Consider the following 72,089-nt stretch of genomic DNA (forward strand, 5'->3'; position numbering starts at 1 on the left):
GGGGATGACAAAGGATGAGACGGTTGAATGGCATCACTGACTTGGTGGAGATGAGTTTGAGCAAGTTCCAGGAGTTGGTGATGGACAGTGAAGCCTGGTGAGCTGCAGCCCATGGGTTCACAGAGTCGGTCATGAGTTAGCAACTGAACTGAACTTGTTACATTGCTTGTGTTTCTGTTGCTTCTGAACATTTTAAGAACATTTTTATTTTACCTTCTATTATCATGCTATTCAGAGTTCAGAGATTGTTAATAATTTTATCTCTATTGGGAGGTTCTTTGTTTTGTTCTGCACTTTTAACCATAATATGTTTCTCTGATGTATATAAGTTGGCCTCTAATTTCTTGCTTATTTCCATTTGTTTGATATATTGTCCTTAGCCAGATAGGTTCGGTTAAGTTGTATAAAAAAATGACACCCCGCCCCCACCAGATCTCAAAGGCTCACCACCCCTCCGTAGGTCTCAAAGGCTTAGAACAAAAGCTCATTTCTACCACCTATGACCTGTTTATCATTTTAAGCTTTGAATTATCTCATCTCCATTTATGCCCTAGAATGAGGAACAGTCTCTTTTTGAAGCACCAGAGGTTGCCATGACAAAGTTTCAGGTTTAATTATATGCTTAGAAATGACAACCATCATTTCATCTCACATGGCATTTCATCATCAAAACAGAACATGTAACTGTTCCTGAACAGCAGGATGAGGAAGCCTAATCTTCCTACAGGGAGAGGCATGCAACTCAATGAAACAAAACATGTGAAAGCAATTAAGACAGTGTGCCTTGAATATTTTTACACATAACTTTACTATCAACCCCTGCTAATAATGTTTCTAGTGTCTCTCTTCAAAGTTTTGGATGGCTAAAATCACTGATAACATCTGAGAAATAATGTTTTTTAACAAGAAAGTTTTAATCTATTTACACTTCTGGGTAGAAATAATGTTGTAGCTCTTTTCACTTTCTAATATATATTTTTATTTCTAAAAAAGAGTGTCTTTGCTTTGTGTCTTTATAGATGTCAAAGTGCATGAATGATATCTCTTTACAAATGCATCTTAATTTCTTTCTATGTATGTAATAGTATTATCTTAATTCCTTTTTTTTTCTAATTTTATTTTATTTTTAAACTTTACATAATTGTATTAGTTTTGCCAAATATCAAAATGAATCCGCCACAGGTATACATGTGTTCCCCATCCAGAACCCTCCTCCCTCCTCCCTCCCCGTACCATCCCTCTGGGCCGTCCCAGTGCACCAGCCCCAAGCATCCAGCATTGTGCATCGAACCTGGACTGGCAACTCGTTTCCTACATGATATTTTACATGTTTCATTGCCATTCTCCCAAATCTTCCCACCCTCTCCCTCTCCCACAGAGTCCATAAGACTGTTCTATACATCAGTGTCTCTTTTGCTGTCTCGTACACCGGGTTATCTTAATTCCTTAAAGGAAAACAATGTAATTGGGTTTTGCTTTTCTGTTTTATATTTTTGTATTTCAGGTTATTTTCATTCCCTTATGAATTAATTTAATATTCATTTGAATATCACTATAAAATCCATTTAATATCTTACCATTCTAATTTCTTTGATTTTATTTTTATTGTGGCTTTCTAGTTATTGACTTCTTATCTGCATCTTATCATAGTCTGTCAAATACACTATTTATCTTGATCCTTAAATATTGTTTATTTGTATTCATTTAAAATGTTATTTTTATTTATGTATTACACTTTAAAACCTAAACAGGAATAAACAACATTTCTAATTTTGTGGGCTTTTTAAAATAATGTAGAAAATGTTTAAAATCATTCTTAACATTTTTTTAATAGTCTTGTTTTTAATGGGTTTGAACTTTCTCAGCTCTTTCTATAATACTGTGTGTGACCTGAATCTGGTGATTTTAAAAATATCTATTTTCCTTTCTAGATCAACCTTTCTATTATTTTGATTTTTAAATCATATTTGTATATCTTTTAGTACTTTCATCAGTTACTTTTGAGAAAATCTTTTCTATAAAATACAACACACAAATTTATTGAAAATATATTGGATTCCATTCTCTGACTAAGCCTTTGGAGTAATTAAGTAGGCTCAGTGTTATAATACTGGATATCCTTATCAATTTAGTAGCACTTCAATCTCTAAAAGATAGTCATAACATCAATTCTGCTATTTGAAATTAATCACAGAAGTGGTCTACAAGACTGTAATGTTTGACTTGAAATGTTTGACGCTGTTCAGAAATCAAAATATTTTTCCAGTTTGTAATAGTTTGTGAGAGTTTGAGGACACAAGCTATAGCATATTAATTCTACTATACATAGGGAATGAAAGAACTGAAAGACACTTTTCCTCCTTATTGTTTTGCAGAAAAAAAAAATAGAAATATAGGCTTAAATAGAAAAACAAATTAAAAACCTGTATCACCTGTTTTCTCCTTGATGTTTCAGAGATAACATATTTCTTTGATTGTTGCCTTAACATGATTATAGAAAAAACATTTTTACCCTGGATTTTCAAAATGGATCTTACCTGCCACACTAAAAGATAAAATCATTCTATTTTATCCCCTTTCAAAAGGGCAAAAGTTGTTAAATATTTATTAATTCCCAGTATATCGAGTTTAACATTTATATTTTGGTAAATGTCTATATGGGCTTCCCTGGTTGTTCAGTGGTAAAGAATTCACCTGCCAATGCAGGAGACATGCATTTGATCCCTGGTTGGGAAGGTCCCAGGGAGAAGGGAATGGCAACCCACTACAGTATTCTTGCCTGGGAAATCCATAGACAGGGGAGCCTGGTGGTCTATAGTCCATGGAGTGGCAAAAGAGTCAGACATGACTTACCAACTGAAAAACAGCAACAAAATGTCTATATGTTCATTATGATATAATGTGGAAATTAATATATAAAAATATCAATTCCCTAAAAAATACATTTTCAGCCTCATTAGCTCAAGTTGAAATGTATGAGATGAGACTGGTGCTGGAATTCACTATTCCTTAACAAAACAAAGCAGTACACAAATATGTCCTGATCCAGGATGAATATGCTTTAAAGATATTAAAAGGTATAGGTCAATAGAAGAGGATAGAAAACCCAGAGATAAGCCCACCTACATATGGTCACCTAATCTAAGACAAAAGAGGCAAGAATATACAATGGAGAAAAGACAATCTCTTCAGTAAGTCATGCTGGGAAAGCTGGACAGTTACATGTAAAAGAATAAAATCAGAACACTCCCTATGGGCAAACAAGATGGTGGAGCAGAAGAACATGCACTCATCTTCTCCTTGAGAACACCAAAAATGCAACTAGCTGACAAAAATCATAGAAAGGAGGATGCTGTAACCCACCAAAAAGAAACCCCACATCAAAGGACAAAGGAGAATCTGGAATGAGATGGTAGGAGGGCACAATCACACTAAAATAAAATCCTATACCTGCCAGCTGGGTGACCCACTAACTGGAGAATGATAATACCAAAGAAGTTCTCACACAGTTGCAAAGGTTCTAGGCCCCACATCAGACTACCCAGCCTGGAGATCTGGCAAAGGGACTGGGAATCCCCAGGGAAGCTGACTTTGAAGCATAGCAGGATTCAAAGTCAGAACTTCCACAGGACTAGGAGAAACACTTTAAAAAGGCACAAACAAAACGTTGTATACACCTGGACTCAGGGGAAAGGATCAGTGACCCCACAAGAGACTGAAGCAGTTCTGCCTGTGAGTGTGTCTGAGGGTCCCCCGTGGAAGTGTGTGTCAGCAGTGGCCTGCCAGCAGCGGTCCTGAGAGGTGCCTGTTGGCATAAGTCCTTTCAGAAGTCAGCTGTAGCCCTATCATAGAGCCTGCAGACTCCAGGACTGGGTCACTTCAGGTCAAACAACTAACAGGGAGAAAGCACAGCTCCACCCATCAGCAGACAATTGGATTAAAGATTTACTTGCTCTCACCAGAGCAAGACCCAGTTTTCCCCACAGCCTTCCCATTAGGAAGCTAAGATAAGCCTCTTAATTGCATCCATTAGAGGGCAGACAGGATGAAAACCACAAATACAGAAAGCTAACCAAAATGACCATGAGTCCTAGACTTGTGTAACTCAACGAAGCTCTGAGCCAGGGTCACGGTGGCTCAGGGCCACCCAAGTGGAGGGGTCATGGTGGAGAGTTCTGACAAAGTACGGCCCACTGGAGAAGGGAATGGCAAACCACTTCAGTATTCTTGCTCTGAGAACCCTATGAACAGTATGAAAAGCAAAAACATATGAGATCAGAAGATGAGCCCTCTATGTGGGTAGGTGTCTAATATACTCCTGGTGAAAAGCAGAGAAATAACTCAGAAATAATGAAGAAGCTGGACCAAAGGGGAAACAATACTCAGCTGTGGACGTGTCTGGTGGTGAAAGTAAAGTCTGATGCTATAAAGAACAATACTGAATAAGAATGTGTAATATTAGGTCCATGAATCAAGGTTAATTGGACATGGTCAAGCAGGAGACAGCAAAAGTGAACATCAACATCTTAGGAGTCAGTGAACTAAAATGAGTGGGAATGGGCAAATTTAATTCAAATGATCATTATATCTACTACTGTGGGCAGGAATCCCTTGGGAGAAATGGAGTGGCCCTCCTAGCCGACAAAAGAGTCTGAAATACAGTACTTGGGTGCAATTTCAGAAATGAAAGAATGGTCTCGGTTCATTTCCAAGGCAAACCATTCAACATCACAGTAATCCAAGTATATGCACAACCACTGACGCTGAAGAAAGTGAAGTTGTCTAGTTCTATGAAGACCTACAAGGCCTTCTAGAGCTAACAACAACAACAACAACAACAAAGACAGAAAAAAGATGTCTTTTCCATTATACGGGATTGGAATGCAAGAGATACCTGGAATAAGAGGCAAGTTTGGCCTTGGAGTACTAAATGAAGCAAGGTAAATGCTAACAGAATTATGCCAAGAGAACACATTGGTCATAGCAAACACCCACTTCCAACAACACAAAAGACAACTCTACACAAGGATATCACCAACTGGTCAATACTGAAATCAGACTGATTATGTTCTTTGCCATTGAAGATGGAGAAACTCTATAGAATCAGTAAAAACAAGACCTGTAGCTGACTGTGGCTCAGATCATGAGTTCCTTATTGTAAAATGCAGGCTTAAATTGAAGAAAGTAGGGAAAACTAATAGACCATTCAGGTTTGACTTAAATAAAATCCTTTATGATTATACAGAGGAAGTGACAAATAAATTCAAGGTATTGGATCTTATAGAGTACCCAAAGAACTATGGATGGAGGTTTGCACACTGTACAAGATACGGTGACCAAAACCATCCCAAAGAAAAATAAATGGAAGAAGGCAAAATGGTTGTCTGAGGAGGCCTTACAAATGGGCTGAGAGGAGAAGAGAAGCAGAAGGCAAAGAAGAAAGGGAAAGATATACCCATTTGAGTGCAGAGTTTTGAAGAATAGCAAGGAGAGATAAGAACCTTAAGTGCAAAGAAAGAGAGGAAAACAATAGAATGGGAAAGAGTAGAGATCTCTTCAAGAAAATTGGAGATATCAAAGGAACATTTCATACAAAGATGGGCACAATAAAGGACAAAAATAGCAAGGATCTAATGGAAGTAGAAAAGATTAAAAAGAGGTGGCAAGGATAAACAGAAGAATTACACAAAACAAAGGCCTTAATGACCCAGATAACCACAATGGTGTGGTTGCTGCCTAAAGCCAGACGTCCTGGAGTGTGAAGTCAAGTGATCCTCTGGAAGTATTATGATGAACAAAGATAGTGGTGGTGTTTGAATTCCAGCTGAACTATTTAAAATCCTAAGAAATAATGCTGTTAAAGTGTTCCACTCATTATGCCAGCAAATTTGGAAAATTCAGCAGAGGCCACAGATTGAAAAAGGTCAGTTTTCATTTCAATCTAAAAGAAACGGCAATGCCAAAGAATGTCCAAACTACCATACAATTGCACTCATTTCACATGCTAGCAAGGTAATGCTCAAAATCCTTTAAGCTAGGCTTCAGCAATACTTGAACCATTAACTTCCAGATGTACAACCTGGACTTGAAAAAGGCAGAGGAATCAGAGATCAAATTGCCAACATCTGATCAATCATAGAAAAGGCAAGGAAATTCCAGAAAAACATCTATTTCTGCTTCATTGACTTTGTGAAAGCCTTTGACTGTGTATGGCCCACTGGAGAAGGGAATGGCAAACCACTTCAAGAAAACTGTGGAAAAATTCTTCAAGAGATGGGAGTACCAGACCATCTGACCTGCCTCTTGAGAAACCTGTATTCAGGTCAGGAAGCAACAGTTAGAAATGGTCATGGAACAACAGACAGGTTAAAATTGGGAAAGGAGTACACAAGCCTGTATACTGTCACCTTGCTTATTTAACTTATATGCAGCGTATATCATGAGAAATACCAGACAAGATGAATCACACACTAGAATCAAAATTGCCAGAAGAAATATCAACAACCTCAGATTTGCAGCTAATACCACTCTAATGACAGAAATCAAAGAGGAACAAAAAAGTCTCTTTATGAGAGTGAAAGAGGAGAGTGAAAAAGGTGGCTTAAAACTCTAAATATAAAAAACTAAGATCATGGCATCCAGTTGCATCACTTTAAGGCAAAGAGATGGAAAAAAGTGGAAATGGGGAGAGATTTTATTTTCTTGAGCTCCAAAATCACTGTGGATGATGACTGCTGCCACGAAATTAAAAGACACTTATTCCTTGAAAGAAAAACTATGATAAAACTAGACAGCATATCAAAAAGCAGAGACATCAATTTGCCAACCATGATCTGTATGATTTTTATGGAAAAAGCTATGATTTTTTTCAGTAGTTATGTACAAATGTGAGAGTTGGGCCTTAAAGAAGGCTGAGTGGGAAAAAAAATTTGATGCTTTTGAATTGTGGGGCTGGAGAAGACTCTTGAGAGTCCCTTGGACTGTAAGGATATCCAACCAGTCCATGCTAAAGGAAATCAGTCCTGAATATTCATTTGAAGGACTGATGCTGAAGCTGAAACTCCAATACTTCAGCCACCTGATGGGAAGAACTGGCTCATTAGAAAAGACCCTGATGCTGGGAAAGATTGAAGGTGGAAGAAGAAGGGGATGACAGAGGATGAGATGGTTGGATGGCATCACCAACTCAATGGACATGAGTTTGAGCAAGCTCCAGGAGTTGGTGACAGACAGGGAGACCTAGTGTGCTCTAGTCCATGGGGCTGCAAGGAGTCAGATACGACTGAGTGGCTGAACTGAGCTGAAAAGGAAATTGACCCTGAGTATTCATTGCACGGACTGATGCTGAAGCTGAAGCTCCAATACACTGGCCAGCTAAAGCGAAGAGAGAGCTGAGTTATTGGAAAAGATCCTGATTCTGGCAAAAAGTGAGGGCAGGAGGAGAAGGGGTACAAACAAGGAGATAATTGGACAGCATCACTGTCTCAATGGACATGAGTTTGAGCAAACTTTAGGAGATTGTGAAGGACAGGGAAGCCTTGCTATGTATAAGAGAGAAAACTAATGAGAAGCTACTCTATAGCACTGGGGTGGGGGGAAAGAAAGTAAACTCTATAAGACATATATTATATATATACATATATACATATAGTCGCTCAGTCGTGTCTGACTCTTTGCGACTTCATGGACTGTGGCCCACCAGACTCCTTCATCCATGGGATTCTCCAGGCAAGAATACTGGAGTGGGTTGCCATAAGACATATATTAAGTTAACCTTAAAAGTGTATTTTAATATATGGATACATCCAGTTCAGTTCAGTTCAGTCACTCAGTCGTGTCTGACTGTTTGCGACCCCATGAATCGCAGCACATCAGGCATCCCTGTCCATCACCAACTCCCGGAGTTTGCCCAAACTCATCATCGAGTCGGTGATGCCATCCAGCCATCTCATCCTCTGTTGTCCCCTTCTCCTCCTGCCCCCAATCCCTCCCAGCATCACGGTCTTTTCCAATGAGTCAACACTTTGCATGAAGTGGTCAAAGTATTGGAGTTTCAGCTTTAGCATCAATCCTTCCAATGAACACCCAGGACTGATCTCCTTTAGGATGGACTGGTTGGACCTCCTTGCAGTCCAAGGGACTCTCAAGAGTCTTCTCCAACACCACAATTCAAAAGCATCAATTTTTCAGCTCTCAGCTTTCTTCACAGTCCAACTCTGTCATCCAACTCATACATGACCACTGGAAAAACCATAGCCATACATGACCACTGGAAAAACCATAGCTTTGACTAGAAGGACCTTTGTTGGCAAAGTAATGTCTCTGCTTTTGAACATGCTATCTAGGTTGTTCATAACTTTCCTTCCAGGGAGTAAGTGTCTTTTAATTTCATGGCTGCAATCACCATCTGCAGTGATTTTTGAGCCCCCCCAAAATAAAGTCTGCCACTGTTTCCCCATCTATTTCCCATGAAGTGATGGAACCAGATGCCATGATCTTAGTTTTCTGAATGTTGAGCTTTAAGCCAATTTTTTCACTCTTCTTTTAGGTGTAGACAATAGTGTTTGATTCCACTTACATTAGACAGTAAAATTCATAGAGTCAGAAAGTACTTTGGTAGTTTCCAGGAGCTGGGAATTGGATGAGAGAAGAATGGGGTGCTAGTGTTAAATAGGGACAGAATTTCAGTTTAGGAAGGTGAAAAATTTGAGAAGTGGATACTGGTGAGAGTTGCACACCAATGTGAATTGACTTAGTGCTACTGAACAGTACAGTCAAATATGGTTAACACTGTATGTTTGATAATTATGTGACTTCCACCACAATAAAAATACGAACAAACAGGGTTGCTAAAATGTTCTCACTTAATGTGAATAAGCCATCACATTTGCTTTAAAAATCCGTAACTATTGGATGTATTTTTGACAAAAATGGAGCTTCCCTGGTGGCTCAGATGGTAATGCAGGAGACCCGGCTTCGATCCCTGGGTTAGGAAGATTCCCCAGAGAAGGGAATGGCAACCCACTCCAGTATTCTTTCCTGGAGAATTCCATGGACAGAGAAGCTCGGCAGGCTACAATCCATGGTGTAGCAAAGAGTCGGACATGACTGAGCAAATAACACTTCGCAGAAATGACCAAAAAATTTGTTTTACTGAAAAGTATGTAATACAGTTGAAGAATCATATTTTATTTGTAGACTATGAAGTTGCATTAGACAGAGTGATTGTACTAAATGATAAATAGCAATTTTGAACATTAAATTATTTCATTTAGTTATTTTTCCAAAGTGGAATTTTCAGATATTCTAAAGGTCAGTTTATTTCTTAAGATTACAATGGTGACTTTTTGTTCCAATGTTTAGCATTTTCTAATTATATTTCATAGTGGAAATTTCCTCCACAAACTACTCATTCACTGTTCATGGAAATTTGGGGAAAAAAAATATATCAAATGAACTTAATAATGCAAAATTTAATGCATGACCTCTAAAATGAATTAAGTAATATGCCTTTCTTTGCAAGTTGTTTTGGTTGTGTGTTTGATTCAAATATATTTGATTCATATAAAAATGCCACAAACTCCATAATGAAACATCAGTGATAAAAGTGACTGTCTCAGGCAAAAATGAGGCCACACATTATGGAATCCAGCAATCTAGAAGGGTGGATCATTTGCCATATCACTCAGAAATTTTTATCTTCTAATTTCACAACAAAATGTTTTAGATATTTTGATCATCCCAGAGGAAAATGAAATATGTGAAGCAATATCAAAAAAATAAAATCATCATCAACCTTTTACTGTAGGTTGTTTACACAAAACCACACACATATACACATCCCTTAAAGTCAGGAATTATAGTTTTTAAAATTTATCCCCAATCCTCAAGTATACTATCTAGCATAGATCAGAAACCTCAATATATTGAGCAAATAACTAGATATCAGAAATTAAAAGGCAAAGCCTTTAGAGTTTTACATGGATGAAAGTTTGGTGTTTAATTTCAGTTTTGTTTTGATGTGAAGAGGGTTTAATATCATGCAATAGGATGATATTTAATCTTAAATATTTAATTTAATCCTAAATATTTAATCCTAAATAGGATGATATTTAGTCCTATTTAATCCTAAATAGGACTCATTTTGTGGGTGATGAGTTACATGGAAAGCATTTAAATGGCCAGTAATTCATAGCATTTTGCTTTCAATTAAAATTGCATCTTTTCTTGATTGTAAGAAGTTGTGAGTCCTTGAAATTAGCAGTATCTTCAGGATACTGAATTAAAAGAATGAGACAGTTCCATTGCCACACATAGGTAATTACAAGGTAAATCTGTAGGTCTTTATGACTCCTGTGTACTTTACTACAAAGTCTAGATTTCAATTGTACACTTTGGCGTTAGCTCTACTCCATAATGACTAATATGATTGGCAGAAACAATCCCTATTGACCAGGCCAATCTGTAGAATAGCCACAGATGATCGCCCTGATTAAAAATCCAGTGGAAACGATTCCATACTGGCTTTTCAGCCCATTTGTTCTCAGATCAAGTCTTCGTTCTATCAGCTGTATTTTCTAGCATGCTTTGTCACCTGGTTCCTCGCTGAGTTCAGCCAATAGAAAATACTGCAAGATAGAAGAAAAGGAGAAGGATGGAAGAAAGAGAAGCCTGTTTATTTCTAACAGTAATGATCTCTTGGGAGGAACAGTTGTTACCTAAAATTTGCATGTAACTGGCAGTCTTGTTTTTACTCTACCAACCCTAACTCAGGATTTCACTTGGAAGCCTGCTTTTTCTCTGTGGCTTCAAGTGGTAATACCTCCTCCCTTTGTCTCTTTAGCTTAGTAGTGACAGCAGATTCTAGCATTGCTGTGACTCAGTTGTCTCTCCATCTCCCTTCATACTTCCTGTACTCCTAATATATGGAATTTTATATGGGAAGGAATAATTATACAAAACTCAGGAAAAAAAGCTGCTCCACATAGAACCAGACACCCTAGAGTGTGAAGTCAAGTGGGCCTTAGAAAGCATTACTGCTAAGAAAGCTAGTGGAGGTGATGGAATTCCAGCTGAGCTTTTAAAAATCCTGAAAGACAATGAATGCTCTTAAAGTACTGCCTAAATATGCCAGCAAATCTGGAAAACTCAGCAGTGGCCACAGGACTAGAAAAGGTCAGTTTTCATTTCATCCTAAAGAAAGGCAATGCCAAAGAATGTTCAAATTACCATACCATTGCTCTCATTTCACATGCTAGCAAGATTATGTTCAAATTCCTTCAAGTTAGGCTTCAGAAGTATGTGAACCAAGAAATTCCAGATGTACAAGCTGGGTTTAGAAAAGAAAGAGGAACCAGAGATCAAATTTCCAACATCTGATGGATCATAGAAAAGGCAAGAGAATTAAAAAAAAAAAAAATCTACTTCTGCTTCATTGACTAAAGCCTTTGACCATGTGGAGTGGATCACAACAAACTGTGGAAAATTCTTAGAGAGATGGGAATACCAGAATACATATCCTGTCTGATAAACCTTTATGCAGGTCAAGAAGCAACAGTTAGAACCAAATATGGAACAATGGACTGGTTCTAAATTGGGAAAGAAGTACATCAAGGCTGTGTATTGTCACCCTACTTATTTAACTTCTATGCAGAGGACATCATGAGAAAAGCCAGGCTGGATGACTCACAAGCTAGAATCAAAATTGCCAGGAAAAAAAATTAGCAACCTCAAATATGCAGATGACATAACCCTAATAGCAGAAAGCTAAGAGGAACTAAGGAGTCTCTTGAGAAGAGTGAAAAATTAGAGGGGAAAGCTGGCTTAAAGCTCAGCTTTCAAAAAAATGAAGATCATGGCATCCAGTCTCATCACTTCCCGGCAAATAAAAGGGGAAAAAGTAGAAACAGTGACAGATTTTATTTTCTTGGGCTCCAAAATCACCACACACAGTTACTGCAGCTATGAAATTAAAAGATCCTTGCTCCTTGGAAGGAAAGTTATGACCAACCTAGACAGCATATTGAAAAGCCAAGACATCATTTTGCCAACAAAGTTATGTATAGTCAGTTGAATCTATGATTTTTCCAGTAGTTATGTATGGATGTAAGAGTTGGACCATAAAGAAGACTGAACACTAAAGAATTGATGTTTTCAAACTGTGGTGATAGTGAAGACTCTTGAGAGTCCCTTGGATTGCAAGGAGATCAAATCAGTCAATCATGGACTGATGCTGAAGCTCCAGTACTTTACCACCTGTTGTGAAGAGCTGACTCACTGGAAAAGATCCTGATGCTGGAAAAGATTGAGGTCAGGGGGAGAAGGGGGACTGCAGTGGATGAGATGGTTGGATTGAATCACTGACTCAATGGGTATGAGTCTGAGCAAAGTCAGGAAGATAGTGAAGGACAGGGAAGCCTGCTGTACTGTAGTTCATGAGGTCACAAAGAGTCAGATATGACCTAGTGATTGAACAACAACAGAAATACTGAAGGAGAGCCAAATGACAGTATTTGACTACAACAAAATGATGACTTTCTGATTTGTAAAGGACTCAAATCATGTAATTAAAGAAAGGTTGGCACACTACAAGAATACATCTGTAATATATATAATCTACAATTTTATTGACTTGAATATGAAAAGAATTGTAAAGTGCACAAAAAATCAGAAAATCTAATTATGAAATGGGGAATTAAGTGAATAGGCAATTACAAAAATGAGAAGGTGCATCAAAGAAGAAAATGAATAAATGCTCAGATAAAAATTAAGTCACACAGTAAGATTCTACATTCTAACTATTAAATGCACAAAAAATACAGATGCTCATAATCCTTTCTCTGTATTTCAGAAAATGGCTCATAAAGCATTGTGTACTGGTTCCTGCCACAACCTCAGAAAAATGTCCAATATCTAGAGCCCTTGAAAACCTGTAAGTGAAAAAAAAAAAAGTGAAGTCGCTCAGTTGTGTCCAACTCTTAGCGACCCCATGGACTACAGCCTACCAGGCCCTCCGTCCATGGGATTTTCCAGGCAAGAGTACTGGAGTGGGGTGCTATTGCCTTCTCCGTTAACAGCGGCTAGGCATATTTATCTGGAGCTGGTATACTTGATGACAGCCTAAGTGCCCTTGGACACGGCATGCTTGGCCAGCTCCCCAGGTAGCAGCAAGCGAACAGCGGTCTGGATCTCCCTGGATGTGATAGTTGAGCACTTGTTGTAATGTGCCAGGCACGATGCCTTGCCAGCAATGCGCTCGGAGATGTCATTGACGAAGGAGTTCATGATTCCCATGGCCTTGGACGAGATGCCGGTGTCCGGATGGACTTGCTTCAGCACCTTGTACACGTACAGGGAGTAGCTCTCCTTGTGGCTGCGCTTGCGCTTCTTGCCTCCTTCTTCTGGGCCTTGGTCACATCTTTTTTAAAGCCCTTTTTAGGGGCAGGAGCGGACTTAGCCAGTTCAGGCATGTCTATAATGACAACACCCAACATCACAGAAAGATCTTGAAATGCAGGCATGTCTATAATGACAACACCCAACAACACAGAAAGATAAGGAAAACCTGTAGAAGGGATCAAAGAACCACAAATTCCTATGTGGTGGATGTCACCAAAACTGAACCTCAGAGGAAAGGGTGTACCTTCAGAAAGAAAATCAATGGCGTCTGCAGACACTTCTACTAGAGACTCAAGCCGTTGTGGCCTCTGAAAATTAAGCTTATGACAGAGTCATATCCTCTAGCAGCCCAGCCAGAATGCAGTACTCATGCTGACAGCTGCTTCTTGATCCCCATCTACTGTTTCATGCTTCATCCCCAGAGTCTTTACTAAGCAGATTCAGGCATCTTTCTGGGAGATCTATCATTTGTTGAATACAGATTTCAAGGTTGAGCTCTAATCAAGGCATCTTATTGTAGACTGATCACCATGGGTCTGTTTAACACATTCTCTTCTATATTATATGATCACTGCCATACATATAGCCACAAGGAGACACACTCATTGGGTCTGATGTAGTGGATGCTGGCTCAGAAAATCCTACTTTCTTTGGCAATATTCCTCTCAGATGACTTGGGAAAACATACCTATCCTCTGCTCGTATAGAAAGACTAAAGAAATTAAAGAAAAAAATATGGTGTTGCTGAAAAGCCTGTAGCCAAGGAGAAGTGTCAGGGTGGATGGACTTCCCCAACTTTTGAATTCATTGCTACTCTACCTGAGGTTGCAAGCTGCCTAAAGTCTTGCAGGTGTCCTCTTGATCTAACAGTCAGCACTTCCCTATTAGCGCTCAAAGTTCTCAGCATGGGGATGAAAAGAAGTAGGCAGCAACATATGCTCAGGCTACTGAATATTCTTAATCTCTTCTCACACAGGTTTTTGAGAAAATATGGGCTATGGGTGGAGCCTTGGTGACAGAAAATAAGTATCAGATTCTATTTTTTAAAATCACATGACCTTGAATACAGACAAGAAAGCAAAAATAAATAAATAAATATTTGTCTATTCTTTTGCCAGTACCACATTGTGTTGATTACTGTAGCTTTATAGTAAGTCTGATATAGTAAGCTTTATCAGTGGTTCTGGAATGGAAATGGGCACTTTTTGATAAAAGTAAATTACCCCTTAGCTCTAAGTCTTATACATGTATCAGAGAGTTTTACAAGATGATTTAATGTAGCATTTTTTATGCTAATAAACAGTCAGAGATAGACTTTGCCATGCAATAGTCAAATGAGTAACTATATCTATTAGAGGAGCATTGTTAAATTGGAAAAATATCGTTAAACAACAATAATAAAATAACACTAAGATTTATTATGTATACCATTTGGGTAAATTTTAAACTAAATGAGTGTGATTTTCACTGATGTAAATATTTAAATAAATATACATATGAAAAAAAGTGAAAGTTAGTCACATAGTCGTGTCCTACTCTGTGATTCCATGGACTGTAGGCTGTCACGCTCCTCTGTCCATCGAATTCTCCAGGCAAGAGTACTCGAGTGGGTTGCCATTTCCTTCTCCAGGGGATCTTCCTGACCCTGGAATTGAACCTGAGTCTCCTGATTGCAGGCAGATTCTTTACCAGCTGAGCCACTAGGAAAGTACACATTAAAATAAGAATGTGTACTATTGACATTATTAAGCAGGGAGTTAAGGGAAAAACAAAATATAAAACCCAAAACCTGGCAACAGAGATACTGCTGCTGTTCTTTAGTTGCTAAATCATGTCCAGCTCTTTGAAATCCAATAGACTGTAGCCCACCACGCTCCTGTGTCCATGGGATTTTCTTTTGGAGTAGGTTTCCATTTCCTACTCCCATGAGATCTTGCTGACCCAGGGATCAAACCCGAGTCTCCTGCTTGGTAGGCAGATTCCTTACCACTGAGCCATCTGGGAAGCCAGCAACAGAAATAATATGTCATAAACCTAGAAGAATGAGCAATACAATCTATACTTCTAAGGCTGTGTATCTAAAATAGAACAAAACTAGCAGATTACTTTAATTAACTTAAAAATGCATTCCATCTCCATTTAATTGCATAACAACCTTGGTACCTGCTGATATAAAAATTGGTCTGTATTCATGCAAGCTGCATATGGTAGGCTGAGAATATCTAACTTGTGTATATTTCGATCAAAACACACTTCAAAGTAAAATCAACTTAAAGTTATTTCTGGTAATTTATTTGCTTGTAAGATTTAAATATTTTCAAAATCATTCTGAGATTAACTTGTTACATACAATTGATATTGGGAATGTTTTTAAAATATAGCACAGATGCAAAAGATAAGATGTAGTTAATTCAGCATATTTAAATAAATAAATAATTATAAACTAATCCCATGTTAATATTTAGTGTTAATATTTGACTCAAGAGTTTGAAAGTCATGATGAATCTATCATTTCTAGGGTAAGATTTAGTGCAAAGTTCTTCAGAATGCTTAAGACTCCTGAAAATATCATTGACCTCCTATATACTAGCAATGAACAAGTGGGATTTGAAATTAAAAAACAATACCATTTACATTAGTACAAAAAATGAAATACATAGTTATAAATTTAACAAAATACATCTAAGATGTACATAAGGAAAACTAAAAAACTTTGATGAATAAAATCAAATAACTAAATAGAGAGATTCCATGTTCATGAATAGAAAGATTCAATATTGTCAGTTCTTCCCAATTTTATTCATAGACTCAAGGCAACTCTGACAAAAATCTCAGCAAGTATATATGGAGAGGTAAAAGACTGTGAATAGTCAACATAATTCTGAAGAAGAAGAAGAAGAAAGCTGGAGAACTGATGTTACTGACTTTGGACTTACTATAAAGCTACTCTAATCAACAGAGTATAGTATTGGTAAAGAATAGACAAATCAATGGAACAGAATAGAGGGTACAGAAACATACCCACATAAATATAATCAGCCTATCTTTGACAAAGGAGGGAAGGCAATCTAATGGAACAAAGACAGTCTCTTCAACAAATGGTGCTGGAACAACTAGACATCCACATGCAAAAATGAATCTAGCAGAGAACTTATACCCTTCAAAAAACTAACTCAGGGCTTCCCTGGTGGCTCAGTGGTAAAGCACCCACCTGCCAATGCAGGAGACATGAGTTTTTTCCCTGATCTGAATATCCCAGATCCCACATTCTGCACAGCAGCTAAACCCATGACACAATTATAGACCTTATACTCTAGAGCCTGGAAGCTGCAACTGCTGAACCCTCGTGTCACAGCTACTGAAACCCATGAGCCCTGGGGCCTGTGCTTCACAAGAGAAGCCAACCAGAATGAGAAGCCTGTGCATCACCACTAGGGAATAACCTCCACTCAGCATAACTAGAGAAAAGCCCACACAGCAACAAAGACACAGCACAGCTAATAAATAAATATATAAAATACAAAAAACCCCACTCCAAATGGGTCACAGACCTAAATGTAAAATGTCAGACTATAGAAATACTAGAAGTAACATTAGAAAAAAACTACATATCCTTGTATATGGTGATAACATTTTAGATACAATGCTAAAGGCAAGATCCAGGGGGGAAAGCGTATAATTCTGAACTTCATTAAAATAAAAAAAAATTTTTCTGTAAGAAAAGGGGGTAAGAGAATGTGAATACAAGCCACACTGGGAGAAAATGTTTATAAAAGTCACATCTGATAATTGACTATCATCCAAAATATGCAGAGAACTTTTGATTTAACACTCAACAATGAAAAAATGAAAAACCCGATTAAATAACGGGCCATATACCCTAAGAAACACCTCACCAAAGAAAATCAGATCAGATCAGATCAGTCGCTCAGTCGTGTTCGACTCTTTGTGACCCCATGAATTGCAGCACACCAGGCCTCCCTGTCCATCACCAACTCCATCACCAACTCCCGGAGTTCACTCAGACTCACGTCCATCGAGTCAGTGATGCCATCCAGCCATCTCATCCTCTGTCGTCCCCTTCTCCTCCTGCCCCCAATCCCTCCCAGCATCAGAGTCTTTTCCAATGAGTCAACTCTTCGCATGAAGTGGCCAAAGTACTGGAGTTTCAGCTTTAGCATCATTCCCTCCAAAGAAATCCCAGGGCTGATCTCCTTCAGAATGGACTGGTTGGATCTCCTTGCAGTCTAAGGGACTCTCAAGAGTCTTCTCCAACACCACAGTTCAAAAGCATCAATTCTTTGGTGCTCAGCCTTCTTCACAGTCCAACTCTCACATCCATACATGACCACAGGAAAAACCATAGCCTCGACTAGATGAACCTTTGTTGGCAAAGTAATGTCTGTATTTTTGAATATGCTATCTAGGTTGGTCATAACTTTCCTTCCAAGGAGTAAGCGTCTTTTAATTTCATGGCTGCAGTCACCATCTGCAGTGATTTTGGAGCTCAGAAAAATAAAGTCTGACACTGTTTCCACTGTTTCCCCATCTATTTCCCATGAAGTGGTGGGACCGGATGCCATGATCTTCATTTTCTGAATGTTGAGCTTTAAGCCAACTTTTTCACTTTCCACTTTCACTTTCATCAAGAGGCTTTTGAGTTTCTCTTCACTTTCTGCCATAAGGGTGGTGTCATCTGCATATCTGAGGTTATTGATATTTCTCCCGACAATCTTGATTTCAGCTTGTGTTTCTTCCAGTCCAGTGTTTCTCATGATATACTCTGCATAGAAGTTAAATAAACAGGGTGACAATATACAGCCTTGACATACTCCTTTTCCTGTTTGGAACCAGTCTGTTGTTCCATGTCCAGTTCTAACTGTTGCTTCCTGACCTGCATACAAATTTCTCAAGAGGCAGATCAGGTGGTCTGGTATGCCCATCTCTTTCAGAATTTTCCACAGCTTATTGTGATCCACACAGTCAAAGGCTTTGGCATAGTCAATAAAGCAGAAATATACAGATGCAAAAATCATGTGAATAGAATGTTCACATCATATGTTGTCAGAGAAATGCAAATTAAAACAACAAAAAAATACCACTACAAAACTGTTAAAAGGGACAAAATCCAGAACACTGACAACACCAAATGCTGCAGAGAATGAAAAGCAATGAGAACAACCATTCCTTGCTAATGGGAATGCAAAATGGTACAGCCACTCTGGAAGACAGTTTGGCAGTTTCTTACAAAACTAAACATACTCTCATTGTATGATCCACTAATCACACTCCTTGATATTGACTTAAGGGAGCTGAAAATTTACATTATGCAAAAATATGCACATGGATATTTATAGCAGATTTGTTCATGACTGATGAAACTTGTAAGCAATGAAGATGTCCTTCAGTAGGTAAATGGATAAGCTGCTACGCATTCAGAAAATGAAATATTATTCAACACTAAATAGAAATGAGCTTTCAAGCCATGAAAAGACATAAAGGAACCTTAAATGCATATCAGTAAGTGAGAGTCCCTTTGACTGCAAGGAGATCAAACCAGCCAGTCCTAAAGGAAATCAGTACTGACTATTCATTGGATGGACTGATGCTGAAACCAAAGCCCCAATACTTTGGTCACTTGATGCAAAGAACTGACTAACTAGAAAAGACCCTGATGCTGGGAAAGATTGAAGGCTGGAGGAAAAGGGGATGGCAAAGGACTAGATGGTTGGATGGCATCACCAACTCAATGCACATGAGTTTGAGCAAGCTCCAGGAGAAGGTGAAGAACAGGGAAGCCTGGCTTGCTGCAGTCCATGGGGTCACAAAGAGTGAAACGTGACTGAGTGACTGAACAACGACAAATAAAAGATGCCAATCTGAAAAGGCTACATGCTATGTGATCCCAACTACACATAATATTCTGGAGAAGGCAAAACACAATAAAAAGAGCAGTGTTTTCCAGGGGTTGGAGGGGACTTTTAGGGCAGTGAAAAAGAGAGGCAGTTGTCTTTTGGTATCTATGAGGGATTGATTCCAGAATCTCCTCCTGATACTAAAATTTTCAGATGTATAAGCCCCATAGTTTGCCTTGTCCTCCATGTTGAATTCTGGGGATTCCAATCTCAGGTTATAAACATACACACAATACCTAGCTGGTTGAATCTGTGGATGCTGAAGCCATGGATACAGAAGGCTGACTGTTTGATACCATAATGTATATTAGCAGATAAGTGTCACTGTACATTTGTCTAAATCTATAGAATATACAACACCAAGATTAAACCATAATATCATACTTTAGTGGGGTATGTTGATAACAGACTATGAATATGTGGAGGGAGGAGTTATATAGGAAATTTCTGTGCCTTCCCTTTGATTCTGCTGTGAACTTTAAATGGCTTTTGAGAAACAAGGCCTTAATTAAAACCCAAACATGCACTGGGATGACCCAGAGGGATGGTATGGGGAGGGAGGAGGGAGGAGGGTTCAGAATGGGGAACACGTGTATACCTGTGGTGGATTCATGTTGATATATGGCAAAACCAATACAATACTATAAAGTTAAAAAATAAAATAAAATTAAAAAATAATAAAATAAAAAAATAAAGCTCATGTCTTTATACCCTTATCCAAATAAATTGAAAATTCAATGTTAAATGCCACTGTTATGGGCTGAATTTTGTCTCCTCCTGCCACAACAACAATTTAAAAAACCCCAAACTTTTGTTGAAGCACCTATATTTGGAGATAGAATCATTAATGAGGTAATTAAGTTAAAATGCACTGAATAGGGTGGCCCTTGATCCCATGTGACTGGTATCTTATAGCAAGAGATTAGAACATAGATGTACAGAGAGAAGACCATGTGAAGACAGGGAGAAGATAGCCATCTCAAGCTAAGGAGAGAACCTCAGAAAAATTCTAACCCTGCCAACACTTTGGATTTCTAGGCTCCAGAATTGTGAGAAAATAAATTTCTGATATTTAGGTCACCCAGTCTGTGGTACCTTAGTAACTCAGCTCTAGCAAACTAATATACCCTTGATAATATACATTACTTCTCTCTGAAAGAGATGTTGTTTAGTCACCTAGCTGTGTCTATTTTGCAACCCTACGGACTGTACCCCACCTAGTTCCTCTGTCCATGGGATTTCCAAAGCAAGAATACTGGAGTGAGTTGCTGTTTCCTTCTCCAGGGGATCTTCCCAACCCAGGGATTAAACCTGTATCTCCTGCATTAGCAGGCAGATTTTTTTTACCACTGAACCACCAGGAAAGCCCCATGGAAGAGATGAGAGAGTGGTTAAACTTTGGCATAAAACAGGAAAGAACAATACTCCATATCATTTAGGACATATTTGCTTTGTTTCTGTATACAGTTAAAGGACACTAGGACCTTGATCAAAATTTAACCAAAAAATCTTCATTATTTTAAATGTCTGTGTTCTCTGATAAAATGGAATCACACACACATTGAGGTCATTAGTGATATAGTCAAAGGGCCCCAAGAACTTTATTTTAATCATTTACTCACTTTTGCAATAGAGTGAATGTGTGCATTATGGGAAGGAAATCCTGAAATTTCAGAGTTGCTAAAATATAATTAGTTTCTAGATCAAATCCCAAATGCCTTATACATAAACGTGCAGTGATATCAAAACAAAGCACAAGTGTTCTGTTAAAATCTGAAGAGGATTTGAAGGCAGATCTGTGACAGCCAAGAGATAACTGACAGTGTGATAAATCTTTGCCCAGGGGAATTAAACAGATTTGAAATAAAATCAATTATTAAAACTTTCCCCCTTGTATGAAAGTTACATAAATATTAAACACTAAAAGTATATATTTCCTGAAATGAAGTATCTCCATGCTTAACAAACATATTTTTTGGGTGTGAAACCACAAAACATAAATGGAATAAAGACACATAATATTATAGTGATATCTAACACATTCTCTTTTGTTACCCTCAATTAAATAACAAAGCCTCGCTCTTCTCTCAGTGAGAGGTGGATGCGTGTCAGCAATAAGGAAGCCTCTACTATTCATCCAACCAAATACTGGACATGATATCATAACAGATGTATCCTCATGAAATTCTCAGGTAGAGAATTTGCAGCTTTCTTTGCCAAATATTCACTTTGCCCACTTCCTCTTGTTCTTTCCAAGTATGAAAATGTTTCTTGTGGTTACAACTAAGGGTCAGAGCTCCATTTCGGGCAACTTTGGACAATAGTGAATGCAGCAGGGTATCAGGCAAGCTGCAGAAAGAGAATGAAGGATGTCGATCTATAGTTTGTAACTAGAAGCACAGGGACTGAGGGATGTTGGGCAAATATAGTTCATTTGAATAGCACATTATCGAACTCTTTTTGAATGTCCTGATATCACTTATTAAATGTTATCTGAATGTCAATGTACTTCCCCAGCTGGCCAGAGGCCTCACCTCCTCCATTGTTTCTGGCCTCTGAGGACACCTATGACTGAGTTCAGCAGTAAGAAATGTTTTCCTTCTATAAAATGTGTAATTTAGTACATTTACACAAATGTCAAATAGATAAATTACCAAATGCATTACAAGTATATTAGAAACAGTTAAAATTCTAACTATATAGAAACAGTTTAAATTTATATCAGTCAAGGTTGACCAAGGAACAGAAATAGAGTATAAAAACACACACATGCACACACATATAATTTACTATGAGAAATTTTCTTATACAATTTTGGGAGCTGACTAAACCACTCCAAATCCAGGGAGTAGCTGAGAAGGGATGAGCCATGGAAAAGAGAAGGTGACTGCAGATCAAATTGCTGTTTTAAGTCTTTCAGTTCAGTTCAGTTGTTCATTCCTGTCTGACTTTTTGTGACTCCATGAACCGCAGCATGCCAGGTCTCCCTGTCCATCACCAACTCCCAGAGTTTACCCAAACCCATGTCCATTAAGTCCGTGATGCCATCTAACCACCTCATCCTCTGTCGTCTCCTTCTCCTCCTGCCCCCAATCACTCCCAGCATCAGAGTCTTTTCCAATGAGTCAACACTTCACATGAGGTGGCCATAGTACTGGAGTTTCAGCTTCAACATCAGTCCTTTCTAAGAACACCCAGGATTGATTTCCTTGCAGTCCAAGGGACTGGTTGGATCTCCTTGCAGTCCAAGGGACTCTCAAGAGTCTTCTCCAATACCACAGTTCAAAAACATTAATTCTTCTGCACTCAGCTTTCTTTATAGTCCAACTCTCACAACCATACATGACTACTGGAAAAACCATAGCCTTGACTAGATGGACCTTTGTTGACAAAGTAATGTCTCTGCTTTTTAATATGCTGTCTAGGTTGGTCATAACTTTCCTTCCAAGGAGTAAGTGTCTTTTAATTTCATGGCTGAGATCACCATCTACAGTGATTTTGGAGCCCCCACCTCCCCCAACAATAAAGTCAGCCACTATTTCCACTGTTTCCCCATCTATTTGCCGTGAAGTGATGGAGCTGGTTACCATGATCTTAGTTTTCTGAATGTTGAGCTTTAAGCCAACTTTTTCACTCTCCTCTTTGACTTTCATCAAGAGACTCCTTAGTTCTTCTTCACTTTCTGCCATAAGGGTGGTGTCATCTGCATGTCTGAGGTTAGTGATATTTCGCCCGGCAATCTTGATTCCAGATTGTGCTTCTTCCAGCCCAGCATTTCTCATGATGTACTCTGCATATAAGTTAAAAAGCAGGGTAACAGCCTTGTCGTACTCCTTTTCCTATTTGGAACCAGTCTGTTGTTCCATGTCCAGTTCTAGCTGTTGCTTCCTGACCTGCATACAGGTTTCTCAAGAGGCAGGTAAGGTGATCTGGTATTCCCATCTCTTGAAGAATTTTCCACAGTTTCTTGTGATCCACACAGTCGAAGGCTTTGGCATAGTCAATAAAGCAGAAATAGATGGTTTTCTGGAACTCTCCTGCTTTTCCCTGATCCAGTGGATGTTGGCAATTTGATCTCTGGTTCCTCTGCCTTTTTTAAAACCAGCTTGAACATCTGGAAGTTCATGGTTCATGTATTGCTGATGCCTGACTTGGAGAGTTTTGAGCATTACTTTACTAGCGTGTGTGATGAGTGCAATTGTGTGGTAGTTTGAGCATTCTTTGGCATTGCCTTTCTGTGGAATTGGAATGAAAACTGACCTTTTCCAGTCCTGTGGCCACTGCTGAGTTTTCCAAACTGGCTGACATATTGAGTGCAGCACTTTCACAGCAGTTAAGTCTTTTTCAAATTTCATAGCATTTAAGTCTTTGGAGTTTAGAAAAGGCCTTGCCCCTCTCTAAAGGGCACCCACCTCATAAAGCCAGGTACATGTGGCTTCCATTTTCATTTACTATGAATTAGTCTTTTTGGAACTTTAATTACATCTATAAAATTTCTGGACAGTAGCACCTACACTCTTGTGTGACTGAACTACTGGAACAAAGTGTGTATGTGTTACAAAATGGCTGCCATCTCCTTTCCACTTTCTAACATAAAGGAGTGAATAACTCTTTTAATCCACTGGAAGCTTACTGGGAAAAAAAGTTGTTTGGAATTTATCAGTCTAGCCAATTGATACATAACAAAACCAACAATAACAAAAAATAAACTTTCTCTATACTGACATATGTAAGTTCATTTATTTCATATTTAACTCATCAAATATTACAAAGCCATATTCTTGCTTGGAGTTTCAGAGATATAATTATATAAACACCATGCAATTTTTGACAAAAGACAGATTTAATTCTTGAAGTGAAGAACATATTTAATTTTGTGTCATCAAGCATATATTAAATATTGAGTAGTTTCCCAATGGGACTTCCCTGGTGGCTCAGAGGTTAAAGCATCTGCCTGGAATTCAGGAGACCCAGGTTCGATCCCTGGGTTGGGAAGATCCCCTGGAGAAGGAAACAGTAGATTAAAAAATATTAAAATAAATCTACTATTTTGTATAGAGTTCAAAGTCTATAGAGAGATTTTAATTAAAAACTTAAGCATTCTATACTAGGATTAAATGTGTACATTATCAAAAGACAGAGAAAAGTCACTTAAACAAGTATGAGGGTGATCAAAATAATTTAAATTATGGTTGATGCTTCAGATTAGCCTTGCGTGCACTTAGCTACTGAGAAACCATTAAAAAGGGGAAATTGTTTACAGGCAGAAGGAAAAATGATACACAAAATTTTTGAAAATCTTAGATGCTCGAGAACATAGAAACAATGAATAGAAAAAGCAAAGGGCAATTTTGACTGAGCTATGAGAGAAGGACTTTATTTTTAAGGGAGGGATATTAAATATAGATTGTTTCAAGGCAGTAGACAATACTGCCAAATTTTAAGCCAGCAAGTAACAAACTTACTTCTTAATTTTCAAAAAAGAATTAAAGGGATTAGAGAAAAGATTATCAAGTAGAAGCACTTGAACTCAGCTCCTCTCACAAAAACAAAACAAAACAAAACAAAACAAAAAAATCAAAAGTAACTGCTAAACAACCATTTACTAAAAAGGACTGCAACCTTCAAAAAATGATATTCTACCTACAAAGACAAAGAGAAAGCCACAAGATAGTAGGAGAGGCCCATTCAATTTGCAGTCAGATCCCATACCCACCAGGTGGGCAATGAAAAAACTGGAAAATAATTGTTACAGAGGGTCTCTCACAGGATTGAGAGTTCTGAATCTACATCAGGCTCCCCATTATAGGGGACTGTCACTGGGAGGAGAAGTCCCCAGAGCATTTGGCTTTGAATGCATGTGGAGCTAGATTGCAGGAGCTCCACAGAACTGGAGAAAACAGAAACAAAACACTTGGAGGGCACACACAAGGTCTCATGCACACTGGCACCCAGGAAAAAATTATTGACTTCATAGATGCCTGAACCAGACCTACCTGCTGGTCTTGAAGGGTCTTCTGGAAAGTCAAAGGGGTGGCTGTGGTTCACTGTGGGTTTAAGGACCTGGTGGCTGAGACATTGGGGAGTACTCATGGGTGTGAGCTCTCACAGAGGCTGCCATTTTGACAACAATGTCTGTCCTCATCCAACAGACTGTTGGCTCCAGGGCTGGAAGGCCTCAGATCAAACAACCAACAGGGCAGAAAAACAGCCCCACAAGGCAGAAATACAGCCTCACCTATCAACAGGCTGCCTAAAGTCTTCCTGACCTCAGAGCCACCTCTAAACACACTCCTTGACATGGTCTTGCCCACCAGAGGGACAAAACCCAGCTCCACCCACCAGTGTGAAGCCTCACACAAGGAAGCCTACATAGCCTCTTGGACCAGCCTCAGCCGACAGGAAGCAGAGACCAGGAGGAAGAGAACCACAGACACCAGAAGAAAGAGGACCTCAATCCTGGAGCCTCTGGAATGGAGACTATATGCAGGAAAAGAGACAAAATAAAACAGCAGAAGAGTATATTTCAGATAAAGAAAAAAGATAAACCCCAGAAGAACAACTAAATGAAGTAGAAATAGACAATATAATAAAAAAATAATTCAGAGTAATTATAGTAAAGATGATCCCAGAACTCAGCAAAAGAATGGAGGCACAGATAAAGAAGATAAAAGAACTGCTTAACAAAGAGCTAGAAGATCTCAGAACAAACAGAGATAAATAAAATAACTGAAATTAAAATGCACTAGAAGCAAACAATAGCATAATAAATGAGGCAGAAAAATGGATAAGTGAGCTGGAAGACAGAATGATGAAAATCACTACCGTGGAACTGAATAAAGAAAAAGAATGAAAGGAAAGAGGACAAGCTAAGAGACCTCTGGGTCAACATTAAATACACCAATACTCACACTATAGGGATTCCAGAAAAAGACAGAGAGGAATGGCCTGGAGAAATACTTGGAGAGATAACAGCTGAAAACTTCCCTAACATGAAAAGCAAATAGTTACCCAAGTTCGGGAAGTGCAGAGAGTCTCAGACAGGATAAATCCAAAGAGAAAAACCCCAAGAAACATAGTAATCAAACCAACAAAAAATAAAGACAAATAAAAAATATTAAGAGCAACATACAAAACACAAGGGAATTACCATAAGGTTATCAGCTGATTTCTCAGCAGAAATTCTGAAGGCTATAAGAGAGCCCCATGATATATTTAAAGTGATTAAAGAAGAGAACCTACAACCAAAAATACAGCTGCATTCTTATTCAGATTCAATGGAGAAAGCAAAAGCTTTTCAGACAAACAAAATCTAAGAGAATTCAGCACAACCAGACCAGCTTTGCAACAAAAGGCAGCTAGAAAAAAGAGAATTATGAAGAGAAAAACTCACCAGTAAAGGCAAATATGTATTTTAAAGGTGGGTAATAATTTGCATATAAATATGATATCATAACCAGGAATCATGAAAGAGGAGAGCACAAATGCAGGATATTGGAAATGCATTTGAAATTAAAAAGACCAGGACATTTTAAAGGTTTGATTATATGTCGATTGCTGTGTCTAAGCATCATGGAAGCACAAACCAAAAATATACAATAGATACACACTAAATTAGTAAAGAAATCTGAGCACAAAATTAAGTTAGTCATCAAATCATAAGAGAAGAAAGCAAAAGTCAAAGAGAAAAGACATAAGAAAACAAATCTAAAACAATTAAGAAAATGACAATAGGAACAAACATATTGATAATTACCTTAAATGTAAATAGATTAAAAGACAGAGACTGGCTAAATGGATACAAAATTAAGACCTGCATAGATGTTATCTACCAGAGACCCACTTCAGAATTAGGGACACTACCGAATGAAAGTGAGGGTATGGAAAAAGGTACTGCATGCAAATGAAAATCAAAAGAAAGCTGGAGAGGCAATACTCATATCAGAGAAAAGACTTTAAAGATTGTTAAAAGAGACCAAGAACACTTCCCAATAGTCAAAGATCATTCCAAGAAGAGGATTATAATTGTAAATATATATGCACCCAACACAAGAGCTCCTCAATATACAAGACAAATGCTCACAGCTATAAAAGGAGAAATCAACAGTAATATAATAACAGTGGAGAACTTTAACACTCCACCTACACCAATGGACAGATCATTCAGACATAAAACTAACAGGAAAACACAAGACTTAAATGACACATTAGACCAGGTAGACTTAATTGATACTTACAGACCATTCCATCTAAATGTAGCAGAGAAGACACAAAACACTGACCAGGATTGATCACATGCTGGGCCACAAAGATAGCCTTGGTTAAATTGAAGAAAATTGAAATAATATTAAGAATCATTTCTGACTACAATGCTGTGAGATAAGAAATCATTTACAAGGGGGACAAATTGTAAAACACAAAAACATGTGGAGGCTAAACAATATGTTGCTAAACAGCCAATGGATGTCCTAAGAAATCAAAAGGTAATTAAAAAGTACCTAGGGACAAATGAAAATAAAAGCAAGATGATTAAAAACCAATAGGATGCAGCAAAGGCACTTCTAAAAAGGAAGTTTATAGCCATAAAATTTTACCTCAGGAAAAAAAAAAATCTCAGAAAACCTAACCTTACACCTAAAAGAATTAGAAAAAGAAGAACAACAAAAAAGCACACACAAATTTGGCAGAAGGAAAGAAATCATACAGTTTAGAATAGAAATGAAACCAAAAAGTAGCAATGATTAAGAAAACTAAAATCTGGTTCTTTGAAAAGATAAAAAAAATTTAATAAACCTTTAGCCTGACTTATCAAGGAAAAAAAAGGAGAGGGCTCAAATAAATAAAATTAGAAATGAAAAAGGAGATGTTACAATGGACACCACAGATATACAAATGATTATGAGACTACTACAAGCAACTAAATGTCAATAAAATGGGCCACTAAGAGGAAATTGATAAATGCTTAGAAAGGTATAATCTGCCAATACTGAACCAGGAAGAAAGAGAAAATATAAACAGACAAATCACAAGTATTGAAAAAGCAAAACAAACAAACAAAAAACTATGATTAAAAAACTTTCAAAAAACAAAAGTCTAGGACCAGAAAGCTTCACAGGAATTCTATCAAACATTTAGTGAAGAATTAACACCTACCCTTCTGAAACTATTTCAAAAAATTGTAGAGGAAGAAACTCTCTTAAACTCATTTTATGAGGCCACCATCACCCTGATACCAAAACCACACCACACACACACACACACACACACACACACACACAACAACAACAACAACAACTACAGAATAATATCTCTGATGAATATAGATGTAAAATTTCTCAGCAAAACACTATCAAACTGAATTTGACAATACATTAAAAGGAGCATACATCAAGATCAAGTGGAACTTAGGGATGTTTTTCAACATTTGGAAATCAATCACGGTGATGCACATTAACAAATTGAATAATAAAAGTGATATAATCATCTCAACAGATGCAGAAAAAGTTTTTGACAAAATTGAAAACCTATTTATGACAAACACTCTCCAGAAAATTGGTATAGAAGAAACATACCTCAACATAATTGAGGTCGTAAATGACAAACTCATAGCGTACATCATATGTAACAGTGAAAAGCTGAAAGCATTTCCTCTAAGTCCAGATACAAGACCAGGATCTCCACTCACCACTTTCGTTGCAGTTTTGAAAGTCTAAAACTCTGAAAGCCATGGCAATCAGAGAAGACAAAGAAATAAAGGACTCCAAATTACACAACAGTAGTGGGAGAATTTCGGAGAAGGAATGGCAACCCACTCCAGTGTTCTTGCCTGGAGAATCCCAGGGACGGTGGAGCCTGGTGGGCTGCCATCTGTGGGGTTGCACAGAGTCAGACACGACTGAAGTGACTTAGCAGCAGCAGCAGCAGCAGCAGTGGGAGAATTTAACTTACAACAATGGACAGATCATCCAGGCAGGAAAGAAATAAGTAAACACAAGCTTTCTCAATTTTGAACTCAATGAGTGAGTTGTTCCATATCTAGTCTTAACTTGCTTCTTGACCTACATACAGGTTTGGTTTCTTAAGAACCAGGTCAGGTGATCTGGTATTCCCATTTCTTGAATAGTTTTCCACAGTTTGTTGTGATCCACATAGTAAAGGTTTTTTGTGTAGTCAATGAAACAGAAGTAGATGTTTTCTTGGAATTCCCTTGCTTTCTCTGCTGCTGCTGCTAAGTCGCTTCAGTCGTGTCTGACTCTGTGCGACCCCGTAGATGGCAGCCCACCAGGCTCCCTGGTCCCTGGGGTTCTCCAGGCAAGAACACAGGAGTTGGTTACCATTTCCTTCTCCAGTTCATGAAAGTGAAGTCGCCCAGTCGTGTCCAACTCTTAGTGACCCCACGGACTGCAGCCTACCAGGTTCCTCCTTTCATGGGATTTTTCAGGCAAGAGTACTGGAATAGAGTGCTTTCTCTGCTGCTGCTGCTTCTAAGTTGCTTCAGTCTTGTCCGCCTCTGTGCGATCCCATAGATGGCAGCCCACCAGGCTCCGCTGTCCCTGGGATTCTTCAGGCAAGAACACTGGAGTGGGTTGCCATTTCCTTCTCCAATGCATGAAAGTGAAAAGTGAAAGTGAAGTCGCTTAGTCATGTCTGACCCTCAGCGACCCCATGGGCTGCAGCCTACCAGGCTCCTCCGTCCATGGGATTTTCCAAGCAAGAGTACTGGAGTAGGGTGCTTTCTCTATGAACCAGCAAATGCTGGCACTTTAATCTCTGGTTCCTTTGCCTTTTCTAAATCCAGTTGTACTTCTGGAAGTCCTCCATTCATGTACTGTTTGAACATTCTTTGGCATTGCCCTTCTTTAGGACTAGAATGAAAATTGACCTTTTCCAGTCTTGTGACCATTGCTGAGTTTTCCAAATTTGTTACTGAGTGGAGCACTTTAACAGCTTCATCTTTGAGGATTTGGAATAGCTCAGCTGGAAGTCCATCACCTCCCACTAGCTTTATTTGTAGTAATGCTTTCTAAGGCCCATGTGACTTCACACTCCAGGATGTCTGAGCCTAGACAAGTGACTACACCATCATGGTTATCCAGGTCATTAAGACATTTTTTTTTTTTTTTTTGGTGGGGGGTAAAGTTCCTCTATGGATTCTTGCCATCTCATCTTAATGTCTTCTGCTTCGGTTAGGTCCTTACCATTTCTGTCCTTTATCATGTCCACCCCTGTGTGAAAATTTTCCCGGATATCTCCAGTCTTCTTAAAGAAATATATATTCTTTCCCATTCTGTTGTTTTCCTCCATTTATTTGCACTGTTTATTTCTAGTCTCTCCTTGCTATTCTCTGAAACTCAGTATTCAGTTGGGTATATTTCCCTTGCCTTTCATTTCTCTTCTTTCTTTGGTGGTGGTTTAGTCACTAAGTCATGTTCGACTCTTGCAACCCCATGGACTGTAGCCTGCCAGGCTCCTCTATCCTTAGGATTCTCCAGACAAGAATACTGGAGTGGGTTTCCATTTCCTTCTCCAGGGGATCTTCCTGACCCAGGAATCAAACCCAGGTCGTCTGCCTTTCAGGAAGACTCTTTACCCACTGAGCTACAAGGGAAAATCTTCTTTCTTTGGTTATTTGTAAAGCCTCCTTAAGCAACCACTTTGCATTCTTGTATTTCTTTTTCTTTGGAATGGTTTTGGTGACTGCCTCCTGTACAATGTTACAAACCTCTGGCCGTAGTTCTTCGGGTATTCTGTTTACCAGACCTAATCCCCTGAACCTATTCATCACCTCCACTGTATGATATAATCATAAGGGATTAGAACCAGACATGGAAAGACTGACTGGTTCTAAATTGGGAAAGAAATTCATCCAACAAGGATGTTTTATATTGTCACCCTGCTTATTTAACTTGTATACAGAGTTGCTGCTACTGCTGCACTTCAGTCATGTCCAACTCTGTGCGACCCCAGAGATGGCAGCCCACCAGGCTCCCCTGTCCCTGGGATTCTCCAGGCAAGAACACTGGAGTGGGTTTCCATTTCCTCCTCCAATGCATGAAAGTGAAAAGTGAAAGTGAAGTCACCCAGTCATGTTAGACTCTTAGTGACCCCATGGACTGCAGTCCACCAGGCTCCTCCATCCATGGGATTTTCCAGGCAAGAGTACTGGAATGGGGTGCCATTGTCTTCTCTGTGTATACAGAGTATGTCATGTGAAATGCCAAGTTGAATGAATCACAAGTTAGAATCAAGATTGCCAAGGAATGTAAAGAACAGACTTTTGTATTCTGTGGGAGAAGGAGAGGGTGGGATGATTTGAGAGAGTAACACTGAAACATGTATATTACCATATATGAAATAGATCACCAGTCCAGGTTTGATGCATGAGAAGGGCAGTTAGGGCCGTTGCACTGGGATGACCCTGAGGGATGGGGTGGGGAGGGAGGTCAGAGGGGGGTTCAGGATGGGGGACACATTTACACCCATGGCTGATTCATGTCAGTGTATGGGAAAAACCACTACAATATTGTAAAGTAATTAGCCTACAATTAAAATAAATAAATTAATTTTTAAAAAGAAAAAATATTTCCATATTGACTATGTATATGAATTTTTATATTTAATCCAAAATAAAGATATGTTAATAAAAAGAAAAGATTTCCAGGAAAAATATCAACCTCAGATGTGAAGATAATACCACTCTAATGGCAGAAAGTGAAGAGGAACTAAAGAGCCTCCTCATGAGGGTGAAAGAGGAGGGTAAAAAAAAAAAAAAAAACTGGTTTGAATTTCAACATTAAAAAACTAAGATCATGGAATCTGGTCTCATCACTTCATGGGAAATAGAAGGTGAAAAGTGGAAACAGTGGCAGATTTTCTTTTCTTTGGGTCACAAATCACTGCAGACAGTGACTGCAGCCAGGAAATTAAAAAACTCTTTCTCCTTGGAAGGAACACTATGACAAATCTGGACAGTGTATTAAAAAAGCAAAGATAATCACTTTGCCAACAAAGGTCCATATAATCAAAGCTATGATTTTTCCAGTAGTCATATACAGATGTAAGAGTTTGGTAATGAAGAAGGCTGAGCACAAAGAATTGATACATTGAATTGTGATACTGGAGAAGACTCTTGAGAGTCCCTTGGACAGCAAGGAGATCCAACAGATATCCTAAAGGATATCCACCCTGAATGTTCATTGGAAGGACAGATGTTGAAGCTGAAGCTCCAGTAGTTTGGCTACCTGATGTGAAGAGCCAACTCACTGGAAAAGACCCTGATGTTGGAAAAATTGAAGGCAAAAGGAGAAGGGGGCAGCAGAGAATGAAGTGGTTAGACAGCATCACTGGCTCAATGGACGTTAATCTGTGCAAACTCCTGGAGATGGTGAAGGAGAGGGGAGCCTGGAGTGCTGCAATCCATGGAGTCACAAGGAGTCGGACACAATTTAGCGACTGAACAACAATAAATACAAGCTTTAACTAGCACAATAGATCAGATTCATTTAACTCAATTAATGTCCTATAAATATCAATTAAGTATTAAAGCAGAATATACTTTCTGCACAAGTGCACAAGGAACATTCTCTAGGATATATTACACCTTGGGCCACAAACCAAGCTTTGGAAATCTTAAGAAAATTGAAATTGTATCAGGCATCTTTTCTGACCCAAATGCTATAAGACTTGAAATCAATCACAGGGGGGAAAAATGTTAAAACACACACACACACACACACACACACACACACACACAAACACACTGAAGCTAAACAGTGCACTGCTAAATAACTAAGTCATCACTATGGAAATTAAAGAGGAAATAAAAAGACATTTAGAAAAAAATGACAATGAAAACATGATCACCCAACACTTATGAAACACAAAAAAAAAGCAGTTGTAAGAGGAAGCTTATAGCATTCAATCTCACTTCAGAAAATAAAACAAAACAAAATCTCAAGTAAACAATCTAATCTAAAGCAGCTAAAGGAGGAAGAACAAAGAAATCTGGTCAGTAGAAGGAAAGAATCATAAACATAAGAGCAGAAATAAATAAAATTGAAATGAAGAAATCAATAGCAAATATCAATAAAAGTAAAATGGTTTCTTGAGAAGATAAACAAAATTAATAAACCTTTAGCTTGACTCCTCAAGAAAAAAAAATGGAAAGGATTCAAATTAATAAAATTAGAAATAAAAACAGAGAAATCACAACTGACATAAGAGATTATTACAACCAAGTATGTGCCAATAAAATGGACAACGTGGAAAAAATGTATGTATTCCTGGAAAGTTAAAACCTTCCAAGACAGAACCAAGAAGAATTAGAAAATATAAACAAACCAATCACATGTAATGAAGTCAATAAACAAATCTCCAGGATCAGATGACTTCATAGGGAAATTCTATCAAACATTCAGAGATAAGCTAACACCTATTCTTCTAACACTTAAAAAAAAAAAAATAGCAGAGGGAGGAACACTCCCAAATCTGTTCCATAAGGCTACCATCATGCTAATAGCAAAACCTGACAAAAATATCTCAAAAAAGAAATTTATAGACCAGTATCACTAATGAACATAGATGCAAAAATCCTCAACAAAACAGTAGCATGCAGAATCCAGTAACACATTGAAAGAGCCATACACTATGATCATGTGAGTTTTACCCCAGAATGCAAAGATTCTTCAGTATACACAAATCAATCAATGTGATACACCAAATTAAAAATTAAAGAATAATAACATACGATCTTCTCAATGGATGCAGAACAATTTTGACAAAATTCAACAACCATTTATGATAAGAACTCTCCAGAAATTGCACATAGAGGGAACCTACCTCAATATCAGTTCAGTTACTCAGTTGTGTTGGATCTGTGACCCCATGGACTGCAACACACAAGTCTTCCTGGTCCATCACCAACTTCCAGAGCTTACTCAAACTCATGTCTAAAGAGTTGGTGATGCCATACAACCATCTCATTCTCTGTTGTCCCCTTCTCCTTCCACCATCAATCTTTCCCAGCATCAGGGTCTTTTCCAGTGAGTCAGTTCTTCACATCAGGTGACCAAAGTATTGGAGTTTCAACTTCAGCACCAGTCCTTCCAATGAATATTCAGGACTGATTTCCTTTAGGATGGACTGGTTGGATCTCCTCGCTGTCCAAGGGACTCTCAAGAGTCTTCTCCAACACCACAGCTCAAAAGCATCTACTCTTCAGTGTTCAGTTTTCACTATAGTCCAACTCTCACATCTGCACATGACTACTGGAAAAACCATTGCTTTGACTAGATGGACCTTTATTGGCAAAGTAATGTCTCTGATTTTTAATGTGCTATCTAGGTTGGTCATAGCTTTTCTTCCAAGGAGCAAGTGTCTTTTAATTTCATGGCTGCAGTCACCACCTGCAGTGATCTTGGAGACCAAGAAAATGAAGTCTGTCACTGTTTCCACTGTTTCCCCATCTGTTTGTCATGAAGTGATGGGACTGGATGCCATGATTTTAGTTTTCTGAATGTTGAGCTTTAAGCCAACTTTTTCACGTTCTCTTTCACTTTCATCAAGAAGCTCTTTAGTTCTTCTTCGCTTTCTTCCATAAGGGTGGTGCCATTTGCATATCTGAGGTTATTCATATTTCTCCTGGCAATCTTGATTCCAGCTTGTGCTTCCTCCAGCCCAGCGTTTCTCATGATGTAGTCTGCATATAAGTTAAAAAAGCAGGGTGACAATATACAGCCTTGACATACTCCTTTTTGTATTTGGAACCAGTCTATTGTTCCATATGGTCAGTTAATCTATGGCAAAGAAATCAAGAGTATACAATGAGTAAATTCAATAAGTGATGCTGTTAATTTGACTATTCAATAAGTAGTTCTGTTAAAACCAGATGGCTATATATATAAAAGAATAAAATTAGAACATTCTCTAATACTATGCATTTTTTTATGTTTATTAGGTTATAGATGTTAGACATTTTGGTAACCTATAATATTTACAAATATATAAATCAATTCATTATGTTGTGTACCTTAAACTTCTTCAGTGTTTTCTGTCAACTTTACCTAAGTAAAACTGAGTAAGAAAAAACTTTCTGACATTTGCCCAAACATGAAATATTTCAATACATCTATATCCATATATAGTTGAAAAAATATTTTTGTTATTAGGTCTGCTAGTTTGGGCATATCAATTAGTATCTGATAGATTTAGCTCTTTACCTTAAATTGTGAGATTATGACATGAGATTATAACTAACACATGAATTGTAAAGATAAGTAATCATTATTCAGGATCTTTGAAACTCACAATTTTTAATTTCTTAAGGATTATAGTTTTCATAGGTTTATTCTGCATATCTAGAGTCACATCAGGAAAATATAGCATTTATTAAACAAAAATCTTCATTTTGGTTACTTGCCTTGAAAATATGCTAGCCATTGAATTGATGATTTGATTAAGGGGCTGGAAACCAATACTTGAAAAATCAGTGAAAGTGAAAGTCACTCAATCGTGTCCGACTCTTTGCAATCCAATGGACTATACAGTCCATGGAATTCTCCAGGTCAGAATACTGGAGTGGGTAGCTGTTTCCTTCTCCACGGGATATTCTCAGCTCAGGGATCAAACCCGGGTCTCCCACATTGCAGGTGGATTCTTTACCAGCTGAGCCATAAGAAAGCCCAAGAATACTGGAGTGGATAGTGTATCCCTTCTCCAGCGGATCTTACTGACTTAGGAATCGAACCAGGGTCTCTTGCATTGGAGGCAGATTCTTTATCAACTGAGCTATCAGGGAAAACCAATACAATTGAGAAAACAATATTAGTAAAACAGAAAATTACTTAGGACTTGCCAGGAAAATGGCTCACAGTCTCACATAATGCTATTGAATATAGGTGTCAGCAGTCAGTTAATTAGAATTTCAGTCAATTACAATCCACCATGCTTTACATGTTTTTTTTTTTAATTAACTATAAATAATTCTACTCCACTACATAGAAGTTGCAAAGAATAAGGCACAACTGAGCAACTAAACCACCACCACCACCACCACATTCAGTTTACAGTTAAAATACCAATCATGTTTCATCTTGTGTCAAATCCTTAAGAGTTATGAAATCTTAGATTTCTATCATCAAAATTGTAATCTGAATTTTCAGACCTATGGAGGCCAAGAATTGCCCATAGTCATTAAAATATTTGGCATTGTAGATGGAACTTCACAAGTTACAATTCAATAATTATTTTTAAAAAAACAATAACCCTGTAAGCCAGACAGCAAAAGAGACACAGATGTATAGAACAGTCTTTTGGACTCTGTGGGAGAGGGAGAGGGTGGGATGATTTGGGAGAACAGCATTGAAACATTTATAATATCATATATGAAACGAATCACCGGTCCAGGTTTGATGCATGATACTGGATGCTTGGGGCTGGTGCACTGGGATGACCCAGAGGGATGGTATGGGCAGGGAGCTGGGAGGGGGTTTCAGGATGGGGAACACGTGTATACCTGTGGCAGATTCATGTTGATGTATGGCAAAAACAATACAATATTGTAAAGTAATTAACATCCAATTAAAATAAATAAATTTATATTAAAAAAGGAAAAAAAAAGAAAAAATATGTTACCTCCAAAATTTCATATATTTTAACAAAATTAAAACTGTTCCAAAAGTTGTTTCACATTGCATGTCATAAGAGAAATGCAAAATTAAAACCACATTGAAATACTATTATACATGTATTAGAATTGCTAAAGTCCAGAACACAGACAACACCCAAATACTGTGGAGGGTGTGGAGCAGCAGGACCCTTCATTCGTTGCTGCTGCTGCTGCTGCTAAGTCACTTCAGTCGTGTCCGACTCTGTGCGACCCCATAGATGGCAGCCCACCAGGCTCCCCCGTCCCTGGGATTCTCCAGGCAAGAACACTGGAGTGGGTTGCCATTTCCTTCTCCAATGCATGAAAGTGAAAAGTGAAAGTGAAGTCGCTCAGTCGTGTCCCGACTCTTTGCGACCCCATGGCCTGCAGCCCACCAGGCTCCTCCGTTCATGGGATTTTTCAGGCAAGAGTACTGGAATGGGGTGCCATCGCCTTCTCCGTCATTCGTTGCTGGTGGGGATGAAAAATATTATAGCCATTCTGAAAGACAGTTTGAGGATTACCTATAAAACTAAACACACTTTTACTATGTCCAGCAATTGCACTCCTAGATTTTTACTCAAAGGAGTTGAAAACTTATATCCACACTAAAACCTGTACAAGGATGTTTACAGCAACTTTATTTTTAATTGCCAAAATTTAGAAGCAAGAAGATCTCCTTCAGTAGGTACATGTATAAACAAACAGTGGTACATCTTGATAATGGAATGCTATTCAACATTAAAAAAAAAGAGAGAGAGCTACCAAGCCATAAAAAGACATGAAGAAATTAAATGCATATTTCTAAGTGATAAAGGCAATCCTAAGAGGATACATACTATATGGTTCCAACTGTATAACACTCAGGAAAAGGCAAAACTATGGGGAAAACAAGATGAGTGGTTGCTGCTGCTGCTGCTCCTAAGTCACCTCAGTCATGTCCGACTCTGTGCGACCCCATAGACGGCAGCCCACCAGGCTCCCCCGTCCCTGGGATTCTCCAGGCAAGAACACTGGAGTGGGTTGCCATTTTCTTCTCCGATGCATGAAAGTGAAAAGTGAAAGTGAAGTCGTTCAGTCCTTTCAGACCCTCAGCGACCCCATGGACTGCAGCCTTCCAGGTTCCTCCATCCATGAGATTTTCCAGGCAAGACTACTGCAGTGGTTGCGAGGGGTATGAATAGATGAATAGCTTGAGCATAGATATTAGGAACAGTGAAAATACTCTGTATGATCTTGTAATAATGGATATATGTCATTACACATTGTCCAAACCCATGAATACCAAGGGTGAACCCATATGTAAACTATGGACTTTGGGTGATTTTGATGTATCAATCATAGCTCATTCTTGGTTTAAAAAGAAAGCAGCCTCTGGTGATTTATACTGATGTTGATAACTAGGGAGGCTATGCATGTGTAGGTCATCTGGTATATGGGAAATCTCTGTACCTTGCTCTCAGTTTCTATTGTAAACCTAAAAAAAAAAAAAAAAAATCCTAGAAAAATAAAATCTTATAAATAAAAACAAACACTGAACAGTTATGTTGTTCTTCACCAAAATAAAGAGGTAAAATAAGGCAAGCTCAAAAAGATGAGTTTATTTGGGAATAGCAGAGGAATTGCAAACAAATTGTAGCAAACTACAAGTTAATTCACTAGGGTTTGGGTTAGATAGTATTTATGATCAGGAAATGTAAAGAAGGGAGAGTTCAGTTGGAATAAGTGAAAATCAAACACAAATGATGACAGTCTTGAAAACTTCCTGAATATACAAAATTAGTCCAGTCACACAAACAAAGTTCAGTTCAGCTCACTGAGTGAGATCAACCTAACACCTGGGTCATATCTTGTTGATACCTCTGTCAAAACTTTCTGTGATTGATATAAGACAACCTCTGATTACCTTCCCCCTTCCCAGGTCATCCAATAAAATTTAATGCATCCTATCATTTTATTGCATGTAAGGCACTTGCAGAAAATCAGTCTCTTAATCCTTAAATTTTGTCTTCTGGAAGGCATATGTGTGTGTTTCTCCATTTTGTATTCTCTGGTTCTATTTTAGATTAAAATTCTTTTACAGTGTTATTTACCTTTTATTTGATCATAGTTATTTATTCTACATGTTGTCTCTAGTTTTAAGTCATTTTGTATGAAAACATTTCACAATATGACCAATGAAAGCAAAATGCTTATCTTCCTGACCCAAGGATCAAACCCAGGTCTCCCGCACTGCAGGCAGATGCTTTACCCTCTGAGCCACCAGAGAAGCCCCATAAGTATATTAACTACAGATAAATTTAGGTATTTATGAAAATATTCTTTTGTAGTAGATTATAGACATTACATATAAAATAACTTTATATAGTAGTCATGTATGAGAATTTAAAGTTTTAAAATTTTATAATTTGATTTTATTTTTACAAGTATTTTTATAGCTGTAAATTATTAGAATTATTTCAAATAGAAATAGCAACAAAATGTTTAATTTCTTCCATTCTTTTTCTCTACATCTGAGATTGGAGACTAAGTAAAAATCTAATTTTTTTTTAATACTTGCCAAATAAGAAAAAAACAAAATAGAGGGGTACAGTAAAGGACAGAAATGGTATGCCAGAAGATATTAAGAAGAGGTGGCAAGAATGCAGAGAACTATACAAAAAAGATCTTCACAACCCAGTTAATCACGATGGTGTGATCACTCACACAGAGTCAGACATCCTGGAATGCAAAGTCAAGTGGGCCTTAGGAAGCATCACTATGAACAAAGCTAGTGGAAGTGATGGAATTCCAGTTGAGCTATTTCAAATCCTCAAAGGTGATGCTGTGAAAGTGCTGCATTCAATATGCCAAAAAATTTGGAAAACTCAGCAGTGGCCACAGGACTGGAAAAGGTCAGTTTTTATTCCAATCCCAAAGAAAGGCAATGCCAAAGAATGCTCAACTACCACAAAATTGCACTCATCTCAAACACTAGCAGTGGAATGCTCAAAATTCTCCAAGCCAGGCTTTAACAGTACATGAACCATGAACTTCCATATGTTCAAGCTGGATTTAGGAAAGGCAGAGGAACCAGAGATCAAATTGCCAATATCTGTTGGATTATTGAAAAAGCAAGTGAGTTCCAGAAAAACATCTATTTCTGCTTTATTGACTATGCCAAAGCCTTTGACTGTGTGGATCACAACAAACTCTGGAAAATTCTTCAAGAGATGGGAATACCAGACCACCTGACCTGCTTTCTGAGAAATCTGTATGCAGGTCAAGAAGCAGCAGTTGGAGCTGGACATGGAACAACAGACTCAGGAAAGGAGTACGTCAAGGCTGTATACTGTCACCCTGCTTATTTAACTTATATACAGAGTACATCATGAAAAATTCTGGACTGGATGAAGCAAAAGCTGGAATCAAGATTCCCAGGGTAAATATCAATAACCTCAGATATGCAGATGACACCACACTTAATGACAGAAAGCAAAGAAGAACTAAAGAGCCTCTTGATGAAAGTGAAAGAAGAGAGTGAAAAAGTTGGCTTAAAGCTCAACATTCAGAAAACGAAGATCATGGCATCTGGTCCCATCACTTCATGGCAAAGAGATGGGGAATGAGTAACAGACTTTATTTTCTTGGGCTCCAAAATCACTGCAGATGGTGACTGCAGCCATGAAATTAAAAGACACTTGATCCTTGGAATAAAAGCTGTGACCAACCTAGAGAGCATATTAAAAAGGAGAGATATTACTTTGCTAACAAAGGTCTGTCTAGTCAAAGCTATGGATTTTCCAGTAGTCATGTGTGGATGTGAGAGTTGGACCATAAAGAAAGCTGAGTGCTGAAGAATTGATGCTTTTGAACTGTGGTGTTGGAGAAGACTCTTGAGAGTCCCCTGGACTGCAAGGAGATCCAACCAGTCTACCCTAAAGGACATCAGCCCTGAATAGTCACTGGAAGGACTGATGCTGAAGCTGAAGCTCCAATACTTTGGCCAGCCGATATGAAGAACTGACTCATTGGAAAAGGCCTTCATGCTGGGAAAGATTGAAGGCAGTAGGAGAAGAGGATGACAGAGGATGAGATGTTTGGATGGCTCGATGGACATGAGTTTGAGTGAGCTCTAGGAGTTGGTGATGGACAGTGAGGCCTGGCGTGCTGCAGTCCATGGGTTCTCAGAGTCGAACATACTGAGTAACTTAATTGAACTTAAAAAACTTTAAATTGTGTCATGCTATTTTTCTATCTAAAATACCTAAAATATTATACTTTATTATAGCCCATACATTTAGTAGCATTATCTTAAAATTGAGTTATTTATTTATTCCTACTTAAAGCAGGCTAAGAATGGCAGTGGAAAATATTGCACTTATCCTTAACTGTTTTAACTAAAATACTTGAACACATAAGCTTCCTCATGTGTAGCATTAAAGGAATTGTTCTACGAGACTCTGAAATCAATAGACTTGTCAAAAATGCTCTAAGTTAGCATTATAAAAAAAGATCATACTCTCCTGTATGAAACAATAAGACGTCTTATAACTTTTTAACCTCAACAAAATTATTTTTAGAGTGAAAGTGTTTTGAGATATGTTTTGACATGTTTTAACAATTATGGATATGCAAAATCTGAATGCCACTACAGTCAAATAAACAAATTCAAATATTTCAACTAGTTTGAACTACTATTTAAAAGAGCTTTCGTTATCCATGCAGGAGCCCTTCATTTTTCCATGTATGTTATTCTAGTTTTAGTTATAAAAACACTTCCCTGAAATAATTTCTATCACATTTTTGTGATAATGATGTATTACTTTGCTTTCCTAAAGCATTTATATTCTGAACACCATTTTTTTGGCTTTTTATAAGTTCCCAATAATGTTATTCTTTTCATATCCTTTTGGTTTCATCCAGCACCCTGCTCCCACTGAATATTTGCCTATTCTGTCAAATTTTGGCAATACAAATTTGCTGCTGAGCTTTTTTCTAGATGCTAATAAATCTCAAGGAAGGTTGACCTTCCATTTTTGTCCTTTATTGACACCTGGCAGCAGCATCTACAAAGAATGATCTTTGATCTTTCACTTTCCTTACTTTCCACTCTCTTTTGCATTTTTTCCTCCTCTCCTGGCTTTTCACCTTATCAAAATGCCTCAAAACTACAACTTGAGATATCCAACTTGTAAAATCATCTTCAAACTCTAACTGAATCTTGGTAAGAGCAAAGTAACTGACAGTAATAACAGCAAGTATAATAGGATGTTAATTTATGGTCAATTAGCTTTCCCTTGTTCATACATTTATGTGATCCCCTACCACATTCATTCTAGTTGATTCTAGTCTTTTTTACCAAAATAATAAAGTAGAAGCTATTCTTGGCTAGTTTCATATCCAACTTTTAATTGTCTTCAAAACTCCTCCTCCCACTCATTTTTGAAAGCAATATTCTGCTAGGAATGCTCTCTTGTGGCCCTGAACCACCTTTCATGAAGTCCAGTGTTCTTTCTGGAGATAGGGAAAGCCATGTGGAAAGGCCCTGGAGAATGAGAACTACATATATACACCATACATGTATGGAGAGAAAAGAGGCAATAAAGTGACAGACATTCAGCACCAGCTACCATCTCAGTCACTCTGTTACTCTGTCTGAGACACTTCAAGAGCAGCCAGCAAAAGGAACTGCTCCACTGACTCACCAAGTCTGTAGTAGGATGTATTCCAAGGATCCAAGAATGTTTAAATAGTCACATATCAATGTAATATGCCACATTAACAAATTTATAATAAAATTATATAATTACATCGACAGATTCAGAAGAAAGCTTTTACAAAAATCAGCATTGATTTTGGATAAAAACTCTCCAGAAAGTGAGTATAGAGGGAACATACCTTAACTGTGGTGTTGGAGAAGACTCTTGAGAGTCCCTTGGACTGCAAGAAGATCCAACCAGTCAATCCTAAAGGAAATCATTCCTGACTATTATTGGAACGACTGATGCTGAAGCTGAAACTCCAATATTGTGGCCACCTGATGCAAAGAACTGTCTCATTGGAAAAGACCCTGATGCCAGGAAAGACTGAAGGCAGGAGGAGAAGGGTATGACAGAGGATGAGATGGTTAGATGGCATCACCGACTCAATAGACATGAGTTTGGGTAAGCTCTGGGTGTTGGTGGTGGACAGAGAAGGCTAGCATGCTGCAGTCCATGGGGCTGCAAAGAGTCAGACACAACTGAGTGACTGAACTGCACTGACCTTAACATAATAAAGGCCATACATGACAAGCCCACAGCTAATATCATACCCAATAGCAAAAAACTGAAAGTATTTCCTCTGAGTTTAAGAACAAGACAAGGAACATCTCTCTTCCACTTTTGTTCAACATAGTATTAGAAATCCTAGACATAGCAATCAGACAAGAAAAAGAAATAAAAGGAATTTATGTTGGCAAGGTCTAGTCAAGGCTATGGTTTTTCCAGTGGTCATGTATGGAAGTGAGAGTTGGACTATAAAGAAAGCTGAGCACAGAGGAATTGATGCTTTTGAACTGTGGTGTTGCAGAAGACTCTTGAGAGTCCCTTGGACTGCAAGGAGATCCAACAAGTCCATCCTAAAGTCCTGGGTGTTTACTGGAAGGACTGATGCTGAAGCTGAAACTCCAATACTTTGGCCACCTGATGCGAAGAGCTGACTCATTTGAAAAGACCCTGATGCTGGGAAAGATTGAGGGCAGGAGGAGAAGGTGACGACAGAGGATGAGATGGTTAGATGGCATCACCGACTCGATGGACATGGGTTTGGGTAGACTATGGGAATTGGTGATGGACAGGGAGGCCTGGCATGCTGTGGTTCATGGGGTCACAAAGAGTCAGACACTACTGAGTAACTGAACTGAACTGATGTTGGCAAGGAAGGAGCAAACCTGTCATTGTTTTTGGATGATATATTATACATAGAAAATCCTAAATATGCTCCCAGGAAACTACTCAGCTCATCAACAAATTCAGTAAATTTGCAGGATACAAAATTAATGCACAGAAATCTGTTGTCTTTCTAAACTCTAACAATTAACTATCAGAAAGAGAAATTAAGAAACAATCATTTATCTTTACATCAAAATAATATACTACCTAGGAATAAGCCTACAAAGGAGGCAAAATACCTGTACTCAATACACTTTGACACTAATAAGAGAAACTGAATACAACACATATGGAAAGATATACCTTGTTCACAGATTGGAAGAATTAACATTGTGAAAATGACCATACTACCCAAGGTAATCTACAGATGTAATGTTAACCCTATCAAATGCTAATGACATTTTTTTTCAAGGAACTAATACAAGGAATTCTAAAATCTGTTTAGAAACACAAAAGAACCTGAATAGACAAAACAACCTTGAGAAAGGAGAACAGAACTGGAGGTATGAACTTCCCTGACTTCAACCTTTAGTACAAAGCTATTGTAGTTTCAAAAAATTGTGTGGTAAAGGCACAAAAACAGAAATATATATCAATGGAACCAGAGAGAGAGAGCTCAGAAATGAACCCAGGCTCATATGGGCAATTATCTGTGACAAAAGAAGCAAAGGACTTTGTGGGAGAGGAAGAGGGTAGGATGATTTGGGAGAATGGCATTGAAACATGTATAATATCATATATGAAACGAATTGCCAGTCCAAGTTTGAAGCACGATACTGGTTGCTTGGGGCTGGTGCACTGGGATGACCCAGAGGGACGGTACGAGGAGGGAGAAGGGAGGGGGGTTTCAAGATGGGGAACACCTGTATACCTGTGGTGGATTCGTGTTGATGTATGGCAAAAACAAAACAATATTGTAAAGTAATTAACCTCCAATTAAAATAAGTAAATTTATATTAAAAAATATATATATCATTGGAAAATGACAGCCTTTTCAATAAATGGTGTTAGGAAAACTGAACTACTGTATCATAGAATGTACAAAAATTAATTCTAAATAGATAAAAAACGTGAGTGGAAAACCTCTGAGCATAAAACTTTTAAAGGAAAACACAGGAAGTATGTGTTTTGACATTGGTCTTTGTAATATGATTTTAGATATGTCTTCTCAGGCAATAGAAACAAAAGCAAAAATAAGCAAATGAAACTATATCGAATTAATAAGCTCTTTTACACTGAAGGAAACTATCAAGAAAATGAGAAGGCCACCTACTGAACAGAAGGAGATTTGGAAACTATGTATATGATCAGGTGTTAGAATCCAAAATATACAACAAACTCATACAACTCAATATATATATTAAAGAAGCATGATTAAAAGTGGGCAAAAGGATCATAATAGACATTTACTAAGGAATACATACAGATAGCCAATAGGCACATGAAAAAATGCTCAGCATTACCAATCAGGGAAATACAAATCAATTTGATATTTAATTTGCAAATTTGAGATCAATTTGCAAGTCAATAATGAGATATCAATTCACGCTTATCAGAATGGATATCATAAAAAGACAACCAACAAAAAGTGTTGGCAAGGATGTAGAAAAAGGGATAGTTTTTTTCACTCTGGGTGGGAATATAAATTGGTACAGCCATGATGGAAAACAGTACACAGATTCCTCAAAAATTAAAAATAGAAATACCATATGATGCAGGAGTTTCACTTTTAGGTGTTTATCAAATTTAAACAAAAACACTAATTAGAAATTATCCATCTACCCCAATGTTCATAGTTATAATTGCCAGTATTATTACATTAATAATATATTATTAGCAATATGTTACATTATTAAAATAGCATTATTTATAATAGCCAAGATATGGAAGGAGCCTGTGTCCATCAACAGATGAGTGGATAAAAAAAAAAAAAAAAGTAGTGTATAACTACATGATTGAATATTACTCAGTCATAAAAATGAATAAAATCTTGCTATCTACAACAACATCAATGGACCAAAAGGGTATCATGCAAAGTGAAATACCTAAGAAAGAGAAAGACAAATGTTTTTTCATTTCACTTATATTTGTAATGGGCTTCCCAGGTGTGCTAGTGGTAAAGAACATGCCTGACGATGCAGGAGGTATAAGAGATGCAGGTTTGATCACTACGTCCAAAAGATCCCAAGAGAAGGGCACAGCAACCCTTGCCTGCAGAATCCCAGACAGGAACCTGATGGGCTAGGTCCATAGGGTCACAGAATAGGACATAACTGAAGCAACTTAGCATGCACATATGCATATTTGGAATATGAAAAACAAAACAAATGGGCAGATGTAAAAAAAAACATAAAAAGGGCCATAGATGCAGAGAACAAATAGGTGTTTTCTAAATGGAAGAGTGGAAAGAGGAGGAAAGAGATAAAAATTTGCCTGGGGTAACAGGCAAATTTGGCCTTGGAGTACAAAATGAAGCAGGGCAAGGGCTAATAGGGTTTTGCCAAGAGAACACACTGGTCATAGCAAAAACCCTTTCCAATAACACAATAGAAAACTCTACACATGGACATCACCAGATGGTCAATACAGATATCAGATTGATTATATTCTTTGCAGCCAAAGATGGAGAAGCTCTATACAATCAGCAAAAACAAGACTGGGGCCTGACTGTGGCTCAGATCATAAAATCCTTGTGCCAAATTCAGACTTAAATTGAAGAGAGTAGGGAAAACCACTAGAACATTCAGGTATTACCTAAATCAAATCCCTTACAATTGTGCAGTGGAAGTGAGAAATAGATTCAAGGGATTAGCTCTGATAGACAGAGTGCCTGAAGAACTATGGATGGAGGTTCATGACATTGCACTGGAGGCAGTGACCCAGACCATGCCCAAGAAAAAGGAGTGCAAAAAGGCAAAATGGTTGTCTGGGGAGACCTAAAAATAGCTGAGAAAAGAAGATAAGCGAAAGGCAAAGGAGAAAAGGAAAGATATACCCATTTGAATGCAGCATTCCAAAGAATAGCAAGGAGAGATAAGAAAGCCTTCCTCAGTGATCAGTGCAAACAAATAGGGGAAAACAACAGAACAGGAACCACTAGAGACCTCTTCAAGAAAATTAGAGATACCAAGGGAACGTTTCATGCAAAGATGGACACAATCAAGAACAGAAATTGTGTGGACCTAACAGAAGCAAAATCTCATGGATGGAGGAGCCTGGTAGGCTGAAGTCCATGGGGTCGCTAAGAGTCCGATACGACTGAGCGACTTCACTTTCACTTTTCACTTTCATGCATTGGAGAAGGAAATGGCAACCCACTCCAGTATTCTTGCCTGGAGAATCCCAGGGACGGGGGAGCCTGGTGGGCTGCCATCTATGGGGTCACACAGAGTCAGACACGACCGAAGCGACTTAGCATCAGCAGCAGCAGCAACAGAAGCAGAAGATATTAAGAAGAGGTGACAACAATACACAGAAGAACTGTACAAAAAAAAGATCTTCACGACCCAGATAACCACAATGGTGTGATCACTCATGTAGAGCCAGACATCCTGGAATGTGAAGTCAATGTGAAGTCAAGTGGGCCCTAGGAAGCATCACTATGGACAAAGCTAGCGGAGGTGATGGAATTCCAGTTGAGCTATTTCAATCTTAAAATATGATGCTGTGAAAGTGCTGCACTCAATATGCTAGCAAATTTGGAAAACAGCAGTGGCCACAGGACTGGAAAAGGTCAGTTTTCATTCCAATCCCACAGAAAGGCAATGCCAAAGAATGCTCAATTACCACAAAATTGTACTCATCTCACACGCTAGCAAAGTAATGCTCAAAATTCTCCAGGCCAGGCTTCAACAGTGCATAAACCATGAACTTCCAGATGTTCAAGCTGGATTTACAAAAGGCAGAGGAACCAGAGATCAAATTGCCAACATCCATTAGATTATTGAAAAAGCAAGAGAGTTACAGAACAGTATGTATTTCTGCTGTATTGACTACACCAAAGCCTTTGACAGTGTGGATCACAACAAACTGTGGAAAATTCTTCAAGAGATGGGAATACCAGACCTTTTTACCTGCCTCTTAAGAAATCTGCATGCAGGTCAAGAAACTTCAGTTAGAATTGGACATGTAACAACAGACTGGTTCCAAATTGGGAAAGGAGTACATCAAGGCTGTATATTATCACCCTGCTTATTTAATTTATATGCAGAGTACATCATGAGAAATGCTGGACTGGATGAAGCACAAGCTGGAATCAATATTTCAGGGAGAAATATCAATAACCTCAGGTATGCAGATGACACCACCCTTATGGCAGAAAACAAAGAACTAAAGAGGCTTTTGATGAAAGTCAAAGAGGAGAATTTTTAAAACTGACTTAAAACTAAACTTCCAAAAAACTAAGATCATGGCATCCGGTCCCATCACTTCATGGCAAATAGATGGGGAAACAATGGAAACGGTGAGAGACTTTATTTTGGGGGGTTCCCAAATCACTGCAGATGGTGACTGCAGGCATGAAATTAAAAAGTGCTTACTCAGGAGAAAAGATATGACCTACCTAGACAGCATATTAAAAAGTGGAGACATTACTTTGCCAACAAATGTCCCTCTAGTCAAAACTATGGTTTTTCTGGTAGTCATGTATGGATGTGAGTTTTGAACCATAAAGAAAACTGAGTGCTGAAGAATTGATGCTTTTGATCTATGGTGTTAGAGAATACCCTTGAGAGTCCCTTGGACTGCAAGTTGATCCACCCAGTCCATCCTAAAGGAAATCAGTCCTTAATATTCATTGGAAGAACTGATGCTGAAACTAAAACTCCAATACTTTGGCCACCTGATGCAAAGTTCTGACTCATTGGGAAAAAACCTGATGCTGGGAAGGATTGAAGGCAGGAGGAGAAGGGGATGACTAAGTATGAAATAGTTGGATAGCATCACCAACATGATGGACATGAGTTTGAGTAAGCTCCAAGATTTGGTGATGGACAGGGAAACCTGGCGTGCTTCATTCCATATCATCACAAAGAGTTGGACACAACTGAGTGATTGCACTGAACTTAACTGAAGAGGTACAAACTTCCAGCTGCAAAATTAATCATGGGTATTATTAATAAATGTGTAGTGTGTGAAATAGTCATTAGCTAAATTTAGACAGTAATCTCTTTGGCTTTAAAAGCTATTGTTTTCCCATTGTTTTGAATGCATAGTACACGGTATGTCTAAAAGAAATTCCTATGGAAAAATCAAAACAAACAAATATAGAAACAATTAACTAAAAGCTATAATATAGTCATTTGCATTTGAAGAGTGTTCAGAAGGTGCTGAGAGAAAAATATCATTTTAAGAAGCAGATTTTAACAGCCATGATGAGTACCTTTTTTTGCAACTATGGGAAGTTTTTGAATTATTTAAATCAGGGGAAAAGAACATAGCTAAGTAAGAATTTTTCAAAGATAACTCTGGGATTATTTGGGAGAAATTACTGGAAGTATATGTAGTATTGGAAGTAGGAATTTTTCTGTTGGGAATATTGAATGTTTGATTTATAGAAGTAGCAATGGGAAGGGAGAGTTATACATATGCTTGTTAGGTTACTTACAAGTAAAGAATGTTCTATTCTTTCTAAAAACAGCATTCCCCAAAAGTAAAAGAATTATAAATCAACATAATATTATTTCTAGATGGAGACATAATATTAGTGGTGGGCCATTTAAATGCAATAAATATATAGATAAGGAGTTAATTTGAAGGCAAATTAATACAGTTTGGTTATGTTGACTCACAGTGATATAGTTTACCCTTAGGACTGCTAAGACTACTTTTTCAAAATAGCCAATTAAGTATTTAGTTCATTTAAATTAATTATGTGGTAAAGAAAATATCTTTAGAGTAAATATTGCAGTACAGTTCACCACTCAGGTTAACCTAAAAACCCCACTTGAGCAAATATTCCTCACTTCTTCCTGTAGTAGCTATCATTTTCTTTATCAATACATGAAAGAAAGGTTTTCGTTGTTCAACAGTTGCAGGAAAATATACTGCCAATCTAGAACTGAGTCTACCCTGGCAGTTTGGATTTGTTATCAATTCCAAGTAGTTCTCTGCTTTTCCATTGTCACTGAGAAATTTTTTTGTCCTTTGGATATGGATGAAAAGCCTTTAAATTGTGTCTTGGTTTACTGACATTTTCATTATGCAAATGCAACATGAAGTAGTGGGAAAATGTACAGGGACAGCAATTGACTATAAAAATTCAATGTGCAGAGGTGTCGTTATATACCACAAGCATTATTCTCTATAAACTTCCAAAGAAGCTAGTTGACCAACACAGGATTTCCTGCAAGGTAAGTGCACATATTCATTCAAATATTCAAGATATGTTCTACAGCACTGAGAGATTTAACAGTTGTATTTCAATATAAATGTCAAAGAGGAAATGATGTGCCTGAAGTGGTGCAAAGAAGAGATGCCAGTTTAGATATCTGGTTAAACCAGTAAAAGCTTTAAGTTACTTGCCCCACAAATTAAACTGTTTCACATTGGGACTGTTGATGAGATTTGAATATGGAATATAGATATTAAAATTGTATAGAAGTTAAATGTTGATAATTTGATACAGTTAAGTAAGGAAATATTCTTCTTTTGAGGGGGGAAACACTGAAATGTTAAAAAACACAAATATTTATAGGTAAAGGAGCATTATGTTTTCAATCCACTGTAAAATAATTCAACAAATTTCTATACAAACACACACATTCATATACTATTTAAACACATGTGTGTATACAAGGAGAGAAATAGAATGCTAATCCAAACGTAGCATACACTATCAGGTGTAAACTATATAGCTAGTGGTAAGCTGCTATATAACAGAGGGTGTCCAACTTGGTGCTCTGTGACAACCTGGAAGGAAGGGAGCAAGAAGAGAGTCTCAAGAAGGAGAGACTATACATATAATTGTGGCTGATTTGTTATATACAACAAAAACCAACACAACATTGTAAAGGAATTTTCCTCTAATTGAAAAATAAAAATCCTGTGTCTAGGATTCCTTATATTGTTTAATAGTTTTACAATCCTGTAAGTTTGTAACTATTCCAAATTTTTAAAATAGTAAATATAACTTTAATAATAGAGTTGAGCACTCTAATATAAAGCTCAGTGGCATACTTTTTGGAAATGCTTTCAGTGCAGCTACAATTGAAGAACTATATGACAGTATTCTCTTATATATCAAGTTATATAACAGATTTTGAACTTCACTTCATGTAGATAAGTAGAATGAATATCACTGAATAATGTTATTTAGAAACAACAATTTGTGACCATGAAATATTTTCTGACTTACCATTAGGATCCATGAATTTTATAGAAGTTTTGCTTGGAAAATTTTCAAATGGCATCCATTAATAACACTTTATGATTAATTTGAAGATATTAGATGACCACTTTATACTTTTAATCTTTTATTTTTAGGAGTTCAGACATATTTTCAAAACTGAAGAGTTAGTCTTAACTACCTAATAGCTTTTAAATGAATTACACATTAGAATGAGATCAGTACTTTAAACTTGAAAATATTCCTTATTACAATTTATAAAATATGACTGCCAAGGGAAAGAATTAGGTCTCTATTGAATATCTATTTTGCTCTTTGAACTTCATTACTGAGAAATTTGGGATTATATTGAAAAACCATGTATTATTTACACCAGCCCCTGAGGGGGCCCACAGGCCCCACCTGCCACAGCTCTGCCCTCAGCCAGCGAAACGTGTGTGTGTGCTCCTAGGAAGCCTTGGGAGCAGACACCTTTGGGAATTCTAAACAGAGAGGTGAGGCTGAAACCACAGCTGAGCCCTAGGAGCTGTGCAACTGAAGAAGAGGATTTGAAATCTCTCCTCACAGATGCAGGAACCACAGATTTACAAACCCCACTATTGGCTTTGTAAACTCAGTGCCTGTGGAACATTCAATGATGAGTTCTCTCCTGAAGCAGAGACGGGTCTAGCTTTAGCAGCAGTGGGATTCATGGGCACATACATGGGGGGATTGGATAAGGCAAGAATTCTGAGCTCCCCCATAGATCCCACAGTGGGTCCAGGTACACAATTACTGCAATTCTGGGACTTAACTTCACTGGACAGAGCATCCAGACAGAAAATCAATAAGGAAACACAGGCTTTAAATGACATATTAGATCAGATGTACTTAATTGATACTTATAGAACATTCTATCCACAAGCAACAGAATACATTTTCTTTCCACATGAACATGAAACATTCTCCAGTATTGATCATTTATTGGGCCACAAATCAAGCCTTGGTAAATATAAGGAAATTGAAATCATATGAAGTATCTGTCCTGAACACAACTCTATGAGATCAGAAATATATTACATTTTTAAAAATCTATAAAAAGCACAAACACATGGAGGCTAAACAAAATGTTATGAAACAACCAATAGATCACTGAAGAAATTAAAGAGGAACTCAAAAAATACCTAGAGACAACTGACAATGGAAACATGACAATCCAAAGCCCATGGGATGCAGCAAAGCAGTTATAAGAGGAAAGATTATTGCAATACAATCTTACCTCAGGAAACAAACAAAAAAATCCCAGATATATAATTTAACCTTACATATAAAGCAACTAGAGAAAAAAGAACAATGAAAATCCAAAATCAGTAGGAGGAAAGGAATCATAAGGATCAGAGCAGAAGTAAGTGAAATGTAAATGAGGAAAACAAGAGAAAAGATCAAAAAAACTAAAAGTTGGATCTTTGAAAAGATAAACAAAATTGACAAATCTTTATCTGTATTCACCATGAAAAAGGGAGAGGGCTTAAATCAATAAAACTAGAAATTAAAAGTGAAAAGTTACAACTAACACCACAGAAATATAAAGGATCATAAGAGACGACCACAAGCAATTACATGCCATGAAAAGGGACCACCTGGAAGAAAAGGACAAATTCTTAGGCACAAACTCTCAAGTCTGAACCAGGTAAAAATAGAAAATTTAAGCAAACCAATCATAAGTGTTGAAATTGAAACTGTGATTCAAAATCTTCCAACAAACAAAAATCCCGGGACATATGGCAAGAAAGGGAAATGCCATCAAACATTTAGAGCAGAGTTAGCACTTATCTTTCTGAAAATTTTCCAATAAATTGCAGTGGAAAAAACACTCTCGAGTTCATTCTATGAGGCCATCATCACCCTGATATCAAAACCAGACAAAGATACCACACACACACACAAAAAATATTACCTGCCAATATCACTGATGAAGATAAACACAAAAACGCTTGACAAAATACTAGCAAACGGAATCCAACAATATATTAAAAGGATCATACAACAGAATTAAGTGAGATTTATCCCAGGCATACAGGATTCTTAAATATATCCAGATCAATAAATGTGAATAAAACATGTTAACAAGCTTGAGAATAAAAATCCTATAATCATATCAATAGATGCAGAAAAAGGTTTTGCCAAAACTCAGCACCCATTTATTATTAAAGACTCTCCATGAAGAGGGCATATAGGGAACATATCTCAACATAATAAGGTCTATATATGACAAACCCACAGCAAACCTAATTCTCAATGAGGAAAAACAGAAAAAAATTTCCTCTAAGATCAGGAACAAAACAAGGATGTCCACTCATACTATTTTTATTCAATATAGTTTTAAAAGTCCCAGCAACAGTAGTAATAGAAGAAAAAGAAATAAAAATGAATCCAAACTGGAAAAGAAGTAAAATTGTCACTGTTTCCAGATGACATGATACCATACATAGAAAATCCTAAAAGATGCTATCAAAAAGCTGCTAGAATTCATCAATGAATTTGATAAAGTTGCAAGATATATAAAATTAATACACAGAAATGTCTTGAATAAGATCATGGCATCCAGCCCCATCACTTCATGGCAAATAGATGGGGGAACAATGAAAATGGTGAAAGACTTTGTTTTCTTGGGCTCCAAAGTCACTGCAGATGGTGACTGCAGCCATGAAATTAAAAGAGGATTTCTCCTTGGAAGAAAAGCTATGAACAACCTAGACAGCATACTAAAGAGCAACATTACTATGCCAACAAAGGTCGGTCTAGTTAAAGCTATGTTTTTTTCCAGTAGTCATGTACAGATGTGAGAAAGAAAGAGAGAAGTCGCTCAGTCGTGTCCAATCTCTTTGCGACCCCATGGACTGTAGCCTAACAGGCTTCTACGTCCATGGGATTTTTCCAGGCAAGAGTACTGGAGTGGATGTGAGAGTTGGACTATAAGGAAAGTTGAGCAATGAAGAATTGATGCTTTAGAAGTCTGGTGTGGAGAAAACTCTTGAGAGTCCCATGGACTGCAAGGACATCAAACCAGTCAATCCTAAAGAAAATCAGTCCGTAATATTCATTGGAAGGACTGATACTGAAGCTGAAACTCCAATACTTTGGCTACCTGATGCAAATAACTGACTCATTGGAAAAGACCCTGATGCTGGGAAAGATTGAAGGCGGGAGGAGAAGGGGATGACAGAGGATGAGATGATTGAATGGCATCACCGACTTGATGGACGTGAGTTTGAGCAAGCTCTGGGAGTTGGTGATGGACAGAGAAGCCTGGCGTGATGCAGTCTATGGGGACACAAAGAATTGGACATGACTGTGTGAACTGAACAGTGAACAATAAGAAAGAGAAATTAAACAAACAGTCCCATTTACTATCACATTAAAAAGATAATAAACCTACCTAAGGAGGCAAATTCCAGTTGAGGCAAAATCCTAAAAGATGATGCTGTGAAAGTGCTGCATTCAATATGCCAACAAATTTGGAAAACTCAGAAGTGGCCACAGGCCTAGAAAAGGTAAGTTTTCATTCCAATCCCAAAGAAAGGTAATGCCAAAGAATGCTCAAACTACCACACAATTGCACTCATCTCACAAGCTAGTAAAGTAACACTCAAAATTCTCAAAGTCAGACTTCAACAGTACATGAACCGTGAACTTCTAGATGTTCAAATGGATTTACAAAACACAGAGGAACCTGAGATCAAATTGCCATCATCTGCTGGATCATGGAAAAATGAAGAGAGTTCCAGAAAAACATTTATTTCTGCATTATTGACTATGCCAAAGCCTTTGACTGTGTGTATCACAACAAACTGTGGAAAATTCTTCAAGAGGTGGGGATAGCAGACCACCTGACCTGCCTCCTGGGAAATCTGTATGCAGGTCAAGAAGCAACAGTTAGAACTGGACACGGAACAACAAACTGGTTCCAGATAGGGAAAGGACTATGTCAAGGCTGTATATTGTCACCATGCTTTTTTAACATATATGCAGAGCACATCAAGAGAAATGTTGGGCTGCATGAAGCCCAAGCTGGAATCAAGATTGCTGGGAGAAATATCAATAACCTCAGATATGCAGATGACACCACCCTTATGGCAGAAAGTGAAGAACTAAAAAGCCTCTTGATGAAAGTGAAAGAGGAGAGTGAAAAAGTTGGCTTAAAGCTCAACATTCAGAAAACTAAGATCATGGCATCTGGTCATATCACTTTATGGTAAATAGATGGGGAAACAATGGAAACAGTGAGAGACTTTATTTTTGGTGGCTCCAAAATCACTGTAGAGGGTGACTGCAGGCATGAAATTAAAAGACACTTGCTCCTAGGAGAAAATTTATGAACAATCTGACAGCATATTAAAAAGCAGAGACATGACTTTGCCAACAAAGGTCTGTCTAGTCAAGGCTATGGTTTTTCTAGTAGTCATTATGGATGTGAGAGTTGGACTATAAAGAAAACTGAGCACCAAGGCATTGATGCTTCTGAACTGTGGTGTTGGAGAAGACTCTTGAGAGTCCCTTGGACTGCAAGGAAATCCAACCAGTCCATCCTAAAGGAGATCAGTCCTGGGTGTTCATTGGAAGGACTGATGTTGAAGCTGAAACTTCAATACTTTGGCCATCTGATGTGAAGAACTGACTCATTGGAAAAGACCCCGATGCTGGGAAAGATTGAAGGCAGAAGAGGAAGGGGGTGACAGAGGATGAGATGATTAAACGGCATCACCGACTCAATATATTATATTAGTAATATATTATTAGTAATATATTCTAAAATTTCCTTTTCATCTACATTATGCTCATATACCTTTTTTTAGACACATAACATTTCTGTGTGAAACTATAGTGATACAAACAACTTTAAATGAAAATTTAGAATGCAACCATTTTTTGCTAAGAGTTGCTTAATCTATAGAGCTAAATGGCTGTAAGTCAAGACCTCAGGTTTGTACATCTATGATAATTGCTTAGGTTTGAAAACATTTTTCTTTTCATATAACCAATACCAGATTTCAGTTTTTATTTCACAATCAAAATAGGTAGAGATTCTTTTGTATTTTCACTGACTTTATCATGTGAAAAGTTTTTTTCCTACTGCAACATTTTTATATTATCTTAAACCTCTAGTGTCTATATCAGTTGCTTATTCTTTCTAATTTAAATATTCATTATTTCTGCTCAGCAGTGTAATTATTATATTGTAATATACAGTATAATTTAACTTTTTGGGAGTCATAACGAAAATAGATTAACTGTCTAAAATCAATTTATATTTGTAGAATTTAGCCTTAATATAGCTTTTTAAGGATTTCAACTAAATATTCACTTTGCTCCTCTAAAAATCAATGCACTTATTTTGCTTCCCTTTCATTTTTTGAATATCAACATAGGTAAAAGCGATAAACCAGACGCACAGAATTATAGTGCAAAAATGTGAAAGAATAAAAGCTATTCAGTGCTAGTGAGTATCTAATAAGAAGTATCCTGTGTTCCAAAGTGTAATTAGACCTGCATTGAAGATTCTTCACTAGAATGAGACAATTGCTTTCCTAAACAAATTTATATGATGCTTCACTGTAAGAAAATAATAGGGGAAATCTAGTTAGTGGTGGGATAAGAATATACTGTCAGGATCATATATATATATATTTCAGTCAGAATTCTATTTCTGGTAAACATGCAGCACACTTTGAAAGCTTCTTCATAATGATTTATTAGTAAGTAGACCGTCTTGAACATAACTTCACTTCTAAAGCCGCTAGACTGACAATTTACACTTTTGAGATCTACTTTTTGTTAAAGTTAAATTTAATCCAGAAAGTTTAGTTCCTTAAACAAATAAAATCACTAAGTGAACTTGATACTGACTGTATTATGTACATGAAACACCATATTTCGCCCCCTTAGGGATATTTTAGTCAGTAAAGAAATTCTATTATTAAGAATGTCAAATAAAATTTTACATGGATTTGATTTCACAGAATAGAATATATCCATTAGAGAATAAAAACAGCAGTGTATACAACTGTAAATTATGTGTTGTATATATGTTGTCCTCTGTTTTGTACAACAAAATGAGGTGAAATAATTTTAGGGCAGGGGTTCTCCTATTCTTTCTTTTTGCTTAATTAATTAGAAGTGATGTTACTTATTATTTCTCTTCAAAATAACAACAGCATAAAACACTTTCCTATAATATTTTTGTGTTTCATTGGTATTTATGTATAGGGGTAGAATTGTTTCTGGAAGGAATGTGACAATTCAAAAATTATGTAGTGTAAAATATAGAAAGCTTATTATGGTTAACTGTCATCTCATTATTTACAAAGAGTGTATTTTAAGTACTAGTAAAAACCAACACAAAAGGTAAACTTTATTAAAAAAATTATCTACAGATTTATCCACAAGTTTGAAATCTCATTAGGAGTTTTGTTCATCCTCATCGTGGTGTCTGTAATGCTAGAAAGTTTCTATTTTGCATGATTATTATAGAGTCTTTTGCACCCTCAAATCTTCTCTTAAATGTTCTCTAGAAGTTAATTCGTTGTGTACATCTGACTACAAATGCTGGATATATTTCCTTGCATGACTTACAAAAATAAAAGATAGAAAATGACCTTTTTAACTTCATTCTGTACAGGCAGAAAATAAAAGATATCTACAATTTCTATGATTTCCTGTACATCTATGAAGATTTTGAGAATACAGATTTATATATACAATGGATCATAGAATTCATTTATCTTATTTGACAGATGTGGAGAACACAGGCTAAGGAAATATGATGATTTATTTCCAGTATCACACAGCTAAAGTAAATCTTATTACTCCCAGGGAAATATTCTTTCCACTATACTATGTTCTTTCATCTACCACCAAAGAGTTAGAACAAGAGCAACTATACCAACCACAACAAATGCCTAAGTGTACATCCTATATACTGCTTCAGTTCAGTTCAGTTCAGTCGCTCAGTCGTATCCGACTCTTTGCGACCCCATGAATCGCAGCACTCCAGGCCTCCCTGTCCATCACCAACTCTCGGAGTTCACTCAGACTCATGTCCATCGAGTCAGTGATGCCATCCAGCCATCTCATCCTCTGTCGTCCCCTTCTCCTCCTGCCCCCAATCCCTCCCAGCATCATAGTCTTTTCCAATGGGTCAACTCTTCGCATGAGGTGGCCAAAGTACTGGAGTTTCAGCTTTAGCATCATTCCTTCCAAAAAAATCCGAGGACTGATCTCCTTCAGAATGGACTGGTTGGATCTCCTTGCAGTCCAAGGGACTCTTAAGAGTCTTCTCCAACACCATAGTTCAAAAGCATCAGTTCTTCAGCACTCAGCTTTCTTCACAGTCCAACTCTCACATCCATACATGACCACTGGAAAAACCATAGCCTTGACTAGATGGACCTTTGTTTGCAAAGTAATGTCTCTTTTTATAATAATGCATAATACATCACTTAATATGTAATACTAATAACCAATCATAGTTATATTCACAAGTTATATGCATAATCAGAAGTTTAATGATAGGTTGACAATAAATACCTTACACTCTAAGGATTCGAATAGTACTTACATGACGTAAAGAAAGTCTTAGTATATTGAAGACCATAATTGTATTTGTCTCCAATGTTATAAAAAAAAATTTACTTATACAGAGATTTAAGTAAATTGCACAGATAAAAAACTGAATATCTGAAAAAACTCCCTAAAAATATGTAGTTTATAATAATTCTTATCTTAATTCATTCATTTAATAAGATGATATATATTCTTTAAATGACAAATATGGAATATGCATTTTGAAATGCAAAGAACACATTAGGGTACAGGTAATGAACTTCTTTCAATTACATTTTATGATTATGACCTTTGTTTCAATAATAATTTGACACTTTAATTAAATCCATACCTCTTTCATTTCTAAAAGATGTCCTTCATTCCTTATTACTAAAACTTAATGAAGTGTTTCTTTATTGCAATTTACAATAGCTGGCTATAAATTTTAATATCATTTCTCAATGACAAATGGAGTATTTAAAAATTATGAAAAATTATGTAAAAATTATGAAATTGTTAATCAGCTCACACATCACTGACTATATTTTAGGTGTCATATATTAGCATTCAAGCGTAAATGTCTTTTAAACTCTCATGCCACAAATAGGTACATAAGATAAAGTCTGTGTCAATTTGGTATTAGGTTGGTGAAAGGTAATTGTGGTTTTTTACTGTGAATTTTAAATAATTATAACTAGACTCAAACACATCTTTATTAATCAGAATAGGTTAATCAAAATAGGAACCATTACATACAACACATTTTTGCCAATGAGAAATAAGTTTGTTTATTCCTATAGTGTAATAATCCATGCTTTGGGATTCAGTGAACTCTTGGAAAGCATTTTTCTACTTCCTGCTGTTTGTGGAAGCATTTTTCCTGTAAAAAGTTGTTAAGACCCTTAAAGAAGTGGTAGTTGGTTGGTGAGAGGTCAGGTGAATACGGCTGATGAGGCAAAACTTCGTAGCCCAATTCATTCAACTTTTGAAGCATCGGTTGTGTGATGTGTGGTTGGGCCTTATCTTGGAGAACAATTGGGCCCATTCTGTTGACCAATACTAGCTGTAGGCATTGTGCAGTTTTAGGTGCATCTTGCTGATTTGCTGAGCATATTGCTCAGATGTAATGGTTTTTCCCGATTCAGAAAGCTATAGTGGATCAGACGGGCAGCAGACCACCAAACACTGACCATGCCCAGTTTTTCGTGTAAGTTTGTCTTTGGGAAGTGTATTGGAGCTTCTTCTCAGTCCAACCATCACCAGTTGTCATATACAATACACTTTTCATTGCACATTGTAATCCAACTGAGATGTGGTTCATTGTAGTTGCATAGAATTGCTTCAAAATACAGATTTTTTTTTTATCAGCTTATGAGATACCCAGTTAACCAAGCTTTTTCACCTTTCCAATTTGCTTCAAATGCTGAACGACCATAAAATGGCCAATGCTGAGCTCTTTAGCAACTTCTTATGTAGTTTTAAGAGGATCAGCTTCAATGATCCTCTCAATTGGTCATTGGTCAACTTCTGATAGCTGGCCACTGAGCTCCTCATCTTCAAGGCTCTCATCTCCTTTGCAAAATTTCTTGAACAACCACTGTACTGTACATTCCTTAGCAGTTCCTGGGCCAAATGCATTGTTGATGTTGCAAGTTGTCTCTGATGCCTTTTAACACATTTTTAACTCAAATAAGAAAATCACTCAAATGTGCTTTTTGTGTAACATCATTTCCCTAGTCTAAAATATAAAATAAATAGCAAGTAATGATATTAGCAAAAAAAAAAAAAACATACACATAGAAGTGTGCATTAAAATGATGTATAACATAACCACATTTATTTAGGAATGTATTCATTATCCAACTGCAAAAATCAACAATGCAAAACGGAAATTGCTTTTGCACCAACCAAATCATTTTAATTTAAAAACATACCAAGTCTCAGAAACCCAAGAAAATCAGATAATGTTGGTGGTGAACAAGACAATGCCTTGTTTCCAGTGAGTATACTCAGTGTTCTCTTTGATCCATTTTGAAGAATTTCAAAAGTTTCATTAATTGTATTTGACTAAAATGGCAACCCACTCCAGTGTTCTTGCCTAAAGAATCCCAGGGATGGGGGAGCCTGGTGGGCTGCTGCCTATGGAGTCGCATAGAGTCGGAAACAACTGAAGCGACTTAGCAGCACCAGCATCAAAGACTTACTTTAACATAGCCCCAGGTAGTGCAGTGGTAAAGAATCCACTTGCCAACTCAAGAGACTCAGGTTTGATCTCTGGGTAGGGAAGATCATGACAGAGAAGGAAATGGCAACCCACTCCAGTATTCTTGCCTGGAAATTCCATGGACAGAAGAGTCTGACAGGCTACTGTCCATGGGGTCATAAAGATTTGGACATGATTGAATGACTGAACACACAAGCATGCATAAGAATTCTTCCCGGTGTTACTATTTACATTTTTTATTATTATTATTATATGATATCCCTTTTGGGAGTATGGAGGACTGATTTTTTTTTAAGATATATGCATGATCTTACTATTTTCTTCAACTATATTTTTCAAAACACATTCCCAGTCATTATAATGCAACACTACACCATCAATGAAGAATACAATTTGGATAATCAAATTTTAAAAAGCATGAAATACTTTCAAGGAAAAAATTATTCTGCAACATGGTTTCCTTTGTAGCTTCTAAATATCAAAGTTGAACACTACCATTTGGTCCTACACACACCTCTCTCTTATATTGAACATAATGCTGCTTTTTTGTAATTGCAAGAAGTTTCTCTTGCAATTAAAATCCTATTGTGACCAAACTCTAAGATGGCTTACAATGATTCTGAAAGTGAAGTGAAAGTGAAAGTCACTCAGTTGTGTCTTACTCTTTGCAATCCCATTGACTATATAGTCCATGAAATTCTCCAGGCCAGCATACTGGAGTGGGTAGCCATTCCCTTCTCCAAAGGGATATTCCCAACCTAAGGATTGAACCCAGGTCTCCCATTCTGCAGGTGGATTCTTTACCAGCTGAGCTACCAGGGAAGCACAGAGTGATCTCTATCTTTGGCATTCAAGTTGTTATATAATCCTTTACCCTGAACATGGCTGGCCTGGTAACTTGCTTCTAAACAATAGAATACGGCAATGGTACACCTTCTGGGATTAGGTTAAAAGAGAATTGTAACTTCTATCTAGTAGATTATTTTATTCCTCTCTCCTTTGCTGGTTTGATGAAGCAAGTTGTCATGCAAGGGAGCCCATGTGGCAGAGAACTAAGGGTGACCACTGGTCAACAGCCAGCTAGAAAACAGAAATCCTCAGGTTAACATCCCCAAATCAAGTCAAGCTTGGCAACAGCCATGTAAATGAGTTTGGAACTGAATCCTTCCCCAATTAGATGTGAAAGAGCCTACATGGGGTCTCACTGACAAGGTGGCTCCTCGACCTCACAAAGAATAAAATCACAGTGATCTGTGAGACTGACAAAATTGCCCAAATGGCATCCTGTTATCTCAGTGGCAACTATCTTCTCAAAGCTGCGAGACCACCAGATTCCAGACCTCCGGCTACATGACCATCCCTTCAGGGTATTTTTCATTGGTGGGATACAAGAAGGACTCCGTCAGAAAAGGAGGACCTTCAGTTCAGTTCAGTCGTGTCCGACTCTTTGTAACCCCATGAATCGCAGCACGCCAGGCCTCCCTGTCCATCACCAACTCCCGGAATTCACTCAAACTCACGTCCATCGAGTCGGTGATGCCATCCAGCCATCTCATCCTCTATCGTCCCCTACACCTCCTGCCCCCAATCCCTCCCAGCATCAGAGTCTTTTCCAATGAGTCAACTTTTTGCATGAGGTGGCCAAAGTACTGGAGTTTCAGCTTTAGCATCATTCCTTCCAAAGAGCATCCAGGACTGATCTCCTTTAGAATGGACTGGTTGGATCTCCTTGCAGTCCAAGGGACTCTCAAGAGTCTTCTCCACAACACAGTTCAAAAACATCAATTCTTCAGTGCTCAGCTTTCTTCACAGTCCAACTCTCACATCCATACATGACCACAGGAAAAACCATAGCCTTGACTAGACGGACCTTTGTTGGCAAAGTAATGTCTCTGCTTTCGAATATGCTATCTAGGTTGGTCATAACTTTCCTTCCAAGGAGTAAGCGTCTTTTAATTTCATGGCTGCAGTCACCATCTGCAGTGATTTTGGAGCCCCCCAAAATAAAGTCTGACACTGAAGTTCTCCTTAAGAGCCAGTCACCCTCTCTTTTCCCTCTAATAAATTCCCCTTTTCTTGCCTGACTGCCTGGCTCTTTCTCTCTTTCTCTGCACTTGCCTTACAAGATCTTCATAAGAAACCCAGGAAATATTGACAACTTGACTGTAGTTTCATGAGAGACCCTGAAGCCAAGGACCAAGAAACAGTATCCAGATTCTTGACACACAAACACTGTGAAATTACAACTGTGTATCATGTTAAGCCATTAAGTTTGTCATAACTTTTTCATATTATACAGATAATAAATATACTTTTCTAGAGTTTCAGAAAGAAATGTATCAGTTTTATCCATTGTTTTCCACAACCACACCAACTTTTTGGTGTTCAGTGAATTTTTAAATGAATCATTTCTTTTTAAGTTGCAAAACTAGGCAATAATTACAACCATTAAATTGAAGAAATCATGTGTTTTTAAAAATTAATCTAGTTAAGTCCTTATTCAATTAAGAGAAATTGGATGAACAGGTTTCATTCCAATATTTTAAAACTTAAAATAAAAACACTTTGAATACCAAGAGAATATATGTATATGTATTAGAAGAAAAAACTATTTTCCTGTATTTGAACAGACCAAGACTCAATTATATTTAATGGAGAAGGAAAAATAAATTAATACATGGAGTTCATAGTTGATGTATACCTTTAATATATTGAATCTTGCTAGGAATGACAGTCACCATGTATATGAGGCCTTGTAGAGAGCTTCTTTATCTCAACAATAGTAAGGAATATGGATGCTTTTATCAAAGCTCAGCAGTTTGCAGAAATTTAATATACTATTAATTGAAAATGCTGAATCATTGATTTCTTCCACATTTTTGCTAATCCATTATGTTCAGCCTTGGTTCTCCTATCTTAATTTAGTCTGTATGATAAATTTAATGTTCCATTTGAAAGTATGTGAAATTTTAATAGATGATGTTTCACAATTGGTGGGCTCATTAAGTGATTTAAAAATGCATGTACAACAGAACACTAATGCCAGACAATATGTAAAAATGCTTAGCTTTAGCACTGATAAAATTTTACTTTTAAGATTGGAAATCTGGCTCAGGGAAAAGAAACTTTCAAAGAAACTGTTTATGTATAAAGGAAGCTATCCTGCAGAAGGAAAAAAAAAATGTACCTGCCTATTATAAGGATCTTAGTGGAGATGAACAAGGGGAATTGCCAGCAGCCATCTGATGCTTAACAGAACTCAGTCAAATGTATTAGGTCAATGAATTTGCATGTGTTATTTAACATTAAATAGGGAACTATTTAGTCAGCTTATCTGATAGTTATTCATTTCACATTTATTCATAGTGTACTTGCACAGACTCCAGCTATTTTATGCATTGGCTCTTGATTTGATCTCAAAAACTTACCATCTGGAGGGAGAAATGTTAAAGATTTGCACTAGTTACTAGGAGTTTTAGATTATGAGCATATAATTTATGGTGCTGCTAAGTCACTTCAGTCGTGTCCGACTGTGTATGACCCCATAGACGGCAGCCCACCAGGCTCCGATGTCCCTGGGATTTTCCAGGCAAGAACACTGGAGTAGGCTGCCATTTCCTTCTCCAATGCATGAAAGTGAAAAGTGAAAGTGAAGTCGCTCAGTCGTGTCTGACTCTTCGCCACCCCATGGACTGCAGCCTACCAGGCTCCTCCATCCAGGCGATTTTCCAGGCAAGAGTACTGGAGTGGGGTGCCATCGTCTTCTCCAACTTAAAGTGGGGATTCCCTAATTTTTCTTGCTAATTTTCTGCTAAAGCAGGTAAAATTAATTGCATATGTGTATAATTTTGGGGTTAAAATTAGGAATAAAAATATTAAATATTTTGATATTTACCATAAAAGGACAAAATCAAGAATAATAAAACTTCAAATAAAGGGAAATAAATTCAAATGAGGTTTAAGGAATTGAAATACTGTAATAAAAACAAATTTTAGTGGGAGGGAGGCTCAAGAGGAAGGGATTTTATATATATATATAAATAATTATATATATAAATATATAAATAAATATATATATATATAAAATCATATAAAAAATATATATAAAGTCATGACTGACTCATATTGATGCATGGCAGAGACCACACCATTGTGAAGCAATTATAGTCCAGTAAAAAAAAAAAAAAAAGATTTCAGAAAAGTTGTCCATTATTTTGGTAAGAACTAATTTTCAAAATTCCAGACATCCTGGAATGTGAAGTCAAGTGGGCCTTAGAAAGCATCACTATGAACAAAGCTAGTGGAGGTGATGGAATTCCAGTTGAGCTATTTCAAATCCTAAAAGATGATGCTGTGAAAGTGTTGCAGTCAATATGCCAATAAATTTGGAAAACTCAGCAGTGGCCACAGGACTGGAAAAGGCCAGTTTTCATTCCCATCCCAAAGAAAGGCAATGCCAAAGAATGCTCAAACTACCACACAATTGCACTCATCTCACATGCTAGTAAAGTAATAACTCAAAATCCTCCAAGCCAGGCTTCAGCAATACGTGAACCATGAACTTCAGGATGTTCAAGCTGGTTTTAGAAAAGGCAGAGGAACCAGAGACCAAATTGCCAACATGCGCTGAATCATGGAAAAAGCAAGAGAGTTCCAGAAAAACATCTATTTCTGCTTTATTGACTATGCCAAAGCCTTTGACTGTGTGGATCACAATCAACTGTGGAAAATTCTGAAAGAGATGGGAATACCAGACCACCTGACCTGCCTCTTGAGAAATCTGTATGCAGGTCAGGAAGCAACAGTTAGAACTGGACACAGAACAACAGACTGGTTCCAAATAGGAAAAGGAGTACGTCAAGGCTGTATATTGTCACCCTGCTTGTTTAACTTATATGCAGAGTACATCATGAGAAACACTGGGCTGGAGGAAGCACAAGCTGGAATCAAGATTGCAGGGAGAAATATCAATAACCTCAGATATGCAGATGACACCACCCTTATGGCAGAAAGTGAAGAGGAACTAAAAAGCCTCTTGATGAAAGTGAAAGAGGAGAGTGAAAAAGTTGGCTTAAAGCTCAACATTCAGAAAACGAAGATCATGGCATCCGGTCCCATCACTTCATGGGAAATAGATGGGGAAACATTGGAAACAGTGTCAGACTTTATTTTTTGGGGGGCTCCAAAATAAGTGCAGATGGTGACTGCAGCCATGAAATTAAAAGACGCTTACTCCTTGGAAAGAAAGTTATGACCAATCTAGACAGCATATTCAAAAGCAGAGACATTACTTTGCCAACAAAGGTCCATCTAGTCAAGGCTATGGTTTTTCCTGTGGTCATGTATGGATGTGAGAGTTGGACGGTGAAGAAGGCTGAGCACCGAAGAATTGATGGTTTTGGACTGTGGTGTTGGAGAAGACTCTTGAGAGTCCCTTGGACTGCCAGATCCAACCAGTCCATTCTGAAGGAGATCAGCCCTGGGCTTTCTTTGGAGGGAATGATGCTGAAGCAGAAACTCCAGTGCTTTGGCCACTTCATGCGAGGAGTTGACTCATTGGAAAAGACTATGATGCTGGGAGGGATTGGGAGCAGGAGGAGAAGGGGACGACAGAGGATGAGATGGCTGGATGGCATCACTGACTCGATGGACGTGAGTCTGAGTGAACTCCTGGAGTTGGTGATGGACAGAAAGGCCTGGCGTGCTGTGATTCATGGGGTCGCAAAGAGTCGGACACGACTGAGCGACTGAACTGAACTGAACTGAACTGAATTTTCAAAAGAGATAGAATTATCAGTATCATTTTATTTTTTAATCTTATTAGTTGTGGAGAGATTTTCAGTATCGTCATTAATGAGACCTCTAAATCTGTGATACAGCAAGACAAAAGAAAGTTCTTATTTTGACTTTTGCAGAGGAAATAAAATGGAGCTTGAAGGAGCAAATTTGATGTCTGTCTTTGGGATCTTATTCTCATTTGCATTTCCTACCATCTCCTTTGTATTTTCATCCTAATCTTTGTTTCACATGCTCCATTGTCTTTGTTTCTAGAAGTTCCAATCTGGCTGGGAGAAGTCCTCCACTCCCTCTGGCCTACCAAGGCCTATTTATTCCCACAGCATCTTTTGTTTTTCTCTTGAGAATTGTTCAACTCATTGCTTCAAGCTCAGGCTGGCTTTTTTCTTTCGAGTGATATTTCTTCAACTGAGAAGTAAAATTCGCATTAACTCCTGAATTTAGAAGTACCTCTATGCCTAAGGGGCTTCCCTGATAGCTCAGTTGTTAAATGCCTTCAATGCAGGAGACCTCAGTTTGATTCCTGGGTCGGGAAGATCCACTGGAGAATGGATAGGTTACCCACCCCAGTATTCTTGGGCTTACCTTGTGGCTCAGCTGGTAAAGAATCCGCCTGCAATGTGGGAGACATGGGTTCGACCCCTGGATTGGGAAGATCCCCTGGAGAAGGGAACTGCTACCCACTCCAGTATCCTGGCATGGAAAATTCCATGGACTGTATAGTCCATGGGGTGGCAAAAAGCTGGACACGACTGAGCGACTTTCACTTTCACTATCTATGCCTAAATCATTCTTTGCCTCCTAAAATTTTGACTATAGCCTTTAACAAAATCATGTAACGCATTTGTAGTTTAGTATTAAGAAATGACCGTGGGTGAAAGTTACATACACTATCAGTTCAGTTCAGTCACTCAGTCGTGTCCTACTCTTTGCTACCCCATGAATCGCAGCAAGCCAGGCCTCCCTATCCATCACCAACTCCCAGAGTTCACTCAGAGTCACGTCCATCGAGTCAGTGATGCCATTCAGCCATCTCATCCTCTGTCGTCCCCTTCTCCTCCTGCCCCCAATCCCTCCCAGCATCAGAGTCTTTTCCAATGAGTCAACTCTTCACATGAGGTGGCCAAAGTACTGGAGTTTCAGCTTTAGCATCATTCCTTCAAAAGAAATCTCAAGGCTGATCTCCTTCAGAATGGACTGGTTGGATAGGAGGAGAAAAATGCCTAATAGTAGATCAATGGGGAATAATACATTGGTACAAGAAAAATAAAATGACATCTTTTGAACATATGTGACCGCAGCTATATTTGGCTCAGTGATTAGCAAACAAAAAATTGAGTTGTGTATAAGCATGAAAATATTCTCTCTCATCTGTTCATCATTTACATTCATTACAGAAAAAAAGTTACAAGGTACCAAATTCACAAAGTAATTTGGTCAGAGGATATTGATTCTTGACAAGTTATTATCTGCAAAAAGAAATTATTTTCAAGTTATTGATTTAGATCATTCATATGTTAAAACATTATTTTTAATCTATAAGGTTTACCTTAAATATCATAGGAATAAGGTAGAGCCAACATGTCTTACTATATATATTTTCAGAGATATATATGTATATATAATTACATAATAATTATATATAAACCTGGAAAGTAGGAGAAATAGGGAGTAAATTTTACATGAGATGACTTTGAAGACTCTCATAATCTTTAATGTTTAGTATTGCAAATTCCCTTCCAATATAAAATCCATAGCTGAAGCAGGTGTTTTTGTGGATTTAAGTACACCCCCAAAATAAATATTAGTGAAAATTTGTTTTGGATGTTTAATGTCAACATACTAGTTTTAGCTTAATTTTCTGCTTAAGCCACTTGTTTCAATGTTCTTGTAAACATTTGTTTTTAACTACTGTGAAGTGAAAAATGAAGGGTGAAGAAAATTCAAAGAAATTATTCATATCCATTATACTTTCAAAATACTTTTAAAACCAGAAAGATTTTTGCACTTCTTGGACTTGGATGACTAGTTCCATATCAGAAAGAGAAATTAACAAAGCAACCTCGTTTACCACCATATTAAAAAGAATAAAATACACAGGAATAAATTTACCAAAGGAAGAGACATTTACTCCAAAAATTATAAGATGCTGATGAAATAAAGATAACATAAACAGATGAAAAGATGTACCGTGTTATTGGATTGGGAGAATCACTGTCATTAGAATCACTGTACTACCCAAGGCAACATACAGATTTAATTCAATCCCTATCAAATTACTAATGACATTTTTCACAGAACTAGAAGAAAACATATTTTAATTTACATGGATATACAAAAAAACCCCAAACATCCAAAGTAATCTTGATAAAGAAAAGTGGAACTGGAGGAATCAGGTTCCCTGACTTCAGACTATACCACAAAGATACAGTGATAATAATAGCATAGTACTGGCACAAAAACAGAAATATAGATAGATGGGACAGAATAGAAAGTCCAGAAATAAATCCATGCAGTTGTGGTCAATTAATCTTTAACAAAGGTAAGAATATGCAATTCAGAAAAGACAGACTTCAATAAGTGGTGCTGGGAAAACTGCACAGCTACATGTAAAAGGATGAAATTGGGACATTCTCTAACACCATATATAAAATAAACTCAAAATGGATGAGAAACTTAAATGTAAGACCAGATACAATGAATCGCCTACAGGGAAACATAGGCAGAACTCTCTGACATAAATTGCAGCAGTACCATTTTGGATTTGTCTCCTAGGCTAACGGAAATAAGTGGGACCTGATTAAATTTAAAAGCTTTTGTGCAGCAAAGGAACCATAAACAAAACAAAAAAGACAATCTATGTAATAGGTGAAAATATTACCAAGGATGCAACTGACAAAGGATTAATTTCCAAAAAATACAAACAGCTTATACAACTCAATAGCAACTGAGCCACCAGGGAAGCCCCTAATAACAAACAACCTAATCAACTAATTTGGCAGAAGATTTAAATAAACATTCTGCAAAACTATACACATAGATGGTCAAAAGATACATGAAAAGATGCCCAGCATTACTAATTGGTTTACATTTCTCTAATAAAACTATAATAAACTACTACCTCACACCAGTCAAAAGGACCATCATCAAAAAGTCTACAAATAATAAAGGCTGGAAAGGGTATGGAGAAGAGGGAATCCTTCTTTATTGTTTGTAGGAATATAAATTGGTGCAGCCACAGTGGTGAACAGTATGGAGTTTCCATCAAAAGGTAAAAATAGGGTTGCCATATTTTCCAGTGACCCCATTCCTGGGCATATATACGGAGAAAACTACAATTCAAATAGGCACATGCACCCCAGTGTTCACTGCAGCCATATTTACAATAGCCAAGACATGGAAGCAACCTGAATGTCCATGGACAGACTAATGGATGAAGAAGATGTGCTATATTCACACAATAGGATATTACTCAGTCATAGAAAATAAAGAAACAATGTCATCTGCAGCAACATGGAACGACCTAGAGACTGTCATACTGAAGCAAGGCAGACAGAGAAAGGCAAATATCATATGCTTTTGCTTATATGTGTAATCTAAAAAAAAAAAAAAAGATACAAGTGAACACATTTACAAAACAGAAATATAATCATAGACATAGAAAGCAAACTTATGATTGCAAAGGATAAATGCAGGGAGCACAGGTAAATTAGGATTTTGGGATTAACATATACACACTATTATATATGAAAGAAATCCCCAACGAGGACCTACTGTATAGTACAGGAAACTATACTCCATATCTATGAGGAAAAACTGTGGTGTTGGAGAAGACTCTTGAGAGTCCCTTGTACTGCAAGGAGATCCAACCAGTCCATTCTGAAGATCAGCCCTGGGTGTTCTTTGGAAGGAATGATGCTAAAGCTGAAACTCCAGTACTTTGGCCACCTCATGTGAAGAGTTGACTCATTGGAAAAGACTCTGATGCTGGGAGGCACTGGGGGCAAGAGGAAAAGGGGACAACAGAGGATGAGATGGCTGGATGGCATCACCGATGGAGTTGGTGATGGACAGGGAGGCCTGGTGTGTGGCCATTTATGGGGTCGCAAAGAGTCGGACACGACTGAGCAACTGAACTGACCTGAACTAACGAGGAAAAAGAATCTACAAAAGAATATGTATACATGAAAATGGAGAGATCACAACAGACAACACAGAAATACAAAGGATCATAAGAGACTACTATCAACAACTACATGCCAATAAAATGGACAACGTGGAAGAAATGGACAAATTTTTAGAGAAGTACAATTTTCCAAAACTGAACCAGGAAGAAATAGGAAATCTTAACAGACCCATCACAAGCACAGAAATTGAAACTGTAATCAGAAATCTTCCAGCAAACAAAAGCCCAGGTCCGGACGACTTCACAGCTGAACTCTTCCAAAAATTTAGAGAATAGCTAAAACCTATCCTACTCAAACTCTTCCAGAATTTGCAGAGGAAGGTCAACTTCCAAACTCATTCTATGAGGTCATCATCACCCTAATACCAAAACCTGACAAAGATGCCACAAAAAAACGAAAACTACTGGCCAATATAACTGATGAACATAGATGTAAAAATCCTTAACAAAATTCTAGCAATCAGAATCCAACAACACATTAAAAAGGTCATACACCATGACCATGACCATGACCATGACCATGACCATGACCATGACCATGACCAAGTGGGCTTTATCCCAGGGATGCAAGGATTCTTCAATATCCACAAATCAATCAATGTAATACACCACATTAACAAATTGAAAAATAAAAGCCATATGGTTACCTCAATAGATGCAGAGAAAGCCCTTGACAAAATTCAACATCCATTTATGATTTAAAACTCTCCAGAAAGCAGGAATAGAAGGAACATACCTCAACATAATAAAAGCTATATATGACAAACCCACAGCAAACATTATCCTCAAGGTGAAACATTGAAAGCATTTCCCCTAAAGTCAGGAACAAGACAAGGGTGCCCACTTTCACCACTACTATTCAACATAGTTTTGGAAATTTTGCCCACAGCCCAGAGCAGAAAAAGAAATAAAAGGAATCCAAATTGGAAAAGAAGAAGTAAAACTCTCACTGTTTGCAGATGACATGATCCTCTACATAGAAAACCCTAAAGACTCCACCAGAAAATTACTAGAGCTAATCAATGAATATAGTAAAGTTGCAGGATATAACATCAAGACACAGAAATCCCTTGCACTCCTATACAT

The 72,089-nt window shown here is 37.6% G+C and overlaps 1 non-coding gene and 1 pseudogene across 1 annotated transcript; one reads left to right on the forward strand and one right to left on the reverse strand.

The window, feature by feature from the left end:
• Window positions 1–13,089: 13,089 nt before the first annotated feature.
• Window positions 13,090–13,469, reverse strand: LOC139183522 (histone H2B type 1-L-like; annotated as a pseudogene).
• Window positions 13,470–24,236: 10,767 nt separating this feature from the next.
• Window positions 24,237–24,308, forward strand: TRNAS-GGA (transfer RNA serine (anticodon GGA)). Its single transcript has one exon. It is a non-coding gene; the product is annotated as a tRNA-Ser (tRNA).
• The last annotated feature ends 47,781 nt before the right edge of the window (window positions 24,309–72,089 follow it).

The sequence above is a fragment of the Bos indicus genome, chromosome 6 (genome assembly GCF_029378745.1).
Source record: "Bos indicus isolate NIAB-ARS_2022 breed Sahiwal x Tharparkar chromosome 6, NIAB-ARS_B.indTharparkar_mat_pri_1.0, whole genome shotgun sequence".
Taxonomy (NCBI): domain Eukaryota; kingdom Metazoa; phylum Chordata; class Mammalia; order Artiodactyla; family Bovidae; genus Bos; species Bos indicus.